Source organism: Lepus europaeus, chromosome 20 (genome assembly GCF_033115175.1).
Source record: "Lepus europaeus isolate LE1 chromosome 20, mLepTim1.pri, whole genome shotgun sequence".
Classification (NCBI taxonomy): Eukaryota; Metazoa; Chordata; class Mammalia; order Lagomorpha; family Leporidae; genus Lepus; species Lepus europaeus.
Window position 1 is genome coordinate 25,020,100 of NC_084846.1, and position 72,089 is coordinate 25,092,188.

Genomic DNA, 72,089 nt, shown 5'->3' on the forward strand with positions numbered 1-72,089 from the left:
AAAAAAACCCTGCAGTTCTTGGTCAGGGAAGAGGCAGGGTAAATGCTGCTATGTAAATGGCTGCACAGAATCCTAAAAGCTGACCACCTGACTGTGTGGATGCCTGCTTTCCATATGGCTGCCAAAAACCATGGGGCTGAAAACACCAAGGAGAAACATGGCTCGTCTCCAGCTCTTTTTGACACACAACTGGACACGGGGCTTCCACCTTCACACTAGGAAAGCTCATCTGCTTCTTGCACATGTTTAAAAGGAGGCAGCAGAATGGAACCTGGCTATCATAAGGACTTAGGTAACTAACTTGAATATTAAGAATAAAATGTGAGGTGGATATCTGGCCTAATGCTTAAGACACCTGCATCCCATATTAGAGGCCTTGATTTTCATTTGTAGCCCCTGACTTCAATTTCCCATCAGTGCAGACCCTGGGAGGCAACAGGCCCTTAGATCCCTGCCACACTGTGGGAGGCTTGAGTTCCTGGCTCATGGCTTCTGTCTGGCCCAGCCCTGACTCTTGTGGCCATTTCAGGAGTGAACAAGAAGATGGAAGGTCAATCCTTGTCTCTCCCTCTCTGTTCATTCTGCCATTAGAATAAATAGATAGTAAATAAAAATTTTAAAATGTGACTTTTTTGCTCTCCAGAGGACTGACCTGGGTCCTACAGGATGATTATTTCTTAAGCTGGCCTCCATGGCTGATTTGAGCACCTTCCACTACTTGTGAGTGGTCCTATTCCTCTCCTCAAGCAGAGTACAAAGTCATTATATAAAGCATTGACAAGAAAATTGTGGTCAATGCTTTCTTTTCATTCATATTCTTCATTATCTTCTACCTTTGATCTCAGCAATTGTGGGCTGTTGTTAAATGAGCAGTATGGGGGTGGGGAGGGGAAGCATGGAATCCTCTGCATTTAACAGCACCTGATTATCAAGGTCTTTATGTGGTAGTGTGGGGTTGGCTAAGAGAAATCACAGGGAAGGATCTACTTGTCAGGTGAAATAATCATTTTAATTAGTTTATCTGTTTCTATACTGATCACCTAGCCATTGGCTATTTCTGAAGAGAGTAATACTTTTAAAATACCTATAAAGTAAAATATACCTAAATAAATGGTATATTAATGCAATAAAAAATAAAGTGATTGGAGACACATCTACAGTAGGTCACTATACAAACTATTGATGTGCATAAATTTCATGCTTTTAATTTTATTTAATTGAGAAAGAGAGAGAGAGAGAGAGAGAAAGAGAGAGAGAGCACTCCCATCTGTTTGTTCATTCCCCAAATATCTACAACATTCAGGGCTCAGCTGAGGCAGGAGTAAGAACCAAGAACTCAATCCAGGTCTCCCAAGTGGGAAAGATGACCCCAATTACTTGACTCATCACTGCTGCCCCCCAGAGTCTGCATTGACAGGAACCTGGAGTCAGGAGCTGCAGTTAGGAATTGAACACAGATGTGGGATGCAGGCATTTTAACCACTAGGCTGAACACCCAGCCCTAATGTGCATCAATTTCTAAATTAAAATGTTGAGTAACGAATTTTACTGAAATTATTATTAATACAAATTGTTAAAATGCTATGATTCTTTAATGAGAACAGTCTAATTTAAGGAAAACACTGTATTTAAAAACCATAGGTGGAAGAGGTGTTTATTGACTTCAGGATCATGGTTCCTTAGGGAGTAAAGGGAACTGTGTGAAACAGAAGGACAGAGAGTTTTGTAACCAAGATGGCACCAAAGGCAAAGAAGGGTGCTCCTTTACCTTCCAACGCCAAAGCCAAAGCCAAAGCAAAGGCTTTGAAGGCCAAGAAAGCAGAGCTGAAAGGTGTCCACAGCCACACAACAAAGATCTGCACGTCACCACATTCTGACAGCCTAAGGTACTACAGCCCTGGTGGCAGTCCAAGTATCTTTGGAAAAGCACCACCAGGAGAAACAAGCTTGACCACTGGGCCATCATCAAGTTTCCCCTGATCACTGAGTCTGCCGTGAAGAAGATAGAAGACAATAACACACTTGTGTTCACTGTCAATGTCAAGGCCAACAAGCACCAGATCAAACACGTTGTGAAGAAACTCTATGACACTGACATGGCCAAAGTCAATTCCCTGATCAGGCCTGTCAGAAAAGAAGGCATACATTCGACTGGCTCTTGATTATGCCACTTTGGATGTTGCCAACAAAACTGGGATCCAGCTGACTAATTCTAAATATATGTTTTTTTTACCATAAAAGAGAGAGAAGGACAAAGAAGTCTTCAATACATTCTTTTAGCATTAAAAGTACATTAAAATATGGTGACAAATAATAGTGTTTGAATATGAAAAAAAAAGAATGTGTTGGTTTAGTTTAGACTGGTGAAGTCATTTTGTTTTATTTAGACCCATAATGTTCCATAGAAATTCCTACAATGAAAATGTTTTATCTCTGTAATGTCCAAACAGGTAGCCACTTGACCCATATGTGTATGGCTACTGAGCACTTAAAATGTGGCTAATGTGACTGAGAAACAGAATTTAAACATTTATCTCATTTGAATCAATTGAAAGCTTAATGTGTCTAGCAGTTGCCATAATGGACAGCACAGTGGTAGTCCACAGAGAACAGTCTAAACCTTCCATTTGACTCTACTTTCATAAGATCCCCGCTCATTTTTCTTCCATCATGAATGGGAATCTAAATATTTGATGAAAACAAAATGACCTCTTGATAAAATCCTTTAGTATGGCAAAGGGCAAGTGAAAGTTACTGGGATATTGGGAGATGGTGAATAAAGAAACCTTCCTGTGTTAACATTTGTGAGATGGAATGAGTGCAAAGGTCATTATAGCATTCCATTGGGCATCTATAGAAAAGAAAGAATCAAAAGCTCTCCAAGTACTCGTGGAGGGGGTCCTTCAGGTTTGGTAACAGATTTGATAACTGAAGACTTAATTTCCCCAGTGACTCAACTGATACAGGAGGTTTTATCTTTTTTTTTTTTTCCAGAAAATTAAGAGTAAATTGGCTGGCTCAATAGACTTACTGACTCCAGTAAGATAAGTATTTACTGTGTTTATTAAGTTGTTTATGTAGTGTAATAATACAAGTGATTTAATAGAGATAAGACTTCAGATTAAATGTCAACACACTTCCCACTCTGCAGCTGGTCCATTTCAAGCAGTTAAAATAAATTAAAAGATAAAACACCACTCACACAATAATTGATCATTGTCCAAGGAAAATGTTTAAAATGGAAAGAAATCTTCCACTTTTAGTACACAGCGACATATGCATATGTGTAGGACATGAACCTGTGTAATGTAGATTCTTCATCTAGTGAAGGATAAGGACACAAAGATGTGTTTTTGTAGTGTCTGCCGTAATGAGATATAATTAAAAAGTACTTAGAGTTTGCAGACAAGTATTAATGACCAGTGTTATTTATAGCACAAGTCACTGGGGTCTTTGAATGAGACAAAATAAATGCTGTTAATTCCGTTATTTATCTATCTTTACATACATCAAGGCATAGCTAGTGAAAGCTTGCTAAGCTCTGAAATGTAGATGCTGTCATTGGAATTTAAATAACATAACAAGAATCTTCGCCCAGCCTTTTCTGTTTACATTGCTTTGAAATGTTTTGCATTTACTTGCTGTAGTTTCTCTAGGATATAAGCTGACAGCTGAAAAACATAGTAGAAACGTGGTAATAGAGAAAGTGTAGTTTTATGGTAGTCAAATCATCACTTCAGTTGAGATTGCTTCCTTAGTGGGGTGGATGAAACTCCCTTCTTCTATTGCCTGAATGTATACAGGGCTTAGAGCCACCACTTAACCAGGACCTTACATGTGGTCTGTGGAAAATGAAATTGTAAGTTTATTTTGCTGCAAAATTTTTGAAATTCACACATAATTTTGTCATAATATGAAATTCCATGAACTTTTTGAAGACTTCTCAGATGAATGGATTTAAAAAAATTTTTTTAAAGAATGAAATGAACTGCCTGTGTGTGTTAGTATTGTGGCAAATATATATTTGCTTTATATCTTTGTCAAATTGTTAAGAACAATGATATACTACTATAGTCTTACTAATCTGTGATTATTTTAAAATTTACCATGAAATTGACATTTTTCATTTGATTACTGTTTATAGTTCTTGCCTATGTTCTTTCTGAAATGTGGTCTTTTTACTTTTTACTTTTTACTTGCTGAACTCTTTATTTAGTGGTGCACTAAGCCTTTGACTATAATGTAAATTAAAATCACATTATCATTAAGATGACGGAGTAGTGAAGGAACTTACTGCTCTAGTTTAGGAGAAGGTAGTTTAAAAAAAGTGAAGAAACGGGCTGGCGCTGTGGTACAGTAGGTTAATCCTCCACTTATAGTGCAGGCATCCCACATGAGGGGCAGTTCTAGTCCCAGCTGCTCTTCTTCCGATCCAGCTCTCTGCTATGGCCTGGGAAAGCAGAAGATGGCCCAAGTGGTTGGGCCCCTGCACCCTTGTGGGAGACCCAGAGGAGGCTCCTCACTCCTGGCTTTGGATCAGCTCAGCTCTGGCCATTGCAGCCACTTGGGGAGTGAACCAATGGAAGGAAGACCTTTCTCTCTGTCTCTCCCTCTCACTGTCTGTAACTCTGCCTCTCAAATAAATAAATAAAATCTTTTTAAAAAGTAGAGAGAGTGCAGTCTTAGGGAAGAGTTAGGGAGAAAATGGCAGAGGAAACTCTACAAATAAGAGGGACACAGCAGACCTATAAGGAGAGTGTGGGCACACACAAATCAGGACACCAGTAGCCAAGAGCCTCCACACCAGCATTGGAGAAAGGTGAGACTGGACTATAGGAGCCCAAACCACTGGTGATAAAGCTGCAGAGAAAGTATGGAGGGAATTCGGCTTGGAGCCCTGTCAGGGATAGTGTACCTACCAAACTAAAGGAGGAAAAAAAAGGGGTGTGTGTGACACGTTTCTCTCTCCCAGATCACCCTACAACGGCATCCTGTAACAAGCCAATGCAGAGCGGGCACCATTTTGGACATACGTAACAGCTGCACCAGCTTGTGTCCACGCCCAGCAACCAGTCAAGCAGAGACTCCTGAGTCTGGCAGGGAGAACAGACTGGGGACTAGATGCTTGCAACTGTGGGAGGCTTGTGTGCCAGGACTGTGAAAACACTGAGACTATGGGGCTTTGAAAACACTGCAGCTGCATGGGAAGGCTCAGGGTGTGGCTGGGACTTTGGGCAGTCACTGTGGGAGGCTCCACAAGCTCAGGGCTCCCTGATTCCCTGGTGAGAGACATTGCTGAGGAATCTGCTTACACTGAGGACTGCACAGATCCTTTGTGTGGTCCCTCTGGAACTGCAGACGAATATTATACTCACTGGGGCTAGCGCCCAGGCAGTGGTCTCATTTGGGGAAAGGAAATGAGCTGAGTCTATGCCAACAGAAGAAAAACTTCCCCTCCGATTAAAAAAAAGAGAGATTTACCACTCCCAACCTGGTTGTCACCTCAGACATGCCCTTCATCCTGGAGTACTGAACAGAGATCCCTGACCACAGCCACCACACACCTCTAGGTATTCCCTGAAAGCAGATAATCCACTAATCCACAAAGACATAGTCCAAAGGTAAAAGCCACTACAGTGAAAAAACAAAGTAATCAATGTGTCAATTCAAGAAACAAGAATAAGGAAAATGGGATGGCAGGTGGCATAGTCAGTAAAACTGCCAGCTTCAGTGCCAGTATCCCACATGGGCACCGGTTCAAGTCCTGGCTGCTCCACTTCCTATCCAGCTCTCTGCTATGGTCTGGGAAAGCAGGAGAAGAAAGGGAGGGAATCCTTTCTTTTTTCTTTTCTTTTCTCTTTTTTCTTTTCTTTCTTTCTTTTTTTTTTTTTTTTTGACAGGCAGAGTGGACAGTGAGAGAGAGAGACAGAGAGAAAGGTCTTCCTTTTGCCGTTGGTTCACCGCTGCGGCCAGTGTGCTGCGGCCGGCGCACCATGCTGATCCGAAGGCAGGAGCCAGGTGCTTCTCCTGGTCTCCCATGGGGTGCAGGGCCCAAGGACTTGGGCCATCCTCCACTGTACTCCCAGGCCACAGCAGAGAGCTGGCCTGGAAGTGGAGCAACCGGGACAGAATCCGGCACCCCGACCCAGACTAGAACCCGGTGTGCCGGCACCGCAAGGTGGAGGATTAGCCTATTGAGCCACGGCACCGGCCACCTTTCAAATTCTATGAAGCCAGCATCACCTTAATTCCTAAACCTGAAAAAGATGCAACAGAGAAAGAGAATTGCAGACCAATTTCCCTCATGAACACAGACTCAAAAATCCCCAACAAAATTCTAGCCTATCAAATCTAGGAAGACATCAGAAAGATCATTCACCCAGACCAAGTGGGATTTATCCCTGGTATGGAGGGATGGTTCAATATTCACAAATCAATCAGTGTGATACACTTCCATTAAATAAAATTTTTAAAAAAGGAATTGATGCATGTTAATAGCTTTTGTAGTATTCCATTGCAGATATGTCTCCAACCATTTTGCATTCGATTGCACGAATATACATATTTAGGCATATTTTACTGTACACTTAAAAATATTACTTCCTTTAGAAATGGTTGTTAATTTTGTTAGATGATTAGTATAGAAAAAGATAAAGTACTAAAAAGGATTATTTTACTTAACAGAAGTATATTCTTCTCTGTGATTCCTCATGGCCAACCACCTACTTCCAAATAAAAGCCTTGGTAATCAGGTGCTGTTAAACACAGAGTGTTACCTCCCCAATACTGCTCATTTATCAGATAGTCCACAGCTGCAGAGATCAAAGGCAGAAGTATGTGCCTGACATACACTGAGGATGGGCATTTGCCATTTTGGTTGCCAGGGATGAGATATCCACTTAGCCAATGAACTGAGAAGCTGGCCTTGGTAACTAAGTGTGGTAGATTTTTTAATGTCCACGAATTCTCCCAATTCCTATATCCATCCCCCGGTGCAATATGATTTTGTTGTTCCTTATTTCCACAAGTGGAGTTTACTTCTCTAAACTTTGAATCTGGACTGATCTGGAGACCTGTTTGACCAATAGAATGTGTCAGAAGCAACACTGTATGAACTCCAGAGGCTAGGACTTAAAAGACTTTGCAGTTTCTGACTTTGCACACCTGGAATACTACCCTAACATTGTCACATTGGAACCTTTTGCTTAGTGGAGGAAGGGAAGCTATGAGAAGAAACGAGGCTTACCAGCTAAGAGCCAGCACCAAGTATCAGAGACATGAGTGAGACTACGTCTCACTTCCATTTCTTCTCGTACTCCAGCTGAGTGCACACACATGAGTGAGTCCAGGCAAAAGCAGCAGAGGGATCGCTGTCTGAATCCACCAGGTTTTATAATAATAGTTTGTTGTGCAACAAAGTATAACTAGACATAGAGGAAACAGCTTATATTCCGATTCTCAACTAAGATGGTTAAAATCGCCAAAAGAAAAATAAAGAACAGGGATACAGTATCAGCTTTGAAATCTTTTTGGGTTTTGGAAGGCTCTTAATTTTCTGAGATTTTAAAATTAATGCTGAGTTTAAATGTAAACGACAAATTACATGGTAAATGTCTATACATCATTACTATGTCCATTTTGTTTACACAAATGTAGTCTGTGCAATTTATTTTTGATGGTAGAAATTAAAAGTATTTCCTTTGGGAATTATGATAATTAAATCATGTGATGAATGACAATGGTATTCAGGATTCCAGAGATTATATACACAGAAATGATTCAATTTACACATGTATTGTTCATTGTACATTTGTTAAATGTGGGAAAGTGTCTGTGAAATGCCTGAAATCAACCATGCTTACACACACTTCATGTTATTTTGCTGAGGCTGTTTTGGGTGTGATGGTTGCCATTTCAGATTGCTTTGGATCTTCAAACAAAATTTAAAGATTTTCTTTTCCAAGTTAAAAAAATTCAAAAAAGAAAAAGTTGGAGGAAAGATGTGAAAGTAGTAGCAAAAAATCACTCAGTGCCTCTTGCTAGGGACTGCCACAGAAAGAGTGGTTAAAAGTTGACTGGAGAACCTTAAACCATTTTAAAATATGTTCATATTAATCAATATTTCTCTGAATGTTGTAACAGTGTGAAATTCCAATAAGAGTAAATATCTTTTCACCAAGTTGTAGGCAAACGAAAATGCTTCTCAAGAAGACATTTTGCAAGCTCCGCTCAGAGAAATAATAGCCTTATAAAAACACAGTGTTTAGAAAGTTGGAAGAAAGAGAAGAAGATTGCAAAAACTGGGCACAAGAAGCCTATCAGCCATTGGAAAGTTCAGCAAGTCAATAAATGAAGCTTAATACTAGTCTTCTAAAATCATTTTTCTGGCGAGATAAATAGGGTCTTGTTCACCTTAAATTCTCATTTGACAGTAGCCCAGCACATGTCTTGGCTGTTAATACACTTGGGTAGCCTCAGGGAGTCTCTCAAAAAGTGTTTCTTAAGACACTGATATTCTTGCCTCCAGACTCATGAGTCATGTGGACACAAGCACTGAATTTAGGAGGCAGCCACTTCCTCACCATGGAGGAGAAGATAGGAAAAAATCGAGGTACTCGATGTTCAATAAGCATTCTTTCATTTTCAAAGTAGATCCTCTGCACATGATTCTAAAACCATGACTGGTTGCTCTATGAGAAAGGAGAAGTGTGTCTTAAATTTGTTCCCAGATCTCCGGTTCTGATCCTCACCACATACCCCTCCCCAGATGAAAAAACACTAAGGGCAAATACAAAACTGCCACACGTGCTCTGCATCAGGAAAACATAAGCCATGTACACTAGGTAATGGATCGGGCTAACTTTTTCACTTCCAGGGTTCTGACTATTTTAATGGGCCTTCACTGCTTGGAGAACTCTGGAATCACTTTTTTTTTTTCAGTTTATTTATTTATTTTTTAAATTTTATTTAATGAACATAAATTTCCAAAGTACAGCTTATGGATTACAATAGCTTCCCCCCGCCCCATAACTTCCCTCCCACCCACAACACTCCCCTCTCCCACCCCCTCTCCTCTTCCATTCACATCAAGATTGAATCACTTTTTAAACAATGGAAGTGGTATGTTCTCATGTTTTAGAAATTACCAAAATTTTCGTCAGTCTTGGGTGAGTTTCATAAAGTTAGTTGAGACTGAGGTAGGAAGTACATTTTTTAAAATTTCTGGACCTAATCTCGTTAGGGCAGGTTTAGTGCAGCTGTTAAGACACTGCTTGGAATGCTTGCAGCCCATATTGGAGTTCCTGGGCTCAAGCCTCAGCTCTGCTCCCCATTCTGGCTTCCTGCTAATGTGCTTCCTGGGAGGTAGCAGATGAAGACTCAAGTATTTAGGTCCTGCCACCCACGTGGGAGACATGGAAGGAGTTCCTGGCTCCAGTAGTGGCCTGGCCCAGCCCCCGCTGTTGAGGACATTTGACAAGTGAAATGGAAGATCTCTCTGTCTGTCCCTGCTTCTCTCAGTCTCTCTGCCTTTCGAGTAAAATGAAAATAAACAATTTTCTTTTAAAAAGAGCCTTGAGTGTGTGTGTGTGTGTGTATGCACATGCTCACATGGGAATGGTGAACTTCAGGAAATGGGTTCTTCTGTATTAAACAGTAATTTGTTAACACTAAATGTATTTCACCTCCACTCTGTATGTAGCACTATACTGAAGGCAGACAATGAAGCACAGTCTTGATTCCCAAGGATCTTATGATGCAGTGTACTTCTAACAAATTATTTTTTGAAAGACAAACATGAGATAGGCAGACAGAAATCGCCCATCCTTTGGTTCACTCCCCAAATACTTGAAACAGCCAAGGCTAGACAAGGCCAAGGCTGGAGCCAGAACTCTATCAGAGTCCCCCAAGTGTGCACCAGGAACCCAAGTATGTGAACTATCACCTGCTGCTCCTAAGATTTGCATTTGCAGGAAGCTTGGGTCAGGAGTGGAGTTGAGACTCAAACCCAGGCACTCTGAGTTGGGAGGCAGGCATCTTAAACAGTATCTTAATCATTAGGCCATGTGCCTGTCCCTGATATGGTGGATTTGTATGTATGTTCTTGTCTTTTCCACTATATGCATCCTAATAATTGTGTCCCTTATTTGAAGATATCTACAGTTTTTGCATAGTCACTAACTGCAGAATTAACTTGGGAACGTGGAAATGCCACATCTGTGACTGAATCTTGGATTATTGGTGCTTAGCTTCCTTTGGTATAAAAATAGTGTACAAAGCACTACTTAGGTAATTGACAAGGTAACAGGGTATTCTATTAAAATTGTGTAATTTCTATATGTTACTTGGAAATGTTTTTCATTTATTTCAGAGTAGATAAGAGGAAATTATTTTTTAAAATCCAAATGAGAGAAAAGTATGTTTGGTCTTTAATACCACCATTGGGGGAGGGGGAAACATTTGGCTCAAAACCATAGAAACTTTATTAGCTTTTTATTTTATATTTTAATGACCCCAGTTTTATGTCCATGGATTTTGTGCTAGCTGACTAAGTACTCAAGAAATAGTTTAAGTGGTAGTATACCACTTTTGTTTAAACTATAATACATAAAATGTGCTCAATGATGTCCAATTTAATGAAATATACTTTATGAGTAAATGAATCCAAGTAATATCCTGAGATGCCTTAGTCAAATTTATGATAGCCAATTCATAGACAGGCACAACATTACCCAATTAGCAACCTTGGCCTTATGAATCGATTGTGTTATGTACTTTTATATTTCAGCATCTCCTGTGGTCAATCATCTTTCAACATGGAGTACTCAGATGTGATTCCAAAATGAGGGAGCCAGGATCACTGAATAGCATAGAAGCTTGGCCAGTTGTTTTATGATGCTGGTTATTGAGAAAGTTAATAGGTCTCTGCTGAAAGCAGTCATGTATTTCTAACAATACCATCATCAAATTCAATATCACAGAAGTTAGCTGATAGGTTTCAAATGTTATTAGGGAATAGTTGTCCAATATATAGAAGTAAAATATTTCAATTCAGTTTTTTTTTTTTTTTGCTAATTACCTTATTGTCAGATTTCCAAGTATCTATCATATTTCATGAAGAAAATAACATTTTATTCAACAGAAAAATGAGCTAGACCTAAATCATCCAGTCCAAAATAATTGTACCAATTTATATTTGAAAAAAATAAAGAAAACCAAAAGTTAATATTGAACAAAGATGCAACAAAGGCCTGCATACAGAATAGCAGTTAGTTCACCATAACTGTATCTTCTAAACTCCATTTACAGAAGATTCAATTTGCCTGTTGACCAGTTTGTTTAAAACTTAATCTGCTGTTAAATGTCCCCCACTGCCTCTATATAACATTTTTGGAGTTAAAAAGCAACAACAAAGAAACCCTCTTATTTGTTTTCAGTAATTCTACTTAACTTTATGAACTTTACAGTTGATAGAACTGTTCTGGACACTTGTGGATAAATTAGTATATATATGTATATGTATGTGTGTACATACATATATACATATATATATAAATCAATGGATATGTCTATCGCACACATTTTTTAACATTTTAAACACTTTAAAATCAAAACATCTTTAAAATTTGATGTGAAGGGGTTCTATTAAGGTGGGCTGAATATTTGGAGAAATTTTCCGAGCACAGAGATTTTTAAGAGTACTGGATACATTTTTCAAGTCATTTAAATTCATGGTTGAATTCAATGAAAAGTGAGGAAAATTCCTTGAAGGCCAGACACAACAAGAAGGTAAGAGTACTGTGAGTTGAGCAAGATTGAAACCAGTCTGCCCTGAGACACCTGTTGGGTCTCTGGAGACCTACAATTTGGGCTACATCTGCGTGGGACAGGCCCATGTACGTCTGGCAGCAGGCTGGGGAGAAGGAGCACAGAGGGTGCTCAGAGAATGACATGCAGAGAGACAACATAGCAATGATTGTCTGCACTGACCTGGAGCTGGGTAAAGAGGCCAAGATTCTCCTCTGAATTGATCCACACAAGTCCATTGTCCTGAGGGTTTTCAGACAGAGCTCTGAGGGAAAGAAAATTCAAAACAGAGGCTGACGTGTGGTGTAACAGAATCCCAGGCTGAGCAGGGCTGTGGTTTCTGGAAGAGACAAAGACAAACACATTTTGGAGCAACGCAATTTAAGCTTATCTATCTATTTATCCATCTATTTGCAAGGCAGGCAGACAGAATTCTCTTTTTTTAAAGCTTTATTTTGTATATTTGAAAGACAGAGTTACAGAGAGAGGTAGAGACAGAGGGAGAGGTCTTTCATCCGCTGGTTCACTCCCCAAATGGCCGCAATGGCCAGAGCTGCGCCGATCCGAAGCCAGGAGCCAGGAGCCAGGAGCCAGGAGCTTCTTCCAGGTCTCCCACGTGGGTGCAGGGCCCAAGGACCTGGGCCATCTTCTACTGCTATCCCAGGCCATAGCAGAGAGCCGGATCGGAAGAAGAGCAGCCAGGACTAGAACTGGCGCCCATATGGAATGCTGGCACTTCAGGCCAGGGCTTTAACCCCCTGTGCCAGTGTCAGCCCCAGACAGAATTCTTATCTGCTGTTTCACTCCTCAAATGTTCACATCAGCTGGGGCAGGGTCAGGGCCAGGAATTAGGAACTCAATCTCAGTTTTCCACCTAGATCAGAGGGACCCAAGGACTTGGGCCATCACCTGCTGCTTCCCAGGGTCTGCATTAGTAGGAAACTGGGAGTCCTGAACTGGAGCCAGGAATTGAACCCAAGTACGGTAATGCAGGATGCAGTCATCTTAATCAGTATCCTAACTGCTAGGTCAAATATCTGCCCTGGAGCAACAGAACTTAAATCCAGACTACAAAATAAAATTCCTGGAAACATGAACTCATAATAAAATAATCACAAGTATATTTTAAAAAGCCACTAGGTGTGAGAGCCTACATTAAACCAAAAAATTACAGAATTAGACCCATGCAGAGTGTAGATTTTCAAATTAGCAGAAAATTAAACAAGTTTAATATATTTTATATAATCGAAGGCTGTCAGAGTATGAAGAAGAAATGAGACCCTAAAAATAATCAGACTCATTTGAAAAAGAATAACGTAGAATATCTAAATATGAAAACTATGAAAATTGCAACTAGTACAGAATAGACACAGCAGAAGAGAAAATTATTGAACTGAAAGAGCAATCTGAACAAATTACTAAAATTGCTGGCAAATGAGAGGTTGCGAGACATGAGGGTCTACTGGGAAGATTTTCATGAATTTTCTGGATGGAACCAACGTAATCCCAAGGTTCTTCGTAGGAGGGAGGCAGGAGGATAAAATGCAGGAGAGGAGCTGGGGCGATAGATGAAGAGGCTGAAGTGAGGAGCTTGAACATGCAGGGAGGGGCCCTGAGCCAAGAGGTACAGAAAGCCTTCAGCTGGAAAGGACAAAGAAACACATTCTGCTTCCAAGCCTCCAAACAGAACATCATCCTGCCAACCACCTGAAGGTAGGCCTGTAGGACTCAGGTCAAAGCTTTCGACTTTGAGAATTGTAAAATGATAGGGGCCGGCGCCGTGGCTCACTTGGTTAAAATCTGCCTGCAAAGCTGGCATCCCATATGGGCACCGGGTTCTAGTCCCGGCTGCTCCTCTTCCAGTCCAGCTCTCTGCTGTGGCCTGGGAAGGCAGTGGAGGATGACCCAAGTGCTTGGGCCCCTGCACCTGCAGTAGCCAGGAGGAAGCACCTGGCTCCTGGCTTCGGATCAGTGCAGTTCTGACCGTTGCAGCCATTTGGGGAGTGAACCAATGGAAGGAAGACCTTTCTCTCTATCTCTCTAACTCTACCTGTCAAATTAAAAAAAAAAATGATAAATCTGTATTCTCTGAAACTACTATAGCGGGTAACTTTGCTACAGCAGCAATAGGACACTAATGCATGGGGAGGACATGAAATGGAGTCATGTGGGGACTTACATTAGCCAGAATCACCAGAAGACAAGGCAAAGAAATTGTGGTTGGCTTCAAACATCAAAACACCTGTTTAGAATCTTGTGTTTACCAAGTACACTGATTACTCTAAGTCATGCAAAGGCCAACATTTTCCTACTCTGTACAGATAGAATACACAGGTGATGTCAATGGGACAAACTCAGTGTTATAACCTGGAATGTCTTACCTAATGCCGAAGTGTAATGCTTTCCCCTCTCCCTGAAAATAAAAATGTACTAATGGAACTTCAGATATAGATACTTTGTTTTTTTTAATACTATCTTTACTGCTTCATTTTTTTTTTTTTTTTGACAGGCAGAGTTAGACAGTGAGAGCAAGACAGAGAGAAAGGTCTTCCTTTTTCCATTGGTTCACTCCCAAAATGGCTGCTACAGCTGCTGCATTGCAGCCGGCACGCTGCGCTGATCCGAAGCCAGGAACCAGGTGCTTCCTCCTGGTCTCCTATGCGGGTGCAAGGCCCAAGGACCTGGGCCATCCTCCACTGCCCTCCCGGGCCACAGCAGAGAGCTGGGAGCAACCGGGACAGAATCCGGCGCCCCAACTGGGACTTGAACCCGGGGTGCCAGCGCCGTAGGCAGAGGATTAGCCAAGTGAGCCACAGCGCCAGCCCGTTCTTCTTCTTCTTCTTCTTTTTTTTTAAAGATTTATTTATTTATTTGAAAGTCGGAGTTACACAGAGAAAGAAGGAGAGACAGAGAGAGAGAGAGAGAGAGAGAGAGAGAGAGAGAGAGAGAGAGAAAGAAGTCTTCCATTCGCTGGTTCACTCCCCAATTGGCTACAACGGCCGGAGCTGTGCCAATCCAAAGCCAGGAGCCTGGAGCCTGGAGCTTCTTCTAGGTCTCCCATGCGGGGGCAGGGGCCCAAGCACTTGGGCCATATTCTCCTGCTTTCTCAGGCCATAGTAGAGAGCTGGATCAGAAGTGGAGAAGCCAGGTCTCGAGCCAGCGCCCATATAGATGCTGGCACTGCAGGCGGCGGCTTTACCGGCTACACCACAGCGCCACCCCCGATACTTTGGTGTTTAAAAGAGCTTTCCAAACTGGGGAAACCAAGTTTCAAATTACAGACTTTTTAAGTGTATGCTAGAAAGACAGAATCAGAGCAAAACACAAAAGTAGAGGCTGATGTTCTGGCGCAACGGGATAAGCCACTGCCTGCGGCACCGGCATCCCATATAAGCACCAGTACAAGTCACGACTGCTTCACTCTGACTCAGCTTCCCGCTAAAGCACCTGGGAAGGCTGTAGATGATGGCCCAAGCGCTTGGATTCCTGCAAACCACATGGAGACCTGGATGGACTTCCTGGATCCTGGCTTCCATGTGGCCCAGCCCTGGGTGCTGTGGCAACTTGGGAAGTGAATCAGCTGATGGAAGATCGATCTCTCTCCTTTTTTTTTTTTTTTTTTTTTTTTTTAAGATTTATTTGTTTATTTGAGAGGCATAGTTAGAGAGAGAGAGGGAGAGAGAAAGAGAGAGCGGTCTTCCATCTGCTGGTTCATTCCCTAAATGGCCACAACCCGGGGCTGGGCCAGGTTGAAGCCTGGAGCTTCTTCCAGGTCTCCCATGTGGGCACAGGGGCCCAAGGACTTGGGTCATCTTCCACTGCTTTTCCAGGCCATTAGCAGACAGTTGGGTTGGAAGAGAAGCAGCCAGGACATGAACTGGCGCCCATGTGGGATGCTGGCGCTGCAGGAGTACTATGCCACAGTACTGGTCCCTCTCTCTACTCTGTCTCTCCTCTGTCACTTTGTCTTTCAAATAAGTAGATAAATAAAACACTTTCTTAAGCAGAAAAATGCAAAAGTAAATAAAAGGGAAAAGGTTGAAAATATGCAAGGACTCGGCCGGCGCCGTGGCTCAACAGGCTAATCCTCCGCCTTGCGGCGCCGGCACACCGGGTTCTAGTCCCGGTTGGGGCACCGATCCTGTCCCGGTCGCCCCTCTTCCAGGCCAGCTCTCTGCTGTGGCCAGGGAGTGCAGTGGAGGATGGCCCAAGTGTTTGGGCTCTGCACCCCATGGGAGACCAGGAGAAGCACCTGGCTCCTGCCATCGGAACAGCGTGGTGCGCCGGCCGCAGCACGCTACCGCGGCGGCCATTGGAGGGTGAACCAACGGCAAAGGAAGACCTTTCTCTCTGTCTCTCTCTCTCACTGTCCACTCTGCCTGTCAAAAATAAAAAAAAAAAAAATAAAAAAAAAATAAAAAAAATACAAAAAGATATTTAAAAAAAAAAAAAAAAGAAAATATGCAAGGACTCGCATTTCAGTCTCTGAACCAAGCTACTGTAACTCAATTATTTTTCATGTGTCTCTGTAATTAATCACTTAATCAATTTTTTTGCTCTAAGGTACAAGACTATGGACAGTAGCTGACACTGTGGTGCAGCAGGTTAAGCCATGGCCTGCAACAATGGCATCCCATAAGAACACTGGTTCGAGTCCCAGCTGTTCCACTCTGCTTCACTTTCTGGCTAACGCCCTGGAAAGCACCAGAAGATGGTCCAATTGCTTGGGCCTCTGCACTGTGTGGGAGATCCAGATCAAGTTCCTGGCTCCTGGCTTCGGACAAAATCAGCTCCAACCATTGCAGCCATTTGGGGAATGAACCAGTGGATGGAAGATCTCTAACTCTTGACTGTCCCCCTCCCCCAAACTCTGCCTTTTGAACCAATCAATCAATCAATCTTTCTGGGGAAAAAAAAAAAAAAAAAGACTACGGCAATGCTAAGACCCTGTCTGGCAATTTTTATACAGTGATGCAAAAACCTGTTTGGCTATTTGTAGTCCACTGTTCAGGCGATAGTCATGATGCATAAAGCTGACTGCCTGCCACACACACCCTAAGTTAATACTCTACAAAGACACAGTTGGCCAGCAAAAATAAACACCTTCCCCAAACAATGCAATCCCACAATTTGACCTTGTAAGAAAAACATTCCACCTGTCAGAAAAGTATGTAGCATCATTTGCTCACAGTGTCTTCTGAACATTTATATGTGTGGGTTTTGGACTTGGAATGTGTGAATATGTGAGTCCTGGGGCCGGCACTGTGGCATAGCAGGTAAATCGGCCACCTGCAGTGCCAGCATCCCATTTGGGTACAGGTTCGAGTCCCAGCTGCTCCTCTTCCAATCCAGCTCTGCTATGGCATGGAAAAGCAGTGGAAGATGGCCTAAGTCCTTGGGCCCCTGCACCCACGAAGAGAGACATGAAAGAAGCTCCTGGGTTCAGGCTGGTGCTGCAGCTCAATAGGCTAATCCTCCACCTTGCGGCACAGGCACATCGGGTTCTAGTCCCAGTTGGGGCGCCGGATTCTACCCCGTTTGCTCTTCTTCCAGTCCAGCTCTCTGCTGTGGCCCGTGATGGCGGTGGAGGATGGCCCAAGTGCTTGGGCCCTGCACTCCATGGGAGACCAGGAGAAGCACCTGGCTCCTGCCTTCGGATCAGCGCAGCACGCCGGCCGGCCGCAGCAGCCATTGTGGGGTGAACCAACGGAAAAAAAAAGGAAGACCTTTCTCTCTGTCTCTCTCTCTCAGTGTCCACTCTGCATGTCGAAAAAAAAAAAAATTAGCTCCTGGCTTCTGATGGGCACAGCTCTGGCTGTTGCGGCCAAGTGGGGAGTGAACCAGTACATGCATGGAAGACCTCTCTGTCTCTACCTCTCTCTGTAACTGTCTTTCAAATAAATAAATGAATAAATCTTTTTAAAAAGAGGAAGAAAATGTATTAAGAAAACTGAAGTTATCTTAAAATACAAATATTTTGTATTCTCAGATGTGCTTTATTATAAGCACAGAATTCAGAATTATTCTTCAGCTAATGGAAAAAACAGAATTAACTTGTATTTTAGTTAGGTTCCAAAAAATACTTAAATCCTTGCATACAAAGGGTCTTCAAAAAGTTCGTGTTAAGTTTGTATTATGGAATCCACGGGTCTCAATATTTTCGAACCAAAATAAACTTGGATTTTAATTCCCTCACAAAAGACTAACTTTGCAGTGTTTCCTGTCGCTTTCGCCATAGAATCCGTTTCCGGCAGACCTTCCCCGTCCCACGCAGCGTCAAACGAGGCGTCCGAACCGGAGAGGCGGTGGGCTTTGCAGGCCAGGGGCGCACAGTACACCCAGCGGCTCAGTCCCTGGAACATGGCAGCGCCAGGCCTCTGGGGCCCGGATGTTTCCGTAGGCAACCTGGGAAAACAAGACTTCCGGGAGTAGGACCGATTTACTCCCGCACTGCTCTGCGTCACGCAGGCAGATGTCACGTCACCCTGAGGCAGCGCCTGGGGGGCGGTACTCAGAAAGACGTTATGCTGAAGGACGTCATGTCGCCCTGAATACCGTCACGTCGTGCTGGGGGGCATTACGCTGAGAGACGTCACGTCAGGCTGTGGATGTCATGTGACGCTGAGGAACGTCATGTCGCGCTGGGGGCGGGGCATAACGCTGAGGGACGTCACTTCGCTCTGGGGGGCATTATGATAAGGGATGTCACCTCTGGCTGAGGGCATCACGTGACGCTGAGAGCCATTAAGCCTAGGGACATTACGCTGAGGGACGTCACGTGACGCTGAGGATGCCACGTGAGCTGAGGGCCATTAAGCGTAGGGATGTTACGTTGAGGACGTCACGTGGAGCTGGGGGGGCACTATGCTGAGGACTTCACGTCGCTCTGAGGACGTCACGTGATACTGAGGGCCATTAAGCATAGGGATGTTATGCTGAGGGACGTCATGTCACCGTGAGAGACGCCACGCTGGGGACACAGGATCGCTGTTCCCGCCGTCTCTCGAGGATGCGTGAAATCGCCGCCAGGACCAGCCCACGCGCTGGAGTAGCAGGTACGCGCCGAGTGAAATATTCCCAGAGCTAAGATTTGCGAGCGAAGCTGAGGCACGCGCTCACAGTTCCAGCTGTGACTTCTTCGGGTTCCAGCTGGTGGCACTGGACACGGGATGGGCCGGGGCCTGCCCGCCCTCTGTGGGCCTAGCGCTGTCCAGGCGGACTGGATGTTAATGTGCGTGCGACCTCAGGCGGGTTCCCAGCAGGGTGAAAGTGAGAACGGAGAGGGAAAGGAAGTCATCTTTTTAGTATGAAAAAGTTCCTTAGGAGGGACTTCTGAAGGGAATGTGTGTGGCCGCCTTGTAGAGGCCCACGTCCTGGTACCCTGTTTCATGGGATCTTAATATTTATGAAATTGTAAAAATTAAAAGGACTTAGCCAGAAAGTCAATTTTTAGAAACATCACTGATTTTTAAAATGTAGTTTTAAATGTTATTTGAAAAGTAGACAGAGAACAGAAACAGAATAAATCTTCCATCCCCTGGTTCACTCCACCAATGGCTGCAATGACTGGGAGCGGAGCTCCATCAGGTCTCCAGGAGGCTGTGTGGGGGGGAGGCACGTGGGCCGTCACATGCTGCTTTCCCAGGTGCATTAGCAGGGAGCTGGAGCGGGAAGCAGGGAAGCCAGGGACTCCAGCCCGTGCTCTGAGCCAGGACGCAGGTGTCACAAGCAGTGGCTTCACTCACTGCAGCAGGGTACCTGCCCCATATTCATTCATTCATTCATTCATTCATTCATCTGTTTGACAGGCGGAGACAGAGAGAAAGAAACAGATGTCAGATCTGCTGTTTCACTCCCCAAACACCCAAAATAGCCAAGACTAGTCCCCGTGGAAATGGGGAGTCCAGAACACATTGCAAGTGGGTCACAGGGACCCAACTACTTGGGCCATTACCTACTGACTTCTGGGGTGCACCATAGCAGAAAGCTGGTGCTGGAGTGGAGCTAAGACTTGATCCCAAGTACTCCAGCATGGGATATGGACATCTTAACTGCTAGCCCAAATTCTCCTCAGAAAGTCAGATGTATGGATACAATTTTCCATTCTGCCCTAATAGAAATGTGTATGGCACATGTCAGCATGCTCACGCACAATTTCCTTGGCCATTAGCAGATTTGCAAGGTGATCTTGACCAAAGTTAGGCTCTATCTAGTCCATACATAATCATTTATGGGTGTGTGTTGGGATTAGGAACAGAGTGAAGAACTTGTGTGCATGCCGGTGGCCAAGGAGAGGGGCATGGCCTGCTTTTTATTCATCATGTGTACGTAGGGAGAAACAGCTGTGCAATATTTTCCAATCCTTCCCCCCTTGCTCTGCAGTCATTTTATAGTAAGATATTCATTTAGCATTTAGATGGGTGGGTCTCACAACTTGAACATAATTTTAATTTGGTTGAAGAAGACTATAAGGGAGCATGTAACCTTCATGTGAGTGTTTAACTCACAAAGATTGTTTCATTTATTTATTTGAAAGTCAGAGTTACAGAGAGAGAGGGAGAGACAGATCTTTCATTCATTGGTTCATTCCCCAAATAGCCACAATGGCCAGGGCTGAGACAGGCTCAATCCAGGAGCCAAGAGCTTCTTCAGGTCTCTCACGTGGGTGCAGGGGCCCAAGCACTTGGGCCATCCTCTGCCACTTTCCCAGGCCATCAGCAGGGAGTGGGTTGGAAGTGGAGCAGCCTAAAAAGTGAGCCTTGTGCCACTTTCTGGAAGTGTGTTAAGCCTGCTTTATCAAGCTCCTTTTCCATCCCTTCAGATGGTCTACCTTCTCTTCTTGAAAGCAGTTGGATTCTGCACTGCTGTTTTAGTGTGCTGTCCCAAACAGGATACTCTGATCCCTCTGAGTAATGAGGAGAGAGAAGAAGAATTATGTTTCAGCCTTGCCTACTCTACTCCTATTGATTTGTGCTGGTATCATATTGACTTTTATCACAATAGCACTGAATTGCTGATTCATATTCAGCTTGTGGGTGACCCTGAGGTCTTTCTGTTTGTTCACACTTGCTTTTTTTCGTTGCACATTTGTGGTACCTGAAAACTTTTCTGGGATATATTACTCTGAACTTGCTTTGCTAAATATATAATGTATAAATAACTTGCCTTGCTTAATAATTCAGTATTGATGTCTTATGGCAAAACATAGGCATGTTGTATAGGCACTGTTATCTCTTTGGGTCTTTAGCATACTGATCTAAACACATAGCTGATTTTGCAAAGCTCTTTTTCAAAGCCACATAATGTCTGATTACATGTATATGTAAACTATTACAATTCACAGCATATTACAAACATCAGAGTGATTGTATAGTAGATGCTGAATAAATATTTATTTATAGTTAATGACCACAGAGCATTGTACACAGAAATCATTCCAAGAGCTTGCAGGAAACACTGATTTTTTTTTTTTAAAGCATGCTTTGGCCTGTCTTTTATTCCTGTTTACATTTAAACAATAAGGATGAAAAACTACAAGCCAGAGGGCTTCTGTTCTCAGTGAATAACTGAGATGGTGTTTTGGTAGCATGCTCACAAGGTTTGTGGAAATTAACTTCACACCAGGAACTCCGTATTGAAATAGATTGTTGAAGAATAATTCTTCTCTTTGAGGAGGGTGAGGGATTAATCTGCAGAAATGTGCATGCTGGAGCAGTGCATGTGTTGAAATTTGTCAGGGGGAAGATAAATGGGCCCTTCTTGAAAAGTAAATTGTACCATGGCTAATCCCTTGGGAAAGCCAGAGAATTGTTATGGTAGCAAAAGCAACCCCGAGAAAGGAGGCACCATCACTGTTTGCTTAGGAAGGAGAACATGGTGAGAAGGCATGATCCCAAAATGACATGGAAATGCACATGATTTTGAAAGCATGTTTATTCAAATATATGTATGTGTAGGAGATAATTCTCTTTAGATTTGGAATTTTTCTTTGATAATCATTCATGTGATTTGAATTGAAAGACACACTTTGGGCTGATACAAAAAAAAAAAAATATTTACTTACAGTGCATCCTAACACTGCCCAGTCACAGGAGATGTCCAGGGAGGTCCCTGAGCCTGGTCTGTAACTCTGTGTATTATAAGGGGCCATCCCTTCAGTGAATGACTCAAGGAAGGGTAGGCTGCAAAGCCACTGAGGGGCTCCAAGCAGAGTCTGTTTTCTAACACATTAGGAAGATACTGGTGTTGTCATTTATCAGTTTAACTGTTGTAGTGTGTACCATCTACATAGCAGCCTTCATTCTAACAGAAAATTATCTAGTAACTTTACTGAAACAATGTAGATTTGCTCAGAAGCAAAAGGTGATAAATATTTAAGGACATGTCACAGGCTGGGTGTCATGGTGCAGTGGGTTCAGCTGCTACTTGGGATGAAGGGATCTTGGATCTTTGTGCTGACTGAAGTTCTGGTTCCTGCACTTCCAACCCAACCCAGCCTCCTGCAAAGGCATTCTAAGAGGCAGCAGGTGATGGCTGAAGTGCCTGGGGCTCTGCCACTCACATGGATAATCCAGATTGAGTTTTGGGCTCCTAGCTTCGACCTGGCCCAGCCCCAGCTGTTACAGCATTTGAAAAGTAAGCCAGTAGATAGAAAAACAATTCTCTCTCTCTCTCTCTCTCTCTCTCTGAGCCTTTGAAACAGGTGCAAATACATAAACATTTTTTAATAAAGGAAATATGAAATATCCACAAAACTTTTAATATACTTAGAGTTGCCAGATTCAGCAAAACAATTAAAAACCAAAAAAAGGCAAAGAACCTAAGATGTCCAGCTGAATATCAGGTAAATAACAAATAATTTGGGAATTATATGGAAGTCTGTCCCAAGAAATATTTGGCATGGCCTCGTCCAAGAACATGATTCATTGTTTATCTGACATTCAAATCTAATTGACAGGCCTATGTTTTGACTGGCAACCCTAAATAGAATTACACTTACCAGAAAATATACTGGTGCTCTGAAAGTGTTAATTAAATGAAAGAGGGGCAGAAAGTGTGCTTAGGAGTCTAGTGCATGGAGATCATTTGAGCTTTCATGACTGGAAGAGCATCTGAAATCCCAATGAAAAGGCAAGAAATGTTAATGGGAGATCTCTCTCTCTCTCTGCATATGTCTCTGTCATTTTGCCTTTTAACTAGACGGAAATAAATAAACATTAAACAAAGAAATGCTAACTGTAGAGCTATAGAACCATGTGATATGAATGTGGCAGATAACAAAATGCTTTTGCAATTACACTAAGAGGGTGTAAGGTGCTTTTGCATTTAAAAGAGGAACATTTCCCCACTAGGAAAAGCCAGTTCCATCATCATCAGGCAGCATCCATCCAGTGCCTGTCTACATGGAACACTGAGCAAGGTGTGTTACAAAGGGAGAAATGAAGTATGGTGGAGAGCTGAGAAAAGCCTGTGATCTAGACATCTGCACTGCAGTGGAGCCAAAGGAGATAGCTGAAGAACCACTGATTAAAGATCCATAAGCTCCTCATTTGCCCTAAATGCAGAAGAGGAAAGTTAGTCTGATATGGGAGAGGGTTTTGTGAGTCATTTTAAAATGTACTTTTATTTCATCCAAATTGGCATGTACAGCCCTGTAGTAGGGTCAGAAATGCGTGCCATCGATCAGGGTTGCTCAGGCTCAGCACTGTGGACATTTGGAAGCAGGTAGTTCTTTATGATGAGGGGCTGTGCATTATAGGATATTTAGCAGTATGCCTAGCTTCTCACCAAATGGCAGTTGCATGCTGTCTCCCAGTGGCGTCAATCATAGCCATTTCAAACATTGCTGAATGTTCTGTGGGGGGCAACATTGTGGTGAGAGCTGCAAGTTTCAGCACCTGCAGGAGAAATCCCTAGTACGGTGTGTGTGTGTGTATGTGTGTGTGTGTAGGGGACATCTTAGACTCACAGATGTGTCCATGAAAGTTAATTTTAAACAATATTCGAAGCCTAAAAAGCCTTCATATCTAATTACCACCCGGTACCAAAAATATTGCTATCTGGCCCCACCTGAGAGATTCTGGCTTAATTGGTCTGGAGTAAGGCCTGTGCAACTGGACATTTTAAAAATGTCCCAAGTGCAGACATTGTATGCAGCAGGTTAAGCTGCTACTTGGGACACTGGCACCCTCATATCAGAGTACCTGGGATCAAGCCTTGCCTCCACTGTTGATCCAGCTTTCTGCTAATGCACAGTGTGGGAGACAGCAGGTGATGGCCCAAGTACCTGGGCCCCTGCTACCCATATGGGTGACCCAGATTGAGTTCCTGGCTCCTGGTTATGGCCTGTGCAACACAGACTTTAGCATACATTTGGGGAGTTAACTAGTATATGGATGCAAGATATCACTCTCTCTTTCTCCCCTCCTCTCTCTAACCAAGTCAATTTTTAAAATGCCCCCAGTGATTCTCTCCTTAGAACTGTGGTCCTCAAACCTTAGCAATAGAATCACCTGGAAGACCTTTGAACACAGATTGATCAAAAATTAGCTCAAAGGGCTGGAACCACTTGGGCCTGGTCCTTATCTGTAGCTCATCACTGCAGTGAGTCCTGGTTGGCCATATTCTCTTCCTTGGAGGAGTGGAAGCAAAGAGGGCAGAGAGAGAGAGAGAGAGAGAGAGAGAGAGAGACCAGGAGTATTCCTCTAAACCAGTGGTTTTCAAAAAGTAGTCTGGGGACCGCAATATCAGTAGCATCTGTATACTTGGGAGAAATGCAAATTCTCGGACCCTGCCCCAGACCTACACAGATGGACTGAATCAGGAACACTGGGGCCCCACAGCCTCTGTGTCTAAGCCTTCCAGGTGCACGTTCCCTGCTGCAGGCTGAGTCCATGCACCTGCTCTCTGCATCGTAGTAAAGTAGTGTCCCCTATGCTAGTACCTGGAGGTGAGTCTGACTGGAGTCTAGGCTGCGCTACAGGAATCTAGCTGTGCTCCCAAGTCCAAGTAATGAAGCTGACAATATGATAAGGAGTCTCCATCTGCCAGATTCCCTTATCTGTCTCTTAATTGATTCTGACCTTGGATGGGAAAGGGAGGGATAATTGGGCTAGTGTCTTCTCCAATTGGAGCAGGAAAGGTAAGAATAGAAGGCATACATATAGCCCCTTCTCTGATATTCCCACATAACTCTTGACAAAACACATACTTAATAGTGTAAAAATAAAATACTGGAAAGCAAAAATCATGGACCTTGTGCATGGTGGCAATTTAAGTCTGTAGCTGTTCATAGGATAGAAAACCAAGCAGTCCTTTGATAATTTTCTAGAATGACCCACTAGTGTCAAGGCTAAGTTTGCTGTGCTGCTTCTTGACTCTCCCCTCCACAGAGCCCCATCTTAGCTTAGACCTTACCCTCTTAGCTATGATAGTTGGGATTGTGGCTCATACTTTGTCCCTAACTTGCTATTTCGGTAATACATCTCTCATTTTTTGTTTCCCCATATTGGCTCGCCTGGGGATATTACAATTCCTATTAATCAGGTTAAAAGTTGGTCTAGAAAAGGGTCATGAGAGCCCACTGATATTTGTTCACACAACACTGCAGTAGTCTTTAAGGGAATTGCCTGCTAAAATACTATACATATTGCTGCGACACATAAATATTCATGTATTCATTGATGATGGATTGCATGAATAGAATAATGGACAAAGGTGGTTAGGAGAGCTAGTCTATTAGAAAAATTTAACATACAACCCTTCTGTCCTACAAGTAGGACTTGAAAATTGCTGTGCCAAGGGTATTTCTCATTCTCCACCTTGTCATTCTATGCAAATTCAAGAACACCCAAGGGGGATGGTAACCCTGCCTCTATACAAGGGGCACTAATTGAGCTAAAGTCCTCTTCCTCCGTGGAAGATTCCTAAAAGCGAATCACAAGACACAGTAGGAGAGTTTGAAAAATGCTAGAGTACATCGCACAAAGCATTTTGTGATTGGATCTCAACTCCAAGGAGATGAATGCTTGAAGTTGTGCCTGAATGATGTGTACAATTATTTCTAAATACAATGATTGTTTCCAATGACTATATCATTTTTTTTATTCAGATGAGTATTTCCATCTTTTGCTTATATTAAATCCTACTTAAGTCTAAGAGCGCCTCTGGACTCCATATCATAAGAACTTCTTGGTATCATAAGAAAATTCAAGGAGTGACTTAGTCAAATTCCGCTTCAGGGAGGATCCTCTCACCATGTTACAAGAAAAATACCTGTTCAGCCTGCTCTCCAACTTCCACAGGAAGTGAATCCTGTATCCACACTTGCTAGTTGGATGCAGTAATCACCCTTTATTGTCAGGTCTCTTCCTTGTGGTTGGCCTGAAATGTTTCAACCCCTGTGGTGCTTAGTTACTTAGCCGCTTAACTCCTCCCTGCACATAAACCCTGCCCTTTCTGTGCCTTCCTGGAAAAGCCACCTGTTGTTTGTTTCCTGGAGTATGCAATCTACCATTTCATCAGGTTCCTTGAAGAAACAGAACCAAGAGGATACATAAACACACTCTCTGCCCCCAACCCCAGTCTGTCACACACACACACACACACACACACACGAGCAGTAGGTCTTCAAAAAGTACATGGAAGGTAGGCATTGTGATGCAGCAGGTTAAGCTGCTTCTTGGGATTCCCAAATCCCACATCACAGTGCTAGTTCAAGTTCTATTTACTCTGCTTTTGATGCAGCTCCCTGCTAAGGAACTTGTTAGGTGTCAGATAATAGCCCAAATACTTTGGTTACTGCTACCTACATGGGAGAACTGGAATGAGTTCCTGGCTTCAGCCTGGTCTAGCCCATTGTTGCAGGCATTCGGGGAATAAACCAGCAGAAGGAAGATTCTTTCTCTTTCTCCTCTCCTCTCTTTCTGTAGCTCTGCTTTTCAAGTAGATGAAAAAAATAAAACAAATACACACAGAAAGTACCTGGAAAATGTGTGATGTGTATATGAAAAAAACGATGCGTGGATTTGAATTTGCATCAAAATAAAGTCATTTTCCACAAACTTTTAAAAGTATTCTTGTATATTTGGAGAGAGAGATTTGCTTTAAAGAGTTGGCTCACATGGTGAGGCTGGGAATTCCCAAGAGCTGCAGTTTGGCAAACGGGAGAACCAGGAAAGCCCATGGTATGGTTCCAAGTCCAATTTCAAAGGTATGGGAAGCAGGAGAGACAATGAGGTGAGGTACCGTCCAAATGAGTCTGAAGGCAGAAGATAAATGCCCCAGCTAGAAGACAGGCATAGAGAAATTATTCTTTTTTATTCCTTCTTTTATTCTATTAGCTCTTTAGCAAATTTGATGAGGCTCATCCACTAGGGGAAGGTAGTCTGCTCTGCTTAGTCTGCTACTTCAGATGTTAATCTCAACCTTAAACACCCTCAGAGACATAGCCAAAATCATGTTTAACTAAATATCTGGGCACCCTGTAGCCCAGTCAAGTTGGTCCATTAAATTTGCCATCATAATTATGCCAACCCTTGAATGTTTCAAATATCTCATAACTCTGTTGGTATGCAGACACAAACACTGGCCATAGCATGTAAGGACAACTGGACCCAGCTTAGAGGCAGGAAAGATTGATTCCCAGCCATGAAGAGGCAGATCTCTGTGATTAAAAGCCAGCAGCAGAGAGAGATGAAGTTGTGAACATGGAAAGAGAAACAGTCCTTGCTCCTTGTCCCTGCCTACCATGGAAGTTGTCCATTAGTCTCCTATTTTTTAAGACTTACTTATTAATTTGAAAGTCAGAGTTACACAGAGAGAGGAGAGGCAGAGAGAAAGAGAGGTCTTCCATCCGCTGGTTCACTCCCCAACTGGCCGCAACAGCCGGAGCTGTGCCAATCTGAAGCCAGGAGCCAGGAGCTTCTTCCAGGTCTCCCACGCGGGTGCAGGGGCCCAAAGCACTTGGGCCATCTTCCACTGCTTTCCCAGGCCATAGCAGAGAGCCGGATTGGAAGTGGAGCAGCCAGGTCTCAAACCCACACCCATATGGGATGCCAGCACTTCAGGCCAGGGCGTTAACCCGCTGCTCCACAGCGCCAGCCTCCATTAGTCTCTTTGCAAAGCTCTGTACACCTGGATATTCTCCTTTATCTCCAGATGGCCTGTTATGTTTCATATCTGGGCTTAGGATCTGATCTGGGTGTTAGTGATAACAGTAATCATATAGTACTTCCTCTTTATTAAACACTTGCTTGATTCCAGCCATTTTGCCTAACTATCTCATTGCCTCTGTCATCCTGCTTGGCTGATATTTATTACCCCACTCTCATAGGTAAGAAAAGTGACTCAGATTGGTAAGTAACTTACCTTGGGCAGTAATGAATCTAGAATTCGTATCCAGTCCCATATTCAAAGACTGTTCTATTTGTATTGCTAGTACAGTAGGAACAAACCGGTTAGGCAGTCTAGGCTTGACAGACCTGGCAAAAGACTTGGGATTATATAGACTGTGACAATAGGTTACTTGAGATTCTAGGCAGCTGCACCAAACTACAATCTAGGATCTTAAGTGGAGAGTCAGTTTCCAGAACTAAGAATGTCTAATTGATCTTGGCATTCTCTACAACATCTGATAAAGTGTTTTATAATGGACAACCCAAAGAGATTATTTGATTGGTTGATAGATTGGGGGACTGAGGCAGGCCTGACGTAATGACACTAGTTCTTCTGATTCTATTAGTAGATCAGATTGAATAAGACATGCTAACATTTCATCTTTTCAGAGAAATAGTATGCTAATCAGGGTACTCACATTCTAGCTCTGGCAACTTTAGGCCACCTACTTAAGCCTCTAAACCCGGTCCTCCTCCTTTTTAAAGAAAAGATGGCATTGGATGTGTCCTTTTTACCAACACTCTCTAAGTAGACAATGTAGTGAAGTTTTGACAATCAGCATAAGAGCTTCTAAGTCACCTGGAGACCATGGGATAGAAGAGTGAGCTGGTGTCTCCAGCCTCCCCTCCTGACAGAGGCTTATCCATTTATAGCACTGGGTGAAACTGGTACCAGGCCATCATGATGTTGGCAGCTAGAGCTGGAGGCAAAAGTGTGAGCACTCGCCTAGGATGAATGCTCCATTGGGCTGGGCAAGGAGATCATTGTTTCTGCTTTAAAGAATAAAGTTGCTGCAATCCCAGATTTCTGCCTTTGTGATTCCATGAGGCCTTATTCCTGAAGCAGCGTTGGGATGGGCCTTGAGAGCCCTGCAAGTCCATCCTAGTCTGTTTCTCTGTAGTGGGCAGTGTGTACACTAAACAGGAGCCCAGGCTAACATACCTGCATTTGTATGCTGCCTGCACTGCTCACTCCTGGTGAGATACAGGTCTTGGTTTTTTCATTAAAAGAATGAGGATATGGGGCCAATGCTGTGGCTTAGCAGGTAAAGCTACTGCCTGTGGTGCTGGCATTGGCTCAAGTCCCAGCTGCTCCACTTCTGATCCAGCTCCCTGTTAATGTGCCTGGGAAAGCAGTGGAAGACAGCCCAAGTGCTTGGGCCTCTGCACCCATGTGAGAGACCCAGTCCTAACCATTGTGGCCATTTGGGGAGTGAACCAGCAGGTGGAAGATTCTCTCTCTGTCTCTCCCTCTCTCTCTCTCTTCATAACTCTGCCTGTCAAATAAACAAATCATGAAAAAGAAGAATGAAGGTGATAATAATGATGGTAATAGTTTCAACCACCTGCATTTGTTGTGAGGATAAAATGAAGGAATAAAGAACATGTCGCTAGCACAGTGCTTGGCACACAGTGAGCTCGTGATAGAGGGCAGTTGTTACTATTATGACCTATGGCCTAGGCCCTACATGACTCCTCTATTGCAGATGGAGGTTGCACCAAGTGAGGACCCAGGACATTGCTTCTTCCCTGCTTCTCCAAGCCGTCTGGGAATTGGCCTGATAGAAAACTGATGCTAAAGCATAAAAGAGGAGGCCTCCCATGAAATTAGTTTCAGATCTCAACATTGGAATTCTTTCTTCTTTCAACCATTCTCCATGCTGTCAATAAACTTTTATAACACACTACTTCATGGTGACTACTATAGCAGGCAAAAAGGATCAAAGAGGAAGATGCTAAGTATTCCATTAAAGAGCTCATCTTTAATTTTTCCTGTATCTGGTATAAGCAGTTATTTGGTTGGTGAGTTACTTAAATGGAGTATTTTTCAATTTGTCTCTCCCTGTCCCCACATTATGGTGAAAAGTTAACCCCTAGTACCTCAGAATGTAACTTTCTTTGGAAATAGGGTCTGTGAGAATTTACCTAGAGCCTTAGGGAGGGCCCTGATCTGATATTCCTAGCGTTCTGATAAAAAAGGGGGCAGTTTGACAGACAGCATGCACACAAGGAGAACACTGTGTGAAGACAGAGGATTGGAGTGATGCATCTACTAAGCCAGAAATGACCAGCTAACCTCCAGAAGCTGGGAAGAGGCAAACAAGCATTCCCTAGAGGACTTAGATGGAGCAGGCCCTCCCAATACCTTGATTTCAGACTTTTGGTCTCTAGAACTTGGAGATGATAACTCTCTGTTTGAAGCCAGACAGTCTGTAGTACTTTGCTGTGATAGTCCTAGGAAAATAATATACTGGGCTAGGAGGTGGCTATGCAGTTATAAATGTTCATTGATATACACAGAGAAGTACCCATGAAGGAGACATGTATGGGATCCAGTGGGTGATACAAAGTGACATGTAAGCTTAATTCTAGTGTGTGAAAACCTGTCATGATGAATATGGATTAACTAGTTCATCTCTGGCCAGGAATCAGTTGGCCACAATAAAATCAGTTGTGATATTTGGGCCATTTAAACACTCTTAAAGCCCAAATGCATTTCCATGTTTAAGACTTTCAAGTTGTCTGGCACTCTGTTTGTCATGCCCTGAAGCTCGCCTTAGTTTGGGTGGCATATCTGCATGTTTCTATTTGCTGGTACTTCTGTACCAGGAGATCAAATGAAATCCCTGGACTTGTGGGTCCATTCAGAGGTCAGTGTAGGAAGGCCAAGGATCACTTTCTCTCTGTAAGCTTTGGTGGTTTTGATTTTTGAAGTTTTACAGACAAGATGAGACCACATTTCATTTTTAAACAGATTTCTTATGTGTCTTAAGCTTTCACATTTCTATCAGATTCAGCATCTGTGTCCCCACAAACACAGTCAACCATACAATCTGATCTGGTACAAAACATCAGGGGCACAGCGACCTAGGACTCTGGGTTTGTGAGCTTTCTAACAAAAACTATTACATGCACAGGCAGCTAAATGTTGTGACGAGTGTCCTCTGCCTTCAGGACTAACTGACCTTAAAAGCTGATTTGATTAATTATGACCTATGACAAGAATTTTATGCAGCAAGGCAAAATTTAAAAGCTGCTTTGGGTGGAAATATTGATGACAGCATTTTTAAAAATAGACATGACGGACTTTATTTTTTTAACAACATTTTCTCATTTTCCTCCTGTGCTTTTGTGCTCGTTGTAGAGAAAAGTTACTCTGCAAAGTCAGGTTGTGCTTATTGACCCTTCTGTTACAATGAGCTGGAGAACAGCATTTAAAGTCAAGTGTCGCTGGGTGTTTCCAGGCCACTTTGGCACCTCAAACAGGTAAGAGAAGTGGGTTATATTGATCTTACTCTACTCCAGCGTTGGACAATTATATGAAGTTTCAAGCATCTCTTTTAGAACTCCTAGGTCTTTGACAGTCAATTTCTACTCAGGGTTTTTATGGCAAATTCATCAGGCCAAGTAGTTCAGCATCCATGTGTTAACCCTCACGTGTTTCTTTTGTGTGCCCTTTTTTCATCTGCTGGTCCAGGTTTCATTGGCAGAGGGGAAATGTCTTGAGGTCAGTGAGCCTGTGTGTTAGATCTTTTCTGCCAGAGGGACTTCAGCACAAGGCATGCTATACCCACGCTGTTTGGTGGAAATAGAGCCAGAGACCCTCACTGTGGATCTTTATCAAAAAGGAGAGAGGTCTTTCCCTTTTCTTCTCTTTGTCCAGCACAGATATACAGCCTGGATCTCATTCTCAGGAGGTCTATGAAACGCCTGCTTTCTCATTCCCCTTCTCTTCTCCTAAGGCATATGTGTGTATTTTTCACCATCTTGATCACTGCCTAAGAAGTGCTTGATTCTTTATGGAGTCACATCCAGCCCCTCAGCTTGGTCACCTTGTTTCATTAGCTTTGAGCAGGGCACTACAGACGGGAAATAGCAAACGGGGATTAGAGAAGAAGCTGAGTGGACATCCTGCCTAGTGTCCTGACTTGCTCAGGTGCAATTGCCCAAGGAAACAGACTCCCAGATGGAACAGAGCCCTCAAATCCTGCATATGCCATTACCTCACTGGTGCCTCCCAGTGGGTTGCTTAATATCTTGGGGTTTTAGTTTCTTTATAACATGGGAGTCATGATACACTTTGCTTTTATTTTTGGGTATATTAATACTCAGGGAAGGTAGAGTTCATTTGCGGCCACCCTAGCTGTCATGAACCAACCTTCAGGAGGGTCAACATGGTAATGTAGGTTTATCACATTCTGCCTTGTTTATTCCATCCAGCTTCTGCCCACGGTTGACATCATTCACCTTTCCCTGAGACTTCCTAGGTTGCAAAAAGGTCTGCTTCTCCTGGTAGGAGGAGGGCTGTGCAGGACTGGACAAATACCAGCTTTCGTGGCAGCACATGCACTTGTCACATCTGCACTGCGTGAAATGATTTGGTAGAACATATTAAAGCTACTTAAATATTGATATTTCAGTATGGGTGTTGGCACAGCAGTTAAGATAACGCTCACATCTGAATGCCTGGGTTTGAGTCCTGGCTCCACTGTGATGCACCACCCTGCTGATGCACAACCCTGGGAGGCTACAGGTGATGCTTCAAGTACTTGGGTCCCTACCACTGGTATGGGAGACCCAAATGGAGTTCCAGGCTCTTGGCTTGGGCTGAAGCCAGCCATTGAGGACATTTGGGGAGTGAACCAGTGGATGAGAGCTCTTCTGCTATGGCTATCTCTTGGCCTTTCAAATAAATGAAATAAATACATAAAAATTATTTAAAATATTGGATTATGAAAATCCACCCCATGTAGGAAATCTTTTTCCTGAGGAGTGTGTGTTTAGCATTTTCCTGAGCAGGTTCTCCCCAACATAAGAAAGAGCATGTATGTGGCAACCATGAGATTGAACCACCTGAAATCATGCTGCTCAGAATTTTTGACCCACAAAATGACAATTTCCTATGGTTCAGCCTAACATATCTTAGGTTGCCACATTCTGCTGTGGCTCACAGAGTTATAAATGGCCCCAGGGCTCTGCAGACATTATAAAGAGAATAAAATCCTAGCTATAACCAAAAAAATGTGTCCCCTCTAATTTTGCAAATATACCATATGTCTTTCTTCAGTTTTAAAACAAAGAACAGGATGTGTAACTGCCATGTGTCAGGCAGAAATCTGTTTATGCCTGGAACTGGTAAATATCAAGATGCCTCTGCACTGACTGGCGGAAGCTGTGAAAGTCAAATATGTGAGCAAGAAAGAACTCAATGCCTGGGGGGGTGCATACTCCCAAGAGTGTAAATGTGCATAATAAATAGTTCAATATTCAGGAGATTATAAAATAGCAATTATTGCTGCATTGCTATATTAGGGCTTCTAGAGGAAAAAAAAGAAAGAAAAAAGATGTTCAAAATACAATAGTTTGTCTTTTATAAAGAATTTCTAGAATATTTATTTTGAAACAAGATTTTATTTATTCTTCAAAAAGGCCTTAAAAATATGGCACGTTTCTGAGAAGAGAAACTGAAATATTCTAGAAAAAATAATAGTGGTAAATAAATTGTGGTTAGAAAAAGATAATGAGCCACTAATGCTGTTTTTATCTATTAAAAAAAATACCTGCTGGGCAAAGTGTTTTTTCCCATTTGAGGAGAGTGGGGAGAGCTGTGTGGAGGTGCAGAGTCGGGCCATGTCAGTAATGGGTGATGCACTCAGGCAGGGGGTAGAAACAGAAGTCATTGCATGTGAAAAAAACACAACCTACTTGTGCTGATAGGAAGGTACACTCTTTCTAAAACACCATTTGTGGGTTTTAAAATGACTCAAGTGTTCCAGGTATTATATATCCAAGTGCTGGTTCTTCTTGCTCTAGCTATAAGCATTTAAACTTGGAACAGAAAACATAACTTTTTAAGTTTGAGTATTTTTGGAATAAATGTCATCATTTAAAGATTCTTTTATGGACCTTCTTGATTTTTTCAACACTGGACTTAAAGATTCTTACATATATATTCCATTAAGCCATGCCATTGGACTTGGAGATTTATTTGTATGTAGTACAGTCAGCTGTTTAACTAAGTGTGCATCTACATCTGAAACCTGTTTTTAAACATCTTTGTCTCCTGCTGTGCTGAGCATGTTGTGACCTGAAGAAAAGGTTCTATTTACACCTGTTTAATCTGAGAGGATCCCTGTTCAAATGAAGCTCCTGCAGTTGGATGGCTCCATGTGTTAGGCTGCTGGCTTCCCCAGCAAGGCTGAGAATGGGGAGTAAGGAAAATGAGAAGATTAAGAAAGCTGGCATTCATTGAGGACCTTTTAGGTGCTGAGAACTGTGCTGAAAAGTGGGGTGCTCAATTACACTGTGTTGGGATTACATTACTACAAAAAGTTGTAGGTATCAATTAGCCCCAGGATTGAAAACTTCCAGGATCCTAAAGAGACACCTTATCTATTGATGTGTAGAAGAAGCCTACTGTAGTGAAGACCCCATGGTAATCAACCCCTTCCCATGGGGAGTTATAATTCCAAAGAAATTTTACTTTTGATAATAATGGTTTTCAAAATATTTGTTGTTGTGTTAAACTGTATCCTATTGGCCAGCGCCGCGGCTCACTAGGCTAATCCTCTGCCTGCGGCACTGGCATCCCGGGTTCTAGTCCCGGTCGGGGCTCCAGTTCTGTCCCAGTTGCTCCTCTTCCAGTCCAGCTCTCTGCTGTGGCCCAGGAAGGCAGTGAGGATGGCCCAAGTCCTTGGGCCCTGCACCCGAGTGGGATACCAGGAGGAAGCACCTGGCTCCTGGCTTTAGATCGGCACAGCAACTGGCCATAGCAGCCATTTAGGGGGTGAACCAACAGAAAAAAAGGAAGACCTTTCTCTCTGTCTCTCTCTCTCTCTCACTGTCTAACTCTGCCTGTCAAAAAAACAAACAAACAAACAAACAAACAAACAAAAAAAAACAAACCAACTGTATAAACTGTATCCTAAACTGTATCCTATTAATACTTTTGATAAAAGTCTATCCAGAAGAATGCTTTTTAAGTCTTTTTTTTTTTTGAGATTATTTATTTGAAAGGCATAGTTATAGAGAGGCAGAGAGAGAGATATCTCCCATCTCCTGGTTCACTCCCCAGATGACTGCAATGGCTGATGCTACACCAATCTGAAGCCAAGAGCCAGGAACTTCTTCTAGGTCTCCCGCAGGACTTGGGCCATTCTCCACTGCTTTCCCAGGCACATTGTCAGAGAGCTGGATTGGAAGTGGAACATCCAGAACTTGAACCAGCACCCATATGGGATGCCGGCGCTGCAGGCCAGGGCTTTAACCCCCTGCACCACAGTGCTGGCCCCCCAATATTGCATTCTTTACAATTATTTCACTTATGATTCATTTAAGATGTCATCTTGGAATGTATGAAGGAGTGCTCAGTTGTTCAAGTTTATGGACATTATATTCCCCTTTGTATGTGTCGCCTCAAAAAGACACCCCTTGAAGGCAAAGACTTAAAGAAGCTGAAACTTCAGTTCATCTTTTTTTTTTTACCCTAAAAAAGTTCAATTTTGGTACACTGCAAGGTAGAATAAAGATAAGCCTGTTTTTTTTACCCTTTTTTTTTTTTTTTTTTTGGACAGGCAGAGTGGATAATGAGAGAGAGACAGAGAGAAAGGTCTTCCTTTTCCATTGGTTCACCCCCCAATGGCCGCTGCGGCTGGCGCATAGTGGCTGGTGTACCACGCTGATCTGAAGCCAGGAGCCAGGTGCTTCTCTTGGTCTCCCATGCGGGTGCAGGGCCCAAGCACTTGGGCCATCCTCCCCTGCACTCCCGGGCCACAGCAGAGAGCTGGCCTGGAAGAGGGGCAATCAGGACAGAATCCAGCGCCCCGACCGGGACTAGAACCTGGTGTGCCGGCGCTGCAGGTGGAGGATTAACCTATTGAGCCATGGAGCCGGCCATTTTTTTTACTCATTTTCATCACCATTGTTTGTCTTCACTCTGCATTTGCTTATTAATGTCATGTAAGCACTGAATCTCAAACATACTATCCACCTTGATGTATTTTCTGAGTAATAACTATTTTTGAAAATCTGACTCAAATGTTCTCTACTTTATGGCCTGAAAACCTTTTCTCCCTTTTTTAATTAAAATTTTAAAGGTATATATATACATATATATAAATCAGAGGAGCAAGAAGAGATCTTTCATCTACTGGTTCACTCCTCAAATGGTCACAGTAGTCAAGCCTGGACCAGGCCAAAGGCAGGAACCAGGAATTCTATCCAGGTCTACCACATGAAGAACAGGGACTAATGGACTTGAGACATCATCTGCTACTTCCCAGGCACATTAACAGGAAGCCAGATCACAAGCAGAGAAGCTGGGATTCTTTTTTAAAAATATTTTTAAAAATTTTTTAATTTATTTATTTGAGAGGCAGAGTCATAGGTAGAGAGAGGCAGAGAGAAAAGGTCTTCCATCCCCCTTCCTACTCTCCAAATGGCTGGTTGCAGTGGCCTGAGCTGACCTGAAGCTAGGAAGCAGGGGCTTCTTCCAAGTCTCCAGTGTGGGTACAGGGCCCCAAGCACTTAAACTGTCTTCCACTGCTTCCCCTGGCCATAAGCAGAGAGCTGGATTGGAAAAGGAACATCTGGGATATGAACTGGTGCCCATATGGGATGCCAGCACCACAGGCGGAGGCCTAGCCTATTGTGTCACGGCACCAGCCCCTCTTTTTAAAATTTTTTTAAAAGTGAGCTAGTCATTTCTTCCATTGTCCCCTGTGAGAAATCCCTACAGTGGTTACAGTTCCTTTTTTCCTTTCAAGTGCTTATAAGGATCTTAGCCACTGGCAGTAGAATCATCTTCACCTAATCACATTTTTTTTGGACAGGCAGAGTTAGACAATGAGACAGAGAGAAAGGTCTTCCTTTTTCCGTTGGTTCACCCTCAAAATGGCTGCTACAGCCAGTTCGTTGCGGCCGGCGCGCTGCACTGATCCGAAGCCAGGAGCCAGGTGCTTCCTCCTGGTCTCCCATGCGGGTGCAGGGCCCAAGGACCTGGGCCATCCTCCACTGCCCTCCAAGGCCACAGCAGAGAGCTGGACTAGAAGAGGAGCAACCGGGACAGAATCCGGCACCCCAACTGGGACTAGAACCCAGGGTGCTGGCGCCACAGGCAGAGGATTAGCCAAGTGAGCCATGGCGCCGGCCCTATTCACATTTAATCCATGGCAGAAGATCACTAATACTTGATCTTTGTGTTCCTTTAAAGTATTCACACATCTGTATCTTGTTCTGTGTCCTGTTTGCCAGTGTTTCCCATTGATGGTCCTTAAGATTCCTGTGATTACTAAATTGATCAATTTTTTTAAACTGTACTTTATACATTGTGTGTCTGTGTGAGTGCAAACTGTTGAAATCTTTACTTAGTATAGAGTTGATCTTCTGTATATAAAGATAATTAAAAATGAATCTTGGCTGCTGGCTCAATAGGCTAATCCTCCACCTGCAGCGCCAGCACACTGGGTTTAGTCCTGGTCAGGGCGCCGGATTCTGTCCCCGTTGCTCCTCTTCCAGGCCAGCTCTCTGCTGTGGCCCAGGAGGGCAGTGGAGGATGGCCCAAGTGCTTGGGCCCTGCACCCCATGGGAGACCAGGAGAAGCACCTGGCTCCTGCCTTCGGATCAGCGTGGTGCGCCGGCCGCAGCACGCCGGCCGCGGCGGCCATTGGAGGTTGAACCAACGGAAAAGGAAGACCTTTCTCTCTGTCTCTTTCTCTCACTGTCCACTCTGCCTGTCAAAAAAAAAAAATGAATCTTAATGAAGAATGGGATGGAAGAGGGAGTAGGAGGTGGGACGGGAGCAGGGATGGGAAGGCAGGTATGGGGCGAAGAACCGCTGTATTCCAAAAGCTGTACCTATGAAATTTATATTTATTAAATAAAAGCTTCCTAAGAAAAAAAAGAAAAACCATATATTCCATATGTGTTTTTGTAAGATCTGGTCAGACCTTATCAGAATTACAATTCAGCTTCATTGCCAAAAGGGAGGTCTAGGATGGCATCATAAAAAATCTCTCAAGTTCCTTGAATCATCTGATAATGAAGCATCAGGTTATTATCCTATTAAATAAACTTCATTAAATAAGTTTAGTACATCAGTTGTCTTATTCAGAAACTCCTGGGTGATGAATCTGATGGTGATTTGTTAACATAACATCAGAGGATGTACAATACAAAAAGGCAATCATATATCAAAGACACGTTCTTTTTAAAATTTATTTGAGAGGCCCAGAGAGAAACATACTGAGAGACAAAGAGAACTCACATTCATAGGTTCACTCCCTAAATGCCTGCTATGGCTGAGGCTGGGCTAGGCCAAAGCCAGGACCCAGGAGCCAGGAAATCCAGGTCTCCCACATAGGTGGCAGGATTCAACTACTTAAACCAACAACTGCTGCTTCCCAGGATCTGCGTTAACAGGAAGCTGGAATCAGGAGTTGGAGATGGGAATGGGAACAGAACTCAGGTTCTCTGATGTGGGACACAGGCATTTTAACTGCCAGACTAAACACCCACCTGAAGGACAAGTGCCCAGTTAGTTCTGCTAACAAGATTCTTCCCTTGTGTGTGTTGGCAAGATGGTAACTGAAGCAGAGTTAAAGGTAGTGCTGATGCTCCACTGGGATGCCCTGGTAGCCTTCAGTGAACATTGAAATCATGCTGCACCAGTGCACAAATGTCTTCTGGCCCAGGACCAAGTATTGTCACCTCACTTCTTGGCCTGAGCTCCTTGGCTTCCTGGTGGAGTTCCAGACCCACACAACCACTGGGAATTAACAAGGTAACCAACCCCTGGCAGGGCAGCAGGCGTTGCAGATCCTGCTCTATCACCTTGACCAGAATCTGCTCTGATGGGTCACTTCCTGGACCATCCAGCTGCTCAATGTCTTACACACTGTCCCTGGTACACAGCATCATTTTAGACTCTTGAACTTAATTGTTGTTCCTTAGCCTTTTCCTTTCACCGTTGGACCCACTTTTTCACAGTTTGAGCATAGGCATAAACCCAGGGTTGATGTCGTCTATTTGATTTATGCACATTTCCATGCATTTGTTCCCTGTTCCTTGGTTCTGTGCTTTATGATGGTGGTGTCACTGCTCTCCTACACCATAATTTCCTGGCGCACTTCACTGCTCCTTCATCGCACAAGAAACTGTAAGGGTCAGTGATCTTCGGCGCCACCACTTCCATTTCCTCATTACAAAAATTGACCTTCTTTCTGTTGTTTGAAAGGGCTCAGGCCACTGTCATTCAGATTTCAGGACTGCTGAACAGTAATAACAGTATAGGAGGAACTGGCAACCGTGCAGCAGCTGCGCATTGTGCTGCCTTCCTGGCATCCATGTTGGATTTCTCCGTGCAGCCAGCAGGTGCTTTTTCCAGCCTTCCGCCAGCATTATATTTTACAGTAATTCCCTACTTGTCATTAAATCATTTAGCTGTATTAAAGCATTGTATTCTACACTGTGAGTATTTGCCAAGTTTCTTGTGCTTTCTAGGCAATTTTGCATTCATAACTCACAGGATTCAACTCCATATATGTAACTAGCATCCCAGAGTCAGTAATTCCCATTAAACTATCCACTGCCTTCTCATTGTCTGTGAATTTGTTGAGTACATGTGTGTCTTTCTGTGTGTAAGGGGAATGAATGCAAAACCAGTTCAGGCGTGAGAAAAAAGAACTAACAAAAACAAAAACCAGACCTCGTGCCTTTTCCCATAGGGTGCTTCATCTACTAGTTGTTTTAGTTCATGTCTGCTGTACTCTCACCAAATGCCATCGTCTGTGTTCCAGGTTGTTCTTTGAAGAAGATTTTTGTAAATTGGAAGTAAAGTGTTGGAATACAAAATTATCATTATAAACCTCAAAGTAGAATTTCTACATGTTAGGAAGAAGTGTCTGTCTTAATACCACAAGGGATTTTTTTTTTAATCAGTGTTAGATATATCCATTCCATTCAATTAGAAGCAGACAATTGACTTTTTGTCTTTTAAGAGGAAGTCATAATTTATTCCATTGAGATGAATGAAAAATCATAAATATGTACTTTAATTCTTTGTAAAATATGTATTTCTTAGATTTTTAGAATCATGGAATCAAGAGCTATTATGATCTTTATTTCCATTGTTTCATAGAATATTTATTGTCGGCTGCATGCCATGGAGTGTGTAGGGGAAATGGAAAACAAACTTTCTGTCTTCAAAGAATTTATGAAAGATATTTGCATTTTGCAATTATCTGTTTGCTTAAAGTGTTAATTTCAGAATTTATTTTGAATGAAACACAATAGCTTTGGGATTTAATTAAATGGCAAGTAATTAAATCTTCATTATGGAATGTTATGCCTTAAAAAGTCAGTGTATCGTTTCCACCAGCTGAACAGCGTAGCTGTGATACAGAATAAAATACATTCAACTAAATTTTATTTTTAAGAATGATTTATTATTTGTTTGAAGAGCAGAGTTAGAAAAGAAAGAGATTGACAGACACAGAGAGATCTTCCAACTGCTGTTTCACTCCCTGAATTGCCCAAACAACGAGGGCTAATCCAGCTCCCTGCTAATGCACCTGGGAAATGAGTTGATAATGGCTCAAGTACTTGGGCCACTGCCACCCATATGGGAGACCAATTAAAAATTTTTTTAAAAAATAGGTTTGAAAGAATTTTAACCTGTTATTTTCTGTGTCTTTCACTGGGGGCTTACAAAAGTGATTTTCCCATGATCAGCTTCAAGTTGTATCTATAAATGACCGATTTCATTTGAGCTTTATCATGAAACAAAACTGAAACCTTTGATCCATGGTGTCATAAAAATGTTTGCGATTTTTAAAACATAAACTTTATGTTTCTAAACATGTTAAATGTATTATTTGATTTTTTTAAGTTTAAAAATGCTTAAAAGTTGTTAATGCAGTTTATTATAATAGTATCCAGAATAATGATTTGGTAATGTTTTTGCAAATATTACTTCAAGCCAAGAAATCTCTTTGACATATACATTTTAAACTGCTTGCCTTAAAGTGAGTGAGAGCACAGCTTAGGCAATTCTGAGTACCATTAGCATCTCTTCTTTGTAATAGGGCTTTAGAATAACAAAAATACAATAATTTCTCTGAGTAAAAAAAGAATTAATTATGCAACCTGAGGAGAGAAATAAGTGGCATGCAGGTGTAACACAGACCCAGGAGGAGACAGGCACGTGTACAAATGTACTGCAAGCCTATATGAGATTAAGAAAGAAAAGAGTTCCCATTTTATATTTCTTGGGGAGCAGTTCTTTTTATTAAGTAAAGGAAATCTAGTGCATTTCTACATCTAGATTTTGTGCCTGGTTTCACTCTAGCGAGGATTTGGAAATAACTTATTCTGTGGTCAGAATCATGTAATTTTTACCAACTGATGTGTGTGGTTAGTGGAATTTCCTGACCATAACTTATTAATGGAAGGAAAATGAGGCAGTTAAACTTCTGCATTTTTGTCACAGACCTTGTCATAATGACCAGTAGTAGCAAACCGGGCTCCCGTGGGTTCTGACAGGGCCAATCAGAAGTCACATCCCTGTGGGCTGAAGGGAGTGGAAAGTTCTGTGATGTGACTCCCTGTGAGAGCAGAAAGAAGCCTCATGAGGAAGAGCATCTCCCCAAGTCCTAGGTAAAGGTGTAACGGTTGGTCCCCTGAATCTGAACACTTTAAATGATTTTTATTTATTTGGGAGGCAGAGGGAGAGAAGGAGAGAGAGAATGAGATTCTTTATCTGCCGGTTCCTCCCTAAATATCCGCAATAACTTCCTTATAGAGCTGAAGCAATTCAGGTCTTCCAGGCTGGAGCTGGAGCTGAGTATAGTAGCCAGGCACTCTGATACGGGACATAGGCACAGGTATCTTAACTTCTAGGGTAAACATCTTCCCCTAAAGGCACCTTAAAAATGAAAAGGAAGAGTGATACCCTTCTTCCTCGCAGTCATAGCAGAAATCTAAAGTGACAGGAAGGAATGCCTTTGATTATATTATCAATTATCTTGACTTTTATCTAGACCTGGCAATATGATGTAAAGAAAAAAAAAATACTGCTACTCTTTTCTTTTACCAAATGGAAAGCACCCAGAGCCACAGAGGAGGGACAGCTGTCTGACTGTCTGTGTTCCCCTGCTTTAGAATTAACAATTGTCCCCCTCCTTGTTTTATGGTTGCTAATATTTTCCTACCCAAAGGAGGCCAGTGCTGACAGAAGAGCAATTTGCTGTCAATTTGCTTTCTTACTAACATAACCATGCAAGCTCAAATACTGCATTATTCATTTTTGCTAGCTTTGACCAAAGTGCATTTGTTTCTGTAAAATAGTGATTCTTAATTCTTTGCTAACCTATAAATTACTTTGCCAGAACAGAAGGGGTTATTCCCCTCTATCCTTAGTTACCACCATCAACATATTAACATAGCGCATCTAGGATGCACAAAATAATACTTCTCCTGGTGGTATACTCTGAAGTGAGGTGAACCTATTTCTTTCCTCAATCATTAAGGCAAAACTAATAGTACAATGACTATTAAAAAAGGCTGCCAAGAGCCAAATTAGAGTCCAGATATTTCTATCAGAAACATTACTGTTGCAAAATAGTTTCCCATTTGTAGTATCATCATCTCAGCCACTGGCATTTTCATGATTTGTGCAGGAAAGCCATGCTACCTTTTTAAAAAGATGTATTTATTTATTTAAAAGGCAAAGCAACACAGAGTGACAGAGAGAGAGGTCTTTCATCCACTGGTTTACTCCCAAAGACTCCCACAATAGCCAGGGTTGAGCCAGGCCAAAGTCAGGAGCCAGTAACTCCCTCTGGGTCTCTCAGGTGGATGGGAGGGGCCACAGCACCTGGGCCATTACTTGCACACTCACAGGGAGCTAGCTGGATTAGAAGCAGAGCAGCTGGGACTAAAAGCAGAACTCTGATATGGGATATCAACCTAACCCATTGCACAACTCCAGCACCAAGCAAAGCTAGTTTTAATTTTTAAAAAATCCCCTGAAAACAAACAAATGAAAGACATATGGATTGATTCAAACATGAAAATCATCGAGAATCTTGGAGGAAAAACCATCAACATTTCCATAGAGGAAATGGACAGTTGAAGAATGTTCATGAACAGTTTTTGGATATGCCTGGATGATCCATCTGGATGATGTCATCTCATTTAATGCTACAGTATACTTAGGACATTTCAGACAAGAAACCAAAGTTAGAGCTGTTAAGAATGCTGCCCAGGGAAGTGGTAAGGGGCTCCAGTTCTGTCTAACCATAACTGCTATTGTCCTTCCCCTCTTGTCTAGTACCTCTGGGAAAGGGAGAGTGGAAATGAACAGAAACCACAAGATTGCCATATAAAACATATTTAGAAAATGACAAGAAATGAAAATTTAAACAATCTCCCTTTTCCAACATTTTGGAGAAAGGCAGGCAAGTTGATCCCGATAAGAGAGTGTGAACAATCTATTTAATAGTTTGCATATTTGTGAATTTGCTTCCTTCAGCATGCAAAGCAGATAGAAATACAGATTTCTAGGCTATTCAACGTTATCCTGGGGGACTAAATCCTTTTGTGCCCTCTAAGGATGTATGTTCAGCACAGGCAGGAGGTTCCCCATAGGAAGAGCTGTGAGGAGCAATGCAGTCAGAGAACCCTCCACCTGGGATTAGGCAGCCCAGAATCAGCAGAGGCTCAGGCAGGTGGCTCAGCTACCCAGCAGCTGGCTCTCTGGCATGACTTCACTGAGTAACTTGGGTAACATCAGCTGTCCTCACATCTCTTTTCTTTCAGCCTTGCTCTTTCTTACTCATTTGTTAGTCACGGGAGTACTGTACAAATTGATGAGATGTCTGTAAGGACTTTGATTTTCCTAGAAGACATAAATAAACAGGAAAGCGGCATGTTATGCCAGACGCTGCTTTGAGAAAGTGTGAGAACCAAAGAGAGATGTTATAGGGTTATAACGAGGCACTTGCTCCATACCCCTCTGCCCGTGGTGCTCTAGGACCAGGGTCGACCCTCATTTAAGGCAGATCAAGATTAATACCAGCACAGTGAAGCAACTGGTCAAAGAGAAAGTATGAAAAAGAAAACAACCAGAAAAAAAGAATGAAAAAATTAGAACTGAAAATGCTGAAAATTATGCCATTGAAAAGCTAGCAGAGATCCTGCAGGAGTCCTGGGTGATGACCCCAGGCTGCCAGCACAGGTTGGAAGTTGCAAATACCGATATTCAGTGTATGTTAGAAAGTGAAAAAGACTTGCAAGAAGCTGAAGAATATAAAAAAGTATGTTTAGTTCTGAATTTGGTGAAGTGAGAAGCCTGAAACTTTTATGCACACCATATTTTGCATTAAATCTTGGGATTTAGAATTAATTTTTTTTACCACTGCTCTGTATTCAACTGGTCTCAGACTATGATTCTTTTTATGCAGTTGCATGTATTTTTCTTTGCCTAATTTAATGCATCAAGTAAATAAGTTCATCTGAAAATGATTATGAGATCTTAAGTTTCTACTCTCTTTTTACTGCTGAATAAGTGAAATATTCTCATCGTTCAAGAAAATATAGTGATATGCATTTATAGTTTGCATTCAAATTCTCAAAGTTATAATGAGAAATCTGTTATATAAACAGATCAGGAACAGAGAGACAGTTATTTTCTGGATAAACCAGAGTTTGGAATACACCTCCCTTACTATTTTGTCCTTTTCTTTATTTTTCTTAAGTATTTTTATTTATTTGAAAGATAGAGAGACACAGAGATAGACAGAAAGATCTTCTTTCTGCTGGTTCACTGCCCAAATGCCAGCAATAGCCAGGACTGAGCCAGGCTGAGGCCAGGACCCCAGACCTCCATCTGGGTCTCCCATGTGGATGGCAAGGACCCATGTATTGGAGCCATCACCTGCTGTCTCCCAAGTACACATTAGCAGCAAGGTGGATTGGAAGCATAGGAGCTGGGACTCAATACAGGCTTTCCAGTGTGAGATGTGAGCATTCCAAGTGGCGTCCTAACCACTTTCCCAAGTGCCTGCCCCGTCCTCGTTTTGGAGGGCTGTGCATCCTGAAGGAACAACTACTTACCCAGCTGGGAACACAGACAAGAGATTCAGCTGCAGAGGTGGCCTGCACAATCTTTGGTGCTTTGCTTTAGGACTTACTTGCCAGCAAGTTGCCCCCATCCTCTTGTGCTTTGCTTGGTAAGCATTCAGGGCAAGGTGGTTCCAACCCACTTACTTTAGCTTCCAGTCTCATTCCATTGCTAATAAAGCTGACATCTCCATCCCAGACGACTTTGTCTTCCAAAGGGTTCACAGCCTGAAGAAGCCAACAGACTGAGTAATTGGCACCCCTTGCAAGAGCTCCCACAACTCTGATACACTGAGTGCATGTGCCATTGGGCCCAGTTGTAACCAGAGATTGAGTAGTGGGAAAATACCAAAGCTATCCTTACATCAAACCATATGCTCTAAGACCAGTCAAAACTAGTTTTTCTCTGCATGTTGGTTTCCTTTGAAACACACTGAAAGAATGATAGATAAGGCTCAACTTCAAGATTTTCAACCCTCAAAAGAAATATGGATCAAATCCTAAGTGCCCCACAAACTGTATTTCAGTCTTTCTTTTATTTCCCTGATCCATTTCTTTCAGCATTATTTTCGTGTATATTTAGAATGCGGTAACCAGATACATTCAGGGAAAATCCTGGTCTGGAAGCTGTGACAGGCCAACTGTGAGCACGGTTGGCAACACCATATTCCCAATCCACCACAAAGAACATATGAACTCTTTGTAGCTGACACTTTACACAATACGCTCTCTGGCTTAAAGAAAACATTATTTCATGTTCTTACTCTAATCAGTCTTGTCTGCCAGCCTGAAGAACTGAGAGGTTCATTGTTATATGCAGCTGTCATTTGTTCCCTCTCCAGGCTCTCTCTGCCTTCAATATCTTTGTGGTATTTAGTGAAGTAATTTTCAGTTGGAAATCTTCTGCCCTTTCAGTAAGTGCAAGTATAGCACTTCATCAATGGCCAAAGAATTCTGAGCTATCTGGGATGTATCAGGACAGTTGATAAAACCTCACGGAGCAACCTATGATAGTACATCCCATCATAAATTAAAAAAAAAAAAAGGCAGAAAGGGCCTTTGTCAGTGTTTATCTGAAGCGCTTTTATTCTTTGCCCTTGATTTCCTCTTCAGAAAATTGATGCGCCCTTAAATTGAAGCAAGAGGCTTGACAGGTGATGGTTAGTGTGATAACTGCTCAGATTTCATCAGCCAGTGTTTTTCTGGTGGTGCAATTGTCGGAACTTTCAGCTAGATTACCTGTCATCCACTACATCAGATAAAAGAGGCAGGGTTGAAAGATGCAGTTTTGCTGCTGTACCTTATAGGAAACGCAAAGTTCAGGTGTGGTAACAGTAGTGAGGAAGAAGTACAATTATTTTCTAATCAAGGCTGTTTCTTCAAGAAAGTTGGTGCCAAATTGGCAACCGTCGAATCCATTGTTACATTTGCATGGTGAATTGCATAACGAGGACGTGAACGGGATGGCAGTCACTCCGTAGGTAGTGCTGTGAATTCACCCTTCCCGAATCACTTGATTTGTTCCATGAATTGAAATAGTTGCAGTTTATTTTTAGATACAAGGAAAAGTGCTCCTATTTTGGATGCATCTCAATCCACTGTGGATGTTGATCTTATATTTTGATCTGCTGTTAAATTGTTTGAAATATTTTGATCTGCTGTTATATTGTATGAAGAGAGAGACATTCTAAAGGAAGATAAAACTTTTCAGTTGAAAAGTTTGGAAAAAGAACATTTTGGGAGGGAAATGGCACAATATAGGTATCACTTTGTGGCAACTCCTCCCCTCACCAATTTTGAAAGGTTCATGGGACAAATCAAGGTAGGGGAGAATAAATACATATTTTTATTTTGGGGGTTATATTGTGCGCTGTATGTTAAACGTCTGATTAGAAAGAATGAACTAATGCCACCCCAGTTGAATCTGTCACTTCCTTAGAATAGAAACAAGTATTTGAATATAGTTGTCACATGACAAAGGACAATTTGTTTATTCTGAAGAGGGGAGAGGAGCACCCACCTTCTCTGTGGACTAGGAGCAAGCATGTACACCACACTTCCAGCACATCTACTAAGGCTCCTCAGGATCCATACTGGAAAAGACTCCTCTTCAGAGTTTTCCAGAGTGAAACTGAGCATCCAGATCTACTTTGCATAGCAGGAACAGTCATCACTATTGGAGCAAAATAACATTCTGCAGCACAGGCACACACACATTCAGATCTGCCAATTTTAGTTGAACTTACATGCCTTCGCCAGGGTACATCTCACCAGAAAATGTTGATCGCCAGGTCTGTGAAGCCTCCTGTTCTGGTGAGTTATGAATGTAGTGGGCCTTTGTCAACTATCAGTCTGATACAAGCAGCGGTCACTTAGTTGCTCAGTCACTGCTAAAATCTTTTTTCCTTTATTGTATTGTTTTCATTTGAAGGTAGCTGGCCATTGGAGAAAGAAGACTGAATTAGGAAGTAACATAACCTAATGAATGGCCAAGTGTCTGGTGCTGCCTTAGAAGAAAGTCTTAGATCATCTGCACCCACCTAGACACATTGTTTCCCCCAAGGGGAGTATGGGGAAAGGAGAGAGGTGGATTACTAACTTTTTTCTTTACAAATCTGTGTAGTTACACTCAAATTACCTTTGTAAAATAAAAGTAATAGGAAAATCTTTTTTTTTTTTTATTTTTGACAGGCAGAGTGGACAGTGAGAGAGAGAGACGACACAGAGAAGGGTCTTCCTTTTTTGCCGTTGGTTCACCCTCCAATGGCCGCCGTGGCTGGTGCGCTGCGGCCTGCGCACCGCGCTGATCCGATGGCAGGAGCCAGGTGCTTCTCCTGGTCTCCCAAGCGGGTGCAGGGCCCAAGGACTTGGGCCATCCTCCACTGCACTCCCTGGCCACAGCAGAGAGCTGGCCTGGAAGAGGGACAACTGGGACAGAATCCAGTGCCCCGATCGGGACTAGAACCCGGTGTGCCGGCGCCACAAGGCAGAGGATTAGCCTGTTGAGTCATGGCGCCGGCCAGTAATAGGAAAATCTTAAGAAGAATGTGTTGTCTTAAGCATTGGTACCCTAAGTTAAACTTTTGGCCCTTCTACTTTCTAGCTGGGCAATCTTGAACTAGTAATTTTTCTTCTTTAAGCCTCATTTTCTCATTTGCAAGTTGAGAATAATAATAAATAATACAGCCAATAATAGTAACCAGGTTATGGGACTGTGTGAGAGTTAAGTTATATAATACATATGAAGCTCTCTGCACATGGAAATACCCAATAAGTACTAATAAGTTCCAGAAAGGAGGTCTGAGCACCCATCGCTAATTAGATATGACATTTCTGGAGTAAAATCTTTGAACTTTTCTGAACCCACTTTTTTTCTTTTTTCCTTATAAAGTGGGTAGAATGGAAGTAATGTTATCTAAGGCCCTTTCTATTTTTTTTTTTTTTTAATTTGCCAGGTAGAGTTATAGACAGTGAGAGGGTGAGACAGAGAAAGGTCTTCCTTCCGTTGATTCACTCCCCAAATGGCCACTACAGATGGCGCTGCGCTGATCCAAAGCCAGGAGCCAGGTGCTTCCTCCTGGTCTCCCATGCGGGTGCAGGGGCCCAAGCACTTGGGCTATCCTCCACTGCCCTCCTGGGCCACAGCAGAGAGCTGGACTGGAAGAGGAGCAGCCAGGACTAGAACCCGGTGCCTGTATGGGATGCTGGCGCCGCAGGCGGATGATTAACCAAGTGAGCCACAGCGCCGTCCCCCACTTTCTAGTTCCAACATTTTGTGATTCCATTTAAAAATCAGTTGGAGAAATGCGTGTATGTTGATTTTATGGAAAAAGACTCAACTCGTGGTTTTGGTCCATGTATTGATCCTTCTCTCCATTGTTAGGTTGAGACTTATGGCCAGGAATAGCATTCCTTCACTCACTGCTACCATGTCACCTAATCATTGGTCTGTACCTAATAGTCACCTTTAATGAATACTTCCCCAAATGACAAATCTCTGTTTCAGCTACGATGAACAATTTTTAATCTCTTCACTTAGCCAAGTTTCCCACCTCCATGTCTTGAAGCTCAGTACATCTACATAAGACACCTAAAATACACTCTGTACTCTGAAATCTTACCTGCCCACTCCAGTACGTAAGAAAACCTTTTCCTCCAAATCCGAACACTCTAGTCTTGTCTGTGGGCTCATAAGATTGTGTCAGTCGGCGGGTGCCATGGCTCACTTGGTTAATCCTCCGCCTGCGGCGCCGGCATCCCACATGGTTGCCGGGTTCTAGTCCCGGTTGCTCCTCTTCCAGTCCAGCTCTCTGCCGTGGCCCGGGAGTGCAGTGGAGAATGGCCCAAGTCCCTGGGCCCCTGCACCTGCCTGGGAGACCAGAAAGAAGCACCTGGCTCCTGGCTTCAGATAGGCACAGCGCCAGCAGTAGTGGCCATTTGGGGAGTGAACCAGAGGAAGGAAGACCTTTCTGTCTCTCTCTTTCACTGTCTACAACTCTACCTGTCAAAAAAAAAAAAAAAAAAAGATTGTGTCATTCTTTCCTCTATGGCTTATGCAGTGAGATTGGCAGGAAGGGATTGACCATATTTTGAGCTACATCATTCAATAATTATTTAGCACAACTTATTAGAAAGACTTTTCTTACATGGAGCTGAAATGGAGCGTTCTGGAACTTCCACCTGTTTGTCCTAGCTTAATGTGCCTGTAGCTCGTATAGAACCCCTCCTCTCCCTCTTCCCTTGAGATGGAACATTTCACCATTGCTTCATGCCCTCCTGTGGAGTCTTTCCCAGGCTCAGTAGCCTGGACAGTGAAACAAGGAGTACACGGTCTTTGGCAGTCCTCGAAAGTCATGACTGCCTTCCTATCTGATCTTTCAAGCTGATCTCTTGGGCCAGGTGGTACGAGCTATGCCTTGATGTGCTCTTAAAATATATCAGCCACAATCAAGCCCTACGGGTTCACCGTATCTCTTTCCCTGGTTGTGTTTCTGTCTATCAGTATGTATATTAAGTTTATTTTGTTAGTATTCTCCAGATCTTCTAGTGTAAAAAAGAGTTTTTTTTTTTTTTTAAAGATGATAGTTTGGCCTAATTTAGTTTTACTGAACTCATTCTAACTCTTGTTAGTAATTTCTCCTCTTCCTCCTTCTCCCCCCTCCTCCCCCTATCCCTCTTCCTCCTCCTCCTCCTTCTCTCCCCTCTCCTTTCGATTCCTTTAAAAGCATTGCTCCTGGAGCATCTCAATATCCATAGACCAAAAATAAATAAAGCAGCCTTGACTAATTCTTACAACTAATTAAAAAAAACTCAAAATAGTTTGTGGACTTAAACATAAAATGCAAACCAATACTACTTTTAGGGAAGAAAAAAGGACAAAATCTTTGGTACTTGGGGCTATGCTTACAATACTTAGACTTGACACTAAAAGCACAATCCATAAAAGGAAAAATTGCTCAATTGAACTGCATCAAAACTAAAAACATTTGCTCTATGAAGTCTTTTTGAGAAGACTGAAAAAATAAGCTGTAGACTCAGAGATAATATTTACAGACCACACTTTTAACAAGGGACTTATGTATAAAATATACCAAAAAACCCTCTCAAAACTCAACTGCAAAAAAAGGAAACAAGACCATTAGGAAATGGGCAAATATCTAAGGTGACATTTCATAGAAAATAATGTACAGCTAGAAAATAAGAATGTGGAATGATATTCAACATCATTAGCCATTAAGAAAATGCAAATTAAAATCATAATGAAATGTCACTAATCACCTAGGAGAATAGCTAAAATAAAAACAGCAATAACTCAAAAGCTGGCAAGAATGTGAAAAAACTGGATCACTCCTAGATTGTTGTTGGGAACGTAAAATGGTACAGTCACTCTAGAAAAAGCATATGACACATCTTACAAAACTGAACAAGTGCTTATCTTCTGTTCTAGTAATTGCACCCTTGAGCATCTGTCCCAGAGAAATTAAAAACTTGTGATTACCCTAAAACTTGCACATGAATATTCATAGTTAAGATTCTAGAAGTAACCCAAATATCCCTCAATGGGTGAGTAAACCTCTTTGATTTATGTGTACTGTTAAGATACTTTATACCAACAAAAATGAATGAGCTATTGATGTAGCTTGCCTTGAAGTGTGAAGGGACCATGTCACTGGTTTTTGGACACTGGGATTAAAAATATACATCCTGGGGACTGGTGTTGTGGTATAGCAGGTGAAACCACTGCCTGCAGTACTAGTATCCCTTATGGGTGCTGATTTGAATCCCTGATGCTCCAGTTCAATTCAGCTCCCTGCTAATGCATTTGGGAAGGCAGAGAATGACTGAAGTACTTGGGTCCCTGCACCCACGTGGGAGATCTGAAGGAAACCCCTGGCTCCCGCTTCAGACCGGCCCAGCTCCTGCCATGGGGACCAACTGGGGATTGGACCAGTGGGTGGAAGATCTTTCTCTATGTGTCTCCCTCTTTCTCTGTAACTATGCCTTTCAAATAAACAAATAAAGCTCTTTTTTATATGAAAAGATATTCATCATCTTAAAGCAAAGTATTATGCCTTTTGAGCTTCCTACTGGCTGGAATGTGAATGTGATGGCTGGAGCTCCAGTTAATATCTTGACACAAGCAAGTGCAGAGGATAGTCGAACTACATGCAGATAAGAAACCTGGGACCCTGATGATTGTGAAAGTATCTTAATAATCCCTGGATGTCTTTTACTTGAGAGTGAAATAAGCAATATGTGAAATACATCTTTATTTTGGGTTTTTCTGTCACATATGGGTGAATCCAGTCCTAGAAAGTGCTAGATGTACCTCCAAGCAAGAGAAAGAAGGGCAGTGTGGCTGGGCATAGTGACAATGAGACAACAGTTGAAGGTGAAGTCAGAGGGTTGGCTGAACCAGGGTAAGAAAAACAGTCTTTGTCCATTCAGCTTTCTCTAACCAAATACCATAAACTGGGTCGTGTATAAACAGTAGAACTTTGTTTCTTACAGTGCCAGAAGCTGGGAAATCCAAGATCAAGGTGCTGGCATAGGTGGTGTCTATTGAGGGCCCTGGGTGAGGTTCATTGAATTCTTCTTACTGAGTCCACACATACCAGAAGGGGCAAATGAGCTCCCTGAGCCTGCTTCGTAATCCCATTCATGAGGTGCATCTCCACTTACTCACCTTTCAGAATCACTCCAGGCAAGACTGCTGTGAAAAATGAGTTGATTTGGGATTTTCTTGCTTAGACGCAGGATTGGTAGAATTTGCTGAAGTGTTAGATTAAAGTTTTATCAAATAGGAAGAGTCTTAAGTAAGTCCTGAATTTGGGACCTCAGCAAGTGAATGGGAAATGATAGTGCAAGAATGCTGGCTGGGCCCACATTAAGTTTGAAGAAGGCCTTTGGGTCATTGAGGCAATTAGGCTGTAGATGGAGATTAGGAGCCCCAGCACAGAATGGGAATAGGTGTGGAGAGAAGGAAGGAGTTTCAGGATACAACTTTGAGGACTAGGAGCAAAATGGAAAGTTCCTTTCTCTAGATGTGAGTGTGTGTGTGAGTGAAGGGGCAATTGGGATAAGGCAGGCAAATGGTAGTGGAAGTGTTTCTGGCACAGGAAATACCATGGGCAAGAGCAAGGATACATTCAAGGGACCGGAAGAAGTTCACTGGTGATGGAACAATGGGTCATGGGAGTGTGGTGGGGGGCCTGAGTAGGGGTGTTGGTGGAGAGATAAACGGGGGGCAGACTGTGAAGGAACTTGAACATTGTCCTGAGAGTAATGGGGAGCCATTTAAAGTTTTATGCGGTGGTGTGAAGGTAAGGAACAGAGACCCTGGAGGCAGACGACACAGGCTGAAACCTCAGCTCCGCTGTTCTCCAGTGAACTTGAGATGCTGCACAGACATTGTTGCCTCCATTTCTTTATTTGTATAATGGGCATAAAGCAGACCTATTTTATAGGATTGTGTGGGATTTAACTGGTTGTAAAGTGCTTGGGATAGGCCAATGAAGCTGACTACTATTAGCAGAGTTGAGTAGCTAGAAGGAATAGTGAGACAGCTGTCATATGAAGAAATAAAGATGTCAATAAAAGTCAATATGCAGCAATTTCTACAACTAGTATTATTTCAATAATGGCAACTCTAATTTTTGCTTTCTTTATGATATAAGAAATGAATACACCTTTCAAAAAACAATTAATTTAAAAGCTAGTATTATTGTAACTTCAGTCTGGAACTCTGTGTTTTGTTTTCTACATAGTTTAAGAGACTAATGCATTTAAAAAGATTATTAGTTTATGATTGGGGCATATAATTTATAAAGATGCAATTTATGATAACAACCAAAGGGGCAGGGATAGAACTGTAAAGGAACAGAGATTTTGTATGTTACTGATGTTAAGTTACATAAATTAAAACTTCAGAATATTAAATGCAATCCCCATGATAACCACAAAGATAACTACAAAAAATCAAACACAAAAGATAGTCATTTAGGGAATGAGGGACAAAAAAATCCTATATTTCACAGAGAAATTGAACTAAATACTTAAAACTTAGTACTACTCTTTCTCAGACTTTTCTAAAACAATTGAAGAGGAAGAAACACTTCCTGAGTCACCCTGTGAGACCAGCATTACCATGATACCAAAGAGAAACAAAGACATCACAAGAAAAGAACTACAGACCAATATCCCTCATGAACATTGATGCAAAATCCTTAACAAAATACCACCAAGCCAAATTAGCTTAGTATTCATACATGATAAATTGAGATCTATCCTTGGTGTGCAACAGTGATTCCACAAATAAAATCCAATGTAATACACCACATTCATGGAGGGAACAAAACCACATGATCATGTTAATGGATATAGAAAAAGTGACAAAATTCAACATCATTTTCATGATAAAAACACTCAAAAACTAGGACTAGAAGGAAACCTCATTGACATAACCAAGGTTGTTTGAGAAAACCCACAGCACACATACTTAATGGTGAATGCTGAAAACTTTTCCTCCAAGATTAGAGATAAGATAAGGATGCCCACTTTTTTATTTTAATTTTAATTTTTTTATTTTTTATTTTTGACAGGCAGAGTGGACAGTAGAGAGAGACAGAGAGAAAGGTCTTCCTTTTGCTGTTGGTTCACCCTCCAATGGCCGCCGCGGTAGGCGTGCTGCGGCCGGCGCACCGCGCTGTTCCGATGGCAGGAGCCAGGTGCTTATCCTGGTCTCCCATGGGGTGCAGGGCCCAAGAACTTGGGCCATCCTCCACTGAACTCCCGGGCCACAGCAGAGAGCTGGCCTGGAAGAGGGGCAACCGGGACAGGATCGGTGCCCCGACCGGGACTAGAACCCGGTGTGCCGGCGCCGCAAGGCAGAGGATTAGCCTAGTGAGCCGCGGCACTGGCCGAGGATGCCCACTTTTGCCACTTCCAGGCAGCTTAGGACTGACAGTGCATGCCAGAGAAATCAGGCTAAAAAAGAGATGAAATATACCCACATTGGAAAGAAAGAATGAAAATTACCTCTGATTACAGATAATATAATCTTGTATGTAGAATACCCTGAAAATTCCTTGACAAACTATTAGGATATATGAGTTAGGCAAAATAGAATGCTGTAAAATAGACACAAAAAAGACAGTTGCTCAACAGGCTAATCCTCAGCCTGCGGCGTCGGCACACCAGATTCTAGTCCCAGTCGGGGCGCAGGATTCTGTCCTGGTTGCTCCTCTTCCAGGCCATCTCTCTGCTGTGGCCAGGGAGTGCAGTGGAGGATGGCCCAAGTCCTTGGGCCTTGCACCCGCATGGGAGACCAGGAGAAGCACCTGGCTCCTGGCTTCGGATCAGCGCAGTGCACCTGCTGCAGTGCGCCGGCTGCGGCGGCCATTGTGGGGTGAACCAACGGTAAAGGAAGACCTTTCTCTCTGTCTGTCTCTCTCACTGTCCACTCTGCCTGTCAAAAAATAAAAAAATAAATAAATAAAAATAAGAAAAGTCAGTTGCATTTCTCTGTGCTATTAACGGACAATCTGAAAAGAAAATCACAAAATAATTCCATTCACAACAGCATGAAAAGAATAAAATACCTCAGAATTAATTTAACAAAGGGGAAAGACACAATGAAAACTGCAAAATATTACTGAAAGACATTAAAGGGTACATAAATAAGTGGCAACACATTCCATGTTTATTAATTGTGAAATTCAGTATTTTTTAAAAAGACTTTATTTATTTGAGAGGTAGAGTTACAGACAGTGAGAGGGAGAGACAGAGAGAAAGGTCTTCCATCTGTTGGTTCACTCTCCAAATGGCCGCAATGGCTGGAGCTACACCGATATGAAGCCAGAAGCCAGGTGCTTCTTCCCAGTCTCCCACATGGGTGCAGGGGCCCAATGACTTGGGCCATCTTCTACTGCTTTCCCAGGCCATAGCAGAGAACTGGATTGGAAGAGGAGCAGCTGGAATTAGAACCACTGCCTATATGGGATGCCGACACCGCAGGTGGAGGATTAACCTACTGCGCCACGGCGCCGGCCCCTTGGTATTGTTCAAGTGTCAATATTACCAAAAGCAATTCACAGATTTAACGCAATCCCTGTCAAAGTCACAATGATTTTTTTTGAAGAAAGAGAAAAATTTATTCTGAAATTCATGTGGACTCTCAAGGGATCCCAAATAGCTCAGTCGTGAAAAAGAAAAACAAAGCAGGAAGACTCACGCTTCCTGACTTCAAAAAGTATGACAAGTCTACAGTAACCATATCAATGTCAGACAGACAGACATACTGAGCAAGGGAAAATAATAGAGAGTCTAGTAATAAACCCCAGTATAAATGGTCAAAAGATGCCAAGAACATTAAATGAGGAAAATGAATCAATGATCTAAATGTAAAATCTTAAACTGTGCAACTGTTAGCAGAAAATAGTGGGCAAAATCTTTTTATTTTTATTTTTATTTTTTGACAGGCAGAGTGGACAGTGAGAGAGAGAGAGAGACAGAGAGAAAGGTCTTCCTTTGCCATTGGTTCACCCTCCAATGGCCGCTGCGGCCGGCGCATCGTGCTGATCTGAAGGCAGGAGCCAGGTGCTTCTCCTGATCTCCCATGGGGTGCAGGGCCCAAAGACTTGGGCCATCCTCCACTGCACTCCCGGCCACAGTAGAGAGCTGGCCTGGAAGAGGGGCAACCGGGACAGAATCCGGCGCCCCGACCTGGACTAGAACCTGGTATGCCGGCGCCGCAAGGCAGAGGATTAGACTATTGAGCCGTGGTGCCAGCCGCAAAAATCTTCATGATACTGAACTTGGAGATAATTCCTTGGCTATGGCCACAAAGAAACAGGCAACAAAGGAAAAATAGATAAATTGGACTTCATAAAGACTAAAATTTTCATGCACCAAAAGACAAAATTGACAGCTAAAAGGCAAGCCGGCGCCGCAGGCGGAGGATTAGCCTAGTGAGCCGCGGCCTAGTGAGCCGTGGCACCTGCCAAAAATAAATAAACTTTTAAAAATAAAGAGGATGAGAAAGTCATGAGCTATCTTTTTTTTTTTTTTTTTTTTTTTTTTTTGACAGGCAGAGTGGACAGTGAGAGAGAGAGACAGAGAGAAAGGTCTTCCTTTGCCATTGGTTCACCCTCCAATGGCTGCTGTGGCCGGCGCGCTGCGGCCGGCGCACCATACTGATCCGAAGCCAGGAGCCAGGTGCTTCTCCTGGTCTCCCATGGGGTGCAGGGCCCAAGCACTTGAGCCATCCTCCACTGCACTCCCTGGCCACAGCAGAGAGCTGGCCTGGAAGAGGGGCATCCGGGACAGAACCGGCACCCCAACCGGGACTAGAACCCGGTGTGCCGGCGCTGCAAGGCAGAGGATTAGCCTAGTGAGCCGTGGCGCCGGCCTTTTTTTTTTTTTGACAGGCAGAGTGGACAGTGAGAGAGAGACAGAGAGAAAGGTCTTCCTTTTGCTGTTGGTTCACCCTCCAGTGACCGCCGCAGTAGGCGCGCTGCGGCCGGCGCACCGCGCTGATCCGATGGCAGGAGCCAGGTGCTTATCCTGGTCTCCCATGGGGTGCAGGGCCCAAGAACTTGGGCCATCCTCCACTGCCTTCCCTGGCCACAGCAGAGAGCTGGCCTGGAAGAGGGGCAACCGGGACAGGATCGGTGCCCGGACCGGGACTAGAACCTGGTGTGCCGGCGCCGCAAGGCGGAGGATTAGCCTGTTAAGCCACGGCGCCGGCTGAGTCATGAGCTATCTACAAAATCAGTGTTCTAGGCAGAAAAAACAATAGAAATGTTCTGTAACAGGCTGTGTCCAGAGTGTAGGAGGAACAGCCAGAGGCTGATGTGGGTGGGGGAAAAAAGTCTTTCTGGGCAGATTTAGGGCCACACTGATTGTTAGCAGAATTCTGACTTAAAATCTGTAAAAACTGGATGGAGGGGCAGGCGTTATGGCACATTTGGTTAAGCTGCTGCCTGCATTGTGGGCATCCCATATGAGCACCTGCTGCTCTAATTCCTATACAGCTTCCTGTTAATGAGCCTGGGAAAGCAGATGATGGCACAAGTACTTGAGGCCCTGCCACCCATATGGGATACCCAGATGGAGTTTCAGGCTCCTAGCTTCACCCTGGCCCAGCCCTGGTTGTTGTGGCCACTTGAGGGTGAGAACCAGCGGGTAGAAAAATCTCTCTCTCACTCTCTGTCTATCTCACTTTGCCTTTCAAATAAATATATAAATAAATCTTAAAAAAAGAAAAACACAAGGCCGGCACCGCGGCTCACTAGGCTAATCCTCAGTCTGTGGTAACAGCACCCCGGGTTCTAGTCCCAGTCAGGGCGCTGGAATCTGTCCCGGTTGCCCCTCTTCCAGGCCAGCTCTCTGCTGTGGCCCGGGAGTTCAGTGGAGGATGGCCCAAGTCCTTGGGCCCTGCACCTGCATGGGAGACCAGGAGAAGCACCTGGCTCCTGGCTTCAGATCAGCGCGGTGCGCTGGCTGCAGCATGCTGGCCGTAGTGGCCATTGTGGGGTGAACCAATGGCAAAGGAAGACCTTTCTCTCTGTCTCTCTCTCTCTCTCTCTCTCACTGTCCACTCTGCCTGTCAAAAGGAAAAAAAAAAAAGAATAAAGAAAAACACCTGGGTGCTGTGTGTTTGTGTGCATGTGACTTTGGAGGACAGACATGGACATCCTTTTTACCAAGATGACTCTGGCAGTCACGTGTACACTAAACAGATGGGAAGCAGAGTATGAGAGAAAGGGAAATTCTCGAGTGGCATTCTTTTGTTTATGGCACATTGTCATTTTTCGTCCCTGTAATGCCACTTTTTATTCTCTACTTGTTTTACCTCTATTTGCATTCCCGTTTCCATCTTCTCAATAGGCACGTCCTCTAACATCCCTGAGTATCTCTCTGTCTCCCTCTCTCTCATTTTTTCCCCTCCTTTTCTGCTGCCTGCCTTCCACAAACATTGATTGTGTACTAAAGCCATCCACTGGTGTTTAGTGTTTGAGCTGCACAGATGAACAAAGAGCCAACATTTGAGTGCAGTGACAGGCAAAGGGTAATGCTGTAATGTATAGCAGGCTAAATAGAAGTTTGTATAAAGTGCTATGAGAACATAGCAAAAAAAAATCTTTAACTGCTACAGAGAATGGAGTAATGATGAGATAATACTTTGCAATCCAGAAGATATATTATTAACTTTAAAAATTCTCTAATGGTCTTTTATTTACATTATTAGACTGTAAACTTCATGGACAACAAAGAAAAAATTGTTCAGTTGCCATTCCTTGAACATGGCATTGTTCTTTTAAAAAATACTGTGTGGGGGAGGACACTGTGGCACAGGGGTTTTGGAAGCCTGCATCCTATATCTGAATGTCTGGGTTCAAGTGCTGCCTCCACTTCCAAGTCCAGCTTCCTACTAATTGTACACCCTAGGGGCAGCAGATGACTTAAGTAGGTGGGTAACTGCCATTTAATTGGAGCCTTGGCTGTTTTGAACATTAGGGAGATTTCTCTTTTTCTCTCTGTTTTCGATTTTCCTCTCTCTCTCTCTCTGCCTTTCAAATAAAATACATTTTAAAAAGTTTTAAAATATTGTACAGTGACTTAAGACCAGTTCAATAAAAGTGCATACCTTAAATAAAAATATTATTTTATTTTATTCTATTTGAAAAAGAGAGATCACATATCCACTCGTTCACTTCCCAAATGTTCTAAACAACCAAAGTAGAGCCAGGCTGAAGCCAGGAGCTTATTCTGGACCTCCCACATGGGTGCAGGAACCCAAAGACATGGGCCATCATCTGCTGCCTTTCCAGGTGCATTAGTGGGGAGCTGAATTGGAAGTGTAGAAGCCAGTACTGGAACTAGCTCTCTTGGCATGGAAAAAGATGGTTTAACCCACTGTTAACAACACTAGCCTTTACTATATATTAAAAAGTAATACATTCATGAGGTAAAAATTTGAATGATACAAAAGGAGGACAGCAAAAAGTTTAATCTCCTTTCCAAATTGATCTGTTTTTATTTATTTATTTAAAAAGACTTGTTTATCTATTTTAAAGGCAGAGTTACAGAGAAAGGAAGAAAAGAGAAAATTCCATCCGCTGGTTCTCACTCCTCAAATGGCTGCAACAGCCAAGGCTGAGCCAGGCTGAAGCCAGGAGCCAGGAGCTTCGACGAGGTCTCCTACATGGCTGCAGGGGCCCAAGCATGTGGGCCATCCTCTGCTGCTTTTCCAGGCCATTAGCAGGGAGCTGGATTGGAAGTGGAGCAGCTGGGACTTGATCCAGCACCCATATGGAATGCTGTTGCTGCAAGTGGTGGCTTAACCTGCTGTATCACAGTGCCAGCCCCCCCTCCCCGAGTCAATCTGGCAATTCCTGTCCGCACATTTCGTTTATACACCATGTCCTTTCCCCAGCCTTGTAATTATAGATAGTGATGTTATTCTGTTCCTGATTTCATTGAAAGTGTTTTGGTTGATGTGGACCTTGGCAGACAAACCGAGGTGTGATGGGCAGAGAGGGCAAGGCAGTGCGAGGAGAATGAGCCATGGGATTCAGTGGGGGCTGTGCTGTGAAGCTGCTGCTGTGGGAGAGGGAGTAGCTTTGTGCAGTGGGAACATGGGTGATTAGAGGAAGGGTAAGAATGTTCTTCCTAGTTAAATCCAAAATGGCGTATAGACAAGAAAACACAAAGCCTCAAGACACAGGTTGTATCAGGAATTGATCATTTGCTGTAGGTGGGACTTCAAGTTGGTAGGAGGAAGAGATAGGTCATTCAGTAAACCACACTAGGGCCATGGTAAGGCTGTGTGAAAACAACTTAATGCTTCACGTTATAAACCAAAAGCTTCAAAGGTTTAAAACAAGAGGCTGTGAAAATACAAGGGATGGAGCCAGTATTATGGCATATACAGTTAACCTGCCACCAGCAAGGCCAGCATTCCATATGGGTGCTGGTTCAAGTCCTGGCAGCTCCACTTCCAAACCAGCCCCCTGCTAATGCTCCTGGGAAACCAGTGGAGGACCCATGTGGGAAACCTGGAAGAAGCTCCTGGCTATGGCCTGGCCCAGCCCTGGCCATTGCAGCCATCTGGGGAGTGAACCAACTGATGGAAGATCTGTGTGTGTGTATGTGTGTGTGTGCTCCTCTCTCTGCCTTTCAAATATATATATATATGTGTGTGTGTGTGTGTGTAAAGAATCACATGGGAGAATCTTTATAATTTTGCAATGAGAAAGGCCTTTTTCATTATAACTAAACTTCAAAGACCATATAGAAATTTTAGGTAAATTTATAGAAAATAATTTTTAAAACTTCACAATAGAAACAGAACCAATTTAAAAATCCAGGAAAAAGAGCAAATCCTATCCAGCTTCCTACTGATGCCATGGGAAACAGTGGATGATGATCCAAAAACCCAGGTCCCTGCCGCCCATGTGGGATACCCAGATGAATCTCCTGGCTCCTGACTTCTGCCTGGTCCAACCCCAACTGTTGCATCCATTTGGGGAGTGAACCAATGGATGGAAGACCTCTCTGTGTTTCTACCTCTCTCTGTCTCTCTCTCTAACTCTGCCTTTCAAATAAATAAATAATTTTTTTTTTACTAAAAGGAATAAAATAGTAAGTTGTTCCTCAACAGTCTAGACAAGGGCTGGTCATGTCATTGTCTCTCATAGTGTCCATTTCAATTCAATAAATAAATAATTTTTTTAAAGGAAAACACTATGGGAAAGCAGGCAATTTAATGTATTGCTTATACTAGTGTAAACTGATCTGTCAGTGGGAGTTTGGCACTGTCTTTCAAAGTAACAAATAAATATGTTTTTGGGGGTCGGCGCTGTGGCACAGTGGGTTAAAGCCCTGGCTTGAAGCGCCGGCATCCCATATGGGTGCTGGTTCTAGTCCCGGCTGCTCCTCTTCCCATCCAGCTCTCTGCTGTGGCTTGGGATAGCAGTGGAAGATGGCCCCCTTGGGCCCCTGCACCCAACATGGGAGACCTGGAGGAAGTCCCTGGCTCTTGGCTTCAGATCGGCACAGCTCCAGCCATTGCTGCCATCTGGGGAATGAACCAGCAGTATCTACCTCTCTCTGTAACACTGTCTTTCAAATATATAAAATAAATCTTAAAAAAAAAATAAGTATTTTTTTTGACCCAGCAGTTTTTCCTACAAACTCACACACATGCAGATTCACATGTTGAGGAGTATTTACTGTACCATTATTTTTTATAGCAAAAATTGGCATCAAACCAAATGTCCACCAACAGAGAACTGGTTAAATTAATAATGGGATATATATGCAGTGCAGAAAGATGCAATGGCATAAAAATTAGCAACTTCATAGTATCAATATGACTACAGTCCTGAAGTGAAAAAATGGGCCCATCAGGGAAATGCAAATCAAAACCACAATAAAGTTTCACCTCACCCCAGTGAGAATGGCTTTCATACAGAAATCAACAAACAACAGATGCTGGCGAGGATGTGAGGAAAAAGGCACACTAATCCACTGCTGATGGGAATGCAAACTGGTAAAGCCACTATGGAAAGCAGTTTGGAGATATCTCAGAAATCTGAATATAGCCCTACCATACAACCCAGCCATCCCACTCCTTGGAATTTACCCAAGGGATATTAAATTGGTAAATAAAAGAGCTGTCTGCACCTCCATGTTTATTGCAGCTCAATTCACAATAGCTAAGACATGGAATCAACCTAAATGACCATCAGTGGAAGAGTGGATAAAGAAATTATGAGACATATGTTCTATGGAATACTTCACAGCAGTTAAAAAAAAATGAAATCCGGTCATTTGTAACAAAATGGAGGAATCTGGAAAATGCTGAGTGAAATAAGCCAGTCCCAAAGGGACAAATATCATATGTTCTCCCTCATCTGTGACAATTAACTGAGCACCTAAAAGGAAGCCTGTAGAAGTGAAACTGACACCATGAGAAGCAAAGACTTGATCAGCCCTTGTCCTGTTGGGAACAGCTTACTATTGTATTCTTTTTAGTATTTTTTTTCTACTTAATACCATTGGTTGAACTCTTTACTTAACACAAAATTATTCTTAGGTGTTTAAATCCAGTTGAAAATTGATCCCTGTTAAAAGTAAGAGTGGGGGCCAGCGCCGTGACTCACGAGGCTAATCCTCCGCCTGCGGCGTCGGCACACCCAAGTCTTGGGCCTTGCACCCACATGGGAGACCAGGAGAAGCACCTGGCTCCTGGTTTTGGATCAGCACGGTTTGCCAGCTGCAATGCACTGGCCATAGCAGCCATTGGAGGGTGAACCAACGGAAAAAGAAGACCTTTCTCTCTGTCTTTCTTTCTCTCACTATCCACTCTGCCTGTCAAAAAATAAAAATAAAAAAAAAAAAGTAAGAGTGGGAGTAAAAGAGGGAGGAGATGTACAATTTGGCACACTCTCACTGGGACTTACCCCTTAGGATAAAGCTAGAAATGTGCCATGGGACTCCAAAGCCCATTAAGTTGGCAGGTACCAATACCATCTTATTAGTTAAATTGATCAGTTTAAGTTCATAACTGATCGTAAAGATAGGATTAAGTGTCAAAGGGATCACATAAATAAGACTAAGTGTCTGCTAATAATAATTGATAGAATTAAAAAGGAGAGAATGACCTAACATGGGAAGCGGAATACACAGCAGACTCATAGAATGACAAATGCCCTAAACAGCACTCTGAATCAGCCCTTAAGGCATTTGGATCTGGCTAAAAAGCCCATCAGAGCATTTCAGGCATGGAAAGCCAAGACACTGTAGCAAAATATGACCTACATGAAAGATCTCTGTGAGTAAGATACTGGTGGAAAGAATGGCCATCAAAGAAGGAGGTAGCTTTCTCTGAAGGGAGGAGAGAACTTCCACTTTGATTATGGCCTTATCTAAATGATGTTGGAGTTTGTGGACTCAAGAGGCTTCCATAGCTTTGGCAGCTCATGGCAAGAGCCTTGGGTGATCACTGATGTCATAAATAAGAGTGTCAATTGTTAAATCAACAACAGGAGTCACTGTGCACTTGTTCCCCATGTAGGATCTCTGTCCTTAATGTGTAGTACTGTGAGAATTAACGGTACAACTAGTCTTCAAACAGTACTTCATACTTTGTGTATCTGTGTGGATGCGAACTGTTGAAATTTTTACTTAGTATAGAGTTGATCTTCTGTATGTAAAGATATTTAAAAATTAATCTTAATGAAAAATGGGATGGGAGAGGGAGTAGGAGGTAGGATGGTTTGGGGGTGGAAGGGTGGGTATGGGGGGAAGAACTGCTATAATCCAAAAGTTGTACTTATGAAATTTATATTTATTAAATAAAAGCTTCCTATAAAAAAAGAAAATATGGGCTGAACAACATGTAAAATATAATCTCCTTTGTTCAATGAAGAAACTATAACTTATGTTATCTTGCATAAAGAAACCCTGGAATGATGCAAAGAAAATAATAAAAAATTGTCCTCTGGAAGATTGTGGGAACAGACAAGTGGGACAGTGGTGGAAGCAAGTAGTTTAACCATGTATTTTTAGTTGATGACTTAAATTATGAAGACATATTAGCTACTCAAGAATTTTTTAAGTTTTTGAAGTTTATTTGCAAGGCAGACACACACCAACACACACACGTACACACCCATACTCCTTTTCTCCTCTCTCATACATGCACACACACACACACATACAGAGAGGGAAAGAGAGAACTTTCATCTACTGGTCCACTCCCCAAATGTCTGCAATGGCTACGCCTGGTCCATTGCCAAGGTTGGGAATTAGGAACACAATTCAGATATTCTCCGTGAACAGCAGAAACTTAATTACTTAAGCCATCACTGTTGCCTCCCAGGGTTTGCATTAGCAGGAAGCTAGTGTCAGGAGCCAGAGCCCTGTGAAGGTATCTTCACTGCCAAACTGAACTCCAACCTCAACTCGAGAATTTTTTTTAAAAGATCAGTTTTTGTCTTTGCCATACTTCAGTGATTGAATACTTAGCAGTTTCAAATGATGGAATTTTACATTTGCTTATTTTTTTCCTTTTCCACTGGTTTACTTTATAAGATCTGGTCCAAGACTAGAATCACTAAGAGGGCCTTGCCCAGTGCATTTTCCATGCATTGAATTACAGGGAAATTGGAATCCCAGGAAAAATGGTATTTCTGATATGCTCTCTGTCTTGTAGTCAGAGCTTTTTGGTAGCCTGATACTTGCTGAGGTTGGAGGGAAAATTCCAGGACATAAAGTGACTGGACTCTTATGCAAGATTGGTATACTTTTGATTTAAAAATGGGATTAAGGGGTGAGTATTACGGCTCAGTGGGTAAGCTGCCATTTGGGACACCCACATCCTGTATCAGAGTGTCTGAGTTTGAGTCCCATTCTGTTTGTGACTTCAGTTTCCTGCAGATATGCACCCTGGTAGGCGGGAGGGGATGACTCAAGTACTTGGGTCCCTGCCACCCATCAGAGGCACATTTGTGGGCTTGTAATTTCTGACTGACCCTACACTGGCTCCTGCAGGCATTTGCACAATGGACCAGCAAATGGAAGATCTCTGTCTCTGTTGCTCTGCCTTCCAAACAAATCATAAAAATAAATTTAAAATAAGTAAATAAAAATGAGGTTAATGTGCACAGAAAAATAGCAGGAAAAGGAAAATAAATTGACTTGGAGGAAATGAGATGAGAGAAGGAGATGCAAAATTAGTACATGTAAGGAAAGGGCCAGATAGAGAGAATCCACAGGAGTCTAAAGAAACTACAGGTGATGAGCAATCTGAGGAGAGAATGGGGGGAACTCACCATCAGGGAGAGTTACAAGGACTGTGCAGCCTGTGACTAAGGGTCATGGCTAAGAAACACCCCGGAGAGACAGAACTCTTCAGAACTCATTAGAGCTGCAGTATTGAGATTTTCCTATATAGCCAAGGAAACCAAAACCTAGGGCTCAAGTTCAGTACCCCAGGGCCACACAGAAACTCTCCGAGGCTTCTACCCTGTGTTGTGTTTAGCTTGGTTTTGCCCTGCATGTTTATTTTTCCTTCAGTGTCTCTTGGAAAGCTCCTGTGTATCTGGTTTGGAGGCTGTCACTTTTTCATGGGTGATCACTGTTGGCTGCTTCCAGAAAACAGAAAGAGAGTAGAGAAGTGAGGAAGAGAGGGAGCCATGAAAGGAAAGTTACAGCAAATAGTAGACAAGTAAACATGTGACACACATAAAGGTCGTTTGTGCTGAAACTGGGCCCAGCAAACCTTGTTGTGAGAATTGAAGGTCAGAAGTTGCATCTCCCTTATTTCAAGGCTTTTCCGTAAAATGCTGGCAGAGCCATTTAAAACAGCTGTCATCCCTTGTACTGTCATAAATCATAAAAGGAGATACTTTGCTCTCAGGTACCTTAGTCACATTATATTTTTTTTCAGGTATCTCACAAAAAGCTTTTCTAGAATATTCCTTGAAATACAGGCAGCCCTCTGCATGCACAGATTCTGCATCCTTTGACTCAGCCAGCTACAAACTATGGACTGAAAATGTTCAGGGAAAAAAAATTCATCTGTACTGAACATGTACAGAATGCATTTTCTTGTCGTTATTCCCTAAACCACACAGTGTAACAACTGCATACCTAACTTTTCCACGGTGTTAGATCTTAGGGATAATCTAGAGGTGATTTAAAGTATGCAGGAGCGTGTGCATAGGTCATATGCAAATAATGTATCATTTCTATGAAGGATCTGAACATCTGCAGAGTTTGCTATCCACAGGGATCCTGGACCAGCCCACATTGGACCTGGGGGTGACCGTGTTCTTCCTAAGTAGAGTGCTTCCCCCAGGCAGCTGTTAATCTATTTACATGCATGTTAATTTTTCTCTATAGTGATCTATGAAGCATTTCGAGTTTTCCACTAGAAATGTAGGAAAGGGACATGAGTATGAACTGTTTTCTCCTGACTGTTCAAAGCCATGTTTTCTATCCCAGTTCGTGTTCACACATCACACAAATGTTCACATCAAATATACTCACTGACTGCAGCTGTGATTTAAAAGTAAAACTGAGTCCTGAGTAACACTGACCCATTCCAGACAGTTGTCACACCGATCATTCTGCTTATTTTTGGCTCACATCTCAGAAAAACATATATACTGCTCACCCTAAAAAGAAAGGAAATTCTAATTCACCATTCACTATAAGGCTTAATATTCCATATTCCTTAACTTCCAGATACTTCCGATCATGAAGGTACTTAAAGGTGATAACTTTTAGGACTTTAAGGCAGAAGCCACCCCTGTCCTGCCCTGGGAGAAGATTAAAGGGAACAAGGATTAAACAGAAATAAATAAGATCATTACCCTTTTGGAAATTTAGACAGTCAGGTAAATATACCAGAAATGAAGACTTCCATTTTATGCTCATATTCTATCTGAAAATTGAGTCCCTTCTGTGATTATGGTATCTACTGACTTTTTGTTTTAAACAGCTTACTGGGACAATTGTTTCTGATAACTTGACTGACCCTGCCTAAACTCTCTTCCTGTGGGAAGCTATGATAGGAGTTCTGGACTATCGCTGTTGATGAAGTTATAAAATTGCCTTTTTTATTCAACAGAAAAAAGCATGCAATGAGGGCTTCCTTTTGCTTCCTAAGCTTGGCAGGAGCCACCTGGCTCTCTTAAATTAAGAGATGAAGTAGGTTTTATGTGTTATAGCATCTTAGGCATCTTTCCACTTTAAAGGATTTTTGATTTTTCAAATTTAAGGCACGAAATGGCTCATCCCTGGGGCTCTTTGGCTTGTCCACTTCTACCTGCAACCTTCATCCACTCCCCTGACACTTTCCATCCTACCCTCCCATGCTCCATCTCTGACAAGCCTCTGAGAGTCATGAATCATGGTGCTGAAGGGTGGAGCAGTAATGTGCTTGAAGAAAGAAATGATGCACTATAGACTTGGATTTCCAAATATCTGTTTACCATAATGCCATTAATTCAGCAAGGAGATCTGTGATAGTTGGCATTTATTGTGAACCAACTGGATGCCAAGCTTCTGCAAGACACCTAATCCTCAGAATAGCTCTGAACCTAGAATCATTTTTCCAGAATGAGGCTCAGGGAAACTGGGTAAATTTTTAAAAAGAAAGGAAAGAAAGAAGGATGGGAGGGAGGAAGGATGGAAGGACAGAAAGGAAGGGAGAGAGGAAAGAGAAAAAAGAGAGATAGTAAGCTAATATAGAACAGTTAAGATTTTTAAAATTTTTATTTATTCATTTGAGCAAGATGTGGGAAGAGTACCTGTATCTACTGATTCATTCCCCCAAATGCCCTCCGTAACCACAGCTGGGCCAGGCAAAATCAGGGGCGAGGAATAGAATCCAGGTCTCACGTGGCTGGCACTGATCCCACTCCTTGAGCCATCACCTGCTGCCTACCAGGATCCTCATTAGCAGGAAGTTAGAGTCAGGAGTGGAGCAGGACTGGAATCCAGGCACTCTGATATAGGGTATCCCACCCAGCATCTCAATTGCTAGGTCAAAAGCCCACCCCTAGAGATAGGATTTGAGCTTTGATTTAAAAGTCCAAACTCTTGTTCTTTCTGCCATTACCATAGCTGTGATCTAAAGCCTCAGACTTTTTTATTTTAAAGGGATCTTTAACACACTATGGTTCTATTTCAGATTAACGGATGAATGTTTTTCTTGAGTACTTCCAAAAAAGATTGAGTTATCTTAGGTGTACTTTATCTTATCCCATTAAAACAATATTAGAAACAGCAGGTTGAATACAAGCCATAGTACTACATTAACTGGGATATCATACTTCTCAATGAGCATGTGTATGTGGGAGTTTACCCTTCTGTCCATCCACTTAACACCTTGAGAAATGTTACCAGCCCATTGCTCTTCTGTGCCCTGAGAGGCAGAAGTAAGTTAGAGCTTTGTTTTTCTCTCAAAGATTATGTTCTAGATCAGCACTGTCCAACAGAACTTCATGTGAGATAAGAAGCTGTGCTAACAAGAAAAGTCGAGGAATGGAATTTGTAATTGTTCTTAATTTTAATTAACTTAAATAAGCATATGGTTAGTGATAGCTATATTAAGCAGTTCTAGAGGATTTGAGGAGGTGGGAAGATAGAAAATAATAAATGATCAAATTAATTACTTTATTAATATGCTTGCTGTAGGGGAAATAAGCAAGGTGAGATGAGAGGGTTGAAGGAGGGGCAACTGAAGTTAGGGTTGTCAGGGAAGTTTCTCCAAATAAGTTCCATTTAGACTGACTTCTGGATGGCAATAATGAGTCAGAAATTCAGGAGCATGGAGAATATTCTAGACTGAGAGAAGTAAGGTGAGAAAGATGGAGGTGATCAGGTCTCAGGAAGTAGATCAGTGTTAATTGGATCAAAGTATTAAGTGGCAGGCAGTGCTGTTGGGGATGGAGGGACCAACGAATGTGGTATTCTCTGGGTTGTGGTAAAGGGTGTGGACTTTCTTCTAGGTGAAATTTAAATCTACAGATAACCTTTTTAAAATTATCCTATAAAATGCTATGTCCAAAATTAAATTATCGAAAGATAAAAAGGGTGATAAAATAGAACTTTATTATTCTTAAAAGTCTTATCTAAAATATAGTCAGAGCACGCCCTGGATTAGAGAGAACTGCTGGTGGTTATGTAATTGTCCTAGAGACTAAGATGTGTATCATGGAAAAATTGGCAGCGGAGATGGCAAACAACCTATTTACATAGAATATCCAATTCTAGAGGGAGAGAATCAGGGTATTTTACTTTTAATCTTTTGTGGAGTTAATTTTTAACATCACCCAGGCCTGGTTTGCTTTGAAACACAAATAGGAAACTCTCTCTTCCAGGTGTGGCATAGTTTGTCATCCTCTGGAAATGTGACGCTTTATACAGCTGGTTGACATCCAGTTTTCGGTGGAAAAGTATTCACAGCCAAAACCACAAATAGGATGCCCTTGAGTCATAGCAAAGAACCCTAAGCTCCTTTATTCAGTACTGATAATAGTTCTTTAATTGAGACTTGATTCTAAAGATGTTATTATCTTTGAGTTTGTCAGTAGGTCTGAGCTTCTGATGCTACCAATTCAACATAGCACTTCTGAGGAGTCACGACCACACTTGAGCCAGCACATGAAAGGGAGGGTCACAGCCATCCAGTCTCCATAGAAACTGCATGACCGACCCTGGCTCTCTCACCAGATAAAGCACAATTCACTACACTTTCAACATTACTGTTTAAAAATAATGCACACAATTATGCATCATAAAATGATGTGAAAAACTGATAGAGCATGTTTTGAAAATAAAGACATTAGTAAATTATTTAGACCATATAGACTACTAAGTCCTACAACCTGTAAGAATTTAAAGTCACAAGCTTCAAATCCAGGGAGTTATAAGACTTCCAAATCCATATTTTTAAACACTGCGAACCTTTCAGTATACAGAAGGCATTAATTACTATTTTGCTCCTACTATTTTAAAAATATAAATAACAAAAATGCAAGACTAAACTGTCAAAAGAGAGAAAATACTTAAATTTCCAAATTCACACTTAGAAATCTTTTCTTATAATGGAAGGTCATTTTGTACATGAATGTAAGGGAGAATGGGGGTTTCAGAAAGTAAAAGGGGGAGGGAGGGAGGGAAGGAAGGAAAAAGGAAGAGAGGGAGAAGAGAGATAGAGATCACTTCCAATCATTACCAAATTAGTTTGTGCTTATGAAGATATCAGACCTTCATTTCACCCAATAAAACATTTTTGGTGTTGTAATGATATTCCCCTTGTGAATTTCCATAAAACTAGAATGATAAAAACAAACCAGCTTTGAGAGCAAATGTGGAGCTATGATTGTTTCAAACCTTTAAATCCAAAGCAAGGCACAAACATGATTTTTGTCTTAAATTCAGACTTAAAATGAAAGCATACATTGATGTTCTTTGTTTCAAATACACTTTGGTACCCAACAGACCACACTCAACCTAGTTAAATGATCTGAATGGGTTTGGGGAGATGAGAAAGGAGTCTGTTCATTTTAATATACCTTCAGAAATATTTTACTTCTTGATGATGACAGCAGCTCTTTCTGACAACTATTAATACATTATAAACACCCCATCAGAGTTATATAAAAACATGTCAGTTTTAAAGAGAACATCTTTGACAGCAAATTTTCTGATTGTGAAACAGCTGTGCCTTCAGTACAATGCATTAAGTAGTTTATTCCTTTTAGATAGTTAAATTGTGCATGAAATGTTGCTGGCGCAAGGGCTCCAAATCTGGCCTGATTAGCGAACATCTGTTACATTGGAAAAATTCATGTCTACCCTAATTAGCTGTCAGGCTGATGTACATCAGGCCTGATGGTGAGGGATCCTGTGCTGTTTAAGTCAAACAGGTTCCTCTCCTCTCCCGTCACCTGCCCTTTCAAATCTCTTCCTTTCGTGTGCTGCTGTAATTAGAGATGGTTGGACATACAATGGAGCAGGCTACGGTCGGTTATAGTCCCATCTGTGCGCGATTTTTATTCCCACCGAACTTGGGAGCTGGAGAGGAAGTGACTCAACAGCAGAGAGGCTGTCAGACCTGTTAGGTCTATGACATTTGATGATCCTGGCCCCACATTCTGCGTTTGCAAGACTCTGGGAATCCTGAAGTCACCATCTTGTGGACGAATTGATCTTTGTTTTGTTGGTTTAAATAGGGCTGTCTCTCAGCTAATTTTGAAATGTTGCAGTGTGCTGTAGAAGGGCCGGGATAGCATACGATTGGGTTTTTGTTAAAAGGTACAAAGAACGTTAGGAAAGGAAGTGAGTGTTCTGCAAATGTAATTTTCATAGCCCCAGTCTGGCTGTGGGTAGCTCCAGGAGGCCATAGAAACAAAAGATCTGATTTTATTGGGTTTGTTAGTCTGGTGTACACAGAGTTTTCCAATATAAATAAAAACTTTCATTGACCTGTGGATGGGCACAAGTCCCAACTTCCTGTTTGAACTGCTTGTCTTTGCAAAGTGCAGGTCACCGTGTTCCTGAGCTGGGGAGCTCTTTTGCCTTTCTTTTAAGAACTGGACTTCCTAGGGCCACATGCACATTCAGCCTGGAGGATCAAGATCATAGAAGATCAAAACATCAGGTTTTAGTAGAGTGTGGTTTGACCTGGGAAGAATGAAAAATCATCCTTCTTCTTGCTTGGTATCATTCTTTCCAGATAATTCCAGC